At 36.4% G+C, this 72,089-nt stretch overlaps 2 protein-coding genes across 2 annotated transcripts; both read right to left on the bottom strand.

The window, feature by feature from the left end:
- Nucleotides 1-8,126: 8,126 nt before the first annotated feature.
- Nucleotides 8,127-8,890, bottom strand: LOC131156983 (uncharacterized). Its single transcript, XM_058110778.1, has one exon. It carries the CDS (start codon nt 8,746-8,748, stop codon nt 8,371-8,373), a length of 378 nt encoding a protein of 125 aa, XP_057966761.1. The 5' UTR covers nt 8,749-8,890; the 3' UTR covers nt 8,127-8,370.
- A 24,645-nt stretch (nt 8,891-33,535) lies between these two features.
- LOC131158344 (cytochrome b-c1 complex subunit 7-2, mitochondrial-like) lies at nt 33,536-54,571 on the bottom strand. The gene is made up of 4 exons (XM_058113146.1): nt 54,063-54,571; nt 53,809-53,966; nt 52,934-52,981; nt 33,536-33,823 (listed from the first exon to the last, which is right to left on the bottom strand). The coding sequence occupies exons 1-4, from the start codon at nt 54,160-54,162 to the stop codon at nt 33,755-33,757; spliced, it is 375 nt and encodes a 124-aa protein (XP_057969129.1). The 5' UTR covers nt 54,163-54,571; the 3' UTR covers nt 33,536-33,754.
- Between the last annotated feature and the right edge of the window lie 17,518 nt (nt 54,572-72,089).

The following is a 72,089-nucleotide window of genomic DNA, read 5'->3' as shown; positions in this document are numbered from 1 at the left end:
CACTCTCTTTTTCCTTATTCTTTATTTTCAGTGCATATTTAAATTACGTGGATGGTTTAAATTTGAAAATCATATAAACTGCGTAGATTTGGAAATCAAGTAAACTTTAAGTTTGATTTTTGATTTGGGTTGCGGAAACTGAAAGGGAGTACGTTGGTTATACCATATCTTGCGGAAACCATGTGGGAGTACGTTACTTGGTTAGTAGCCCAAGGATAAATTAACTGAGAATTTAGTTGAGTTCTAAATATTGAGAAGAGTGTAGATATTGTGTTGATTGGGTGTTATATTGCACATCATATTGAAGAAGCAAAACCATCAACAAGAACAAATTTCATATATACAGGGCTTATATAAACAAACAAACTATTTTAAGTGCTTACATTGCCAAAGTGGTGTATGTGTTAATTTTGGTTTGGTTGTTTACTTTTAATTTATGGTTGATTGGCTTGGCTACTTGGATGATTGATTACTTGTTTGGTTAAGCAATAAGTGTTGTGGTTGAAGATTGAATGTTTACTTAGTTCTTGTTTGATTGACAAAATAGATAAACAAGTAAAAGAATTGCTTAAATATTAAAAGAAGTTAAGGACTTTAAAAAGAACTAAAACGAAAGCTTTAAAAGCCAATTCACCCCCCTCCCTCTTGGGAAGTTATTCCTAATTTCAGAGTTACAAAGTCATATAAAGAGAAACTACACATAAATGACTCATGTGTGTATTTCTTAGGTTATATGCAAGTATGTGAAGGGTATGTGTCAGTGTTAATCATGGCATAATCGTTTATCCTCCATGCTCTTTCTTTCTTTCTTGGTTTTTTTTTTCAAATTAATATATAAAACCCAGCAAGTATACATGCACAATGTCACATGCAAATGCTCACCCCTCCCCCCCCCCCCCCAAAAAAAAAAAACTAAAGTGGAACATTGTCCACAATGTAAAAGCATAGGGGAAATAGAAAAACTATGCATGGGAGAAGTAGGGCGTACCTGGGTGGAGAAGTAATGGAAAATAAAAACTGAACTACAAGAAAATATACCTAAAAATTAACTAAAAATAAAATAAGGTAAAAAAAAATGAAAAGAAGGGAAAGAAAAACATCACAGTTGTCTGGTGAAAGCTCTAAAGAAATTTCGTCTAGTGGGTGCAGGTCTATAAATTGAACTAGCGGATCTCCAAATTTGAGCCGCCACATTGAATTAGTGTTTATACCTGCACGAAAGTCAGTCTTTAGTTCTTCAAAAGCATTAGCATTAAAAGTTTTACTTGGTTCCTTGAAAGTTAAACATTCACCATTCTGCTCACCCTCTTTATCGGGTGTACCAATCATCTTACCACTGCAGGGATTTGCTTCAGCATTGGACTCCTTGACATTTATTCCAGTTGGGAGTGACGATTCCATGACTAACAAGCTCTGAGGATAAGGTACCATAGGTTGGTACTCCTTATTAGTATCAGTCTCCTCATTAACTGACTGCTTCACTTCTAGGCTCGCTTCCTCTTATTTTTCTTTGACTTCATCTGTCTCAGTCGTAACTTCAGGCACCAGGACAACTGGTTGTCTGTCGATGAGCATCTCAAATTTGGGAACTTCTTTCCCGCTTCTCGAAGTAATGGCGACCTCCGCTATCTCAAGAAAAACATTATGTATTTGTTGTTGTTGTTACTGGTATTCTTGAGGACTAGGCTGAGGTTCCACTGGAAATTCTTCTTTTTCTAAGTTATCCAACTGCGTGCTTATCACATTAACAGTGTCTCGCAATTCATTTATGTCCTGAGTATACTAATTGATTTGAATTTGCATGAACTGCTGGAAGGCATCCTCAAAAGAAATTCCCGATGGAGTAGGTGCTGCATTAGATTGAAATCCTGACGGCGCATAACTCTGAGATCTGTTGTGGCTGATACTGAGGCAAAAAAGTGTCTGGGTAATATGTTGGCTCATATTTATCTCCACCACTGATTGTTCTGATAGGTTGTACTATCTTGGGTGCCTAATTGTATCGTGTATTCCATTGTGGGACACTTTCAGCTACGTAATCAAAGAATGATAGTGTCTGATCCAGTTCCTTGCTGAAGAGTTCTCCATTGCACATGGTCTAGACAAAGTGTTTGCAATCAGGAGTAAGAGCTGTATAGAAACAATTAACTAACCTCCAAGATTCAAACCTGTGATGTGGACAAGTACTTAGAAAATCCTTGAATCTCTCCCAGCAAGCTCGAAAAGTCTCGTCACCCTGATGCACAAGCTGAATGATCTGTTCCTGCAAAAATTGAGTTCTCTGTGAGGGACAAAACCTATACAGAAATTCACACTCCATATCAACCTAATTAGAGATAGAGTAAGGTTTCAAAAAATTAAACCACATCTGCGCCCTATCCTTCAATAGGCAAGGAAAAAAACGCAGTCTAGTAAATTCATTAGTTCTAGCACGAGAGAAAAAAATATTGCAAGTTAACTCGAACTCCGTCAGGTTCTGATAAGGGCACTCAGATTTCGTCTCGTAGAACTGAGGTAGCAACGACTTCCTCTCACGCTGCATCATGAAATCAAGTTCGTCATTAGGTAAAACAGTGTAAGATGGTGCAGTAGTGTGTGGAAGTTGCAAAAAATCCATAAGCGTGCGTGGTGCAGATGTAACCATATTTATTTCCAAGCTCACTTTTATTTTCTTTTTCTTTTCTTTTTCTTTTTCATGAGACTAATTAAAAATGACGGGAAAAACACTAATTTGATACTAAAACTGACATTCCCCAGAAAAGGCACCAAAAACTTGACTCACTCAAAAAATGAGCAGCTCGGAAGCTATCCCAAGTATAGGAGTTATGTTGTGTAATATTCAATCCAAAGACCAGATTGTCTCCTTAGGGAATGCGATTTAATCCCAAATTTTACATATTTCCAATCGAAAATGAAAATTTACTGAACTCAGTTCAGATTCGGGGTTTTTAGGATTGTTTAAGATTTCTTTTGACAAATTAAACGAACATGCAAATCAAACCCTAATCCTAGCATGCACTGAATTAAATAACGAGAAACAGAAAACTTATGTCTAATCAGGAAAGAATTTAAACATGCGTTTAAATTTCGGAATAAAACTTAAAATGATAACTTTAACACGTCACTTAAAACACGCAATAATAAAACTCAATCAAACATAAACGCGAACGATAAAAACCAAACCTTTAACAAAATTAAGAACTTGAATCAAAATCAAACTTAAACGCAAACAAGAACTCAACAAAATTTAATGCTTTAACAATTTAAATGATAATTGAACATGATAAAAATAAGAACTTTAATGAGACTAATCCTAAACTAAATCGAACTTCAATAAAAATTAAATTTTAAAGAGAACAACTTATTTAATTTCTAAAAACAAAACAATTTTTTTCTTCTTGTATTTTATTCTTTATATATATATATATATATATATATATATATATATATTTCAAAAACTAAATCGGACTTTAATCAGTAAAAAAATAACCTAAGCAATATTAATCCTAATGATAATGTAAAATGAGACAAAAAAAAAATATATATATATATATCTTGATTTAAATAATGATAACCAAACGAGAATTAAACAAGAAGAATAAACTAAAGAAAGAAAAAAAAAGGAGATAGAGAACTATCCCAAGAGTGGCTCGGGTGTGCCTGGTGGCTGGCAAAGCTGGAGCAGTGGCTGTCGGGGTAGCTAGTCTCGTGGTTGACAGCAGCAGAGGGGAGTGCTCGGGTTCAGTTTCAGCACAGCAGCTAGTCGTGGTTGGTTTTGGGTTCCAGCAGAAGGTGGCCGGTTGTCTCAAGTTCTAGCAGAACCAGCAGGAGCTGCGGCTAGTTCAGCAGGAAGGGGCTCGATTGGGAGGTTCTCAGGACCTTGTGTTGGCAGCACACCAGCAACAGCAGCAGGGGAGAAGAAGGACAGCCGCAGCAGCAGCAAGACAGGTGGCTGGAGCAGAGGGTGTTCTGGAGATACAGTCGTAGCTGGGAGTTTCAGCAGAGATGGCAGCAGGGAGAGTTCAGGGAGTAAGGGAGAAAGAGGGAGAGAAGGAAGAGAAGCGAGAGGTGATCGAGGGCAAGGAGAGAAGAGAGGGAGCTGAGAGAGTTTGAGAGAAAGGGAGAGAAAGAGAAGGGGTGTGGGGCTTTTTTTTTGAAGAAGAAGGAGAATATAAATGGGGGCAGGGGGAAAATACTCTATGCCTAGGGATACTCGTCTAAGAGGATCCAACCTGACTGCATGGCTGGGTCACATCAAGACCACTTTAATTTATTTTTTTTTTCCTCATTTATTTTTCTCTGCGAACGAGGCCAATCTTGATCCTCCTGGAACCCATTTACCTCAAAGCTCAAAACACAGAAGTTGTAGATAATCTTCTCACCTTTCTCCAGGATTTTGAATCATCTCGATCGGAATTCGGATGAGAAAATTATGCACAAATTACGAACTCGTACCGATTTTAGCTCTCGAAAATTTTTCTGGGATAAAAAAATGTTAAAAATTCATAAATTATTCAATAAAACCCAAATATTATAAATAGGACACCGTGTTAAAATATTGAATATAATTAGGTATTTAATTAAAAATATAAGTCTCAATGCATGAATTAAATTACCTAATTACGCAATTTAAGTGTGTCATCAATGGGCTCTCCGAAACCATCAACTGTTTTTTCCTGAAGGTCTTCAGCATGAAAGGAATTTTTTTACTGCGGATACTTCCAGTATTTTGGGCATAACTTTTTGTATTCAATTCCAAATTAAACGTTTTTGGTATCAACAGAAAGCTAAGAGAAAATTTCACAACTTTAATGTTGGACACTTTTTACGATAAGAATTGAAAGTGCTCATAAATGTGATGGAAGAAACAAGAAGGGGTTTTTTTGAAAGAACTTGTTTTGGAAAAAAAATCAAGAAAAGGTCATGCTCCTAAGGTTAATATCTAAGGCTTTGGTCATTTTGTGAGAGCTTCAAATTAAACCATGTGATATGCATGCACATTCAACCCTAATTAATATTACAATTGAAAGAATGATAAAGTCTTCAAGTTTTCTGCTCCTTAATATGCCATGGAATACGCCGAGAATGTGTTTGTTTAAGTGTTTCTCGGCTTCTATTTCTCATCTATCAATTGTGCTTAAAAAAATGAACATATTTATACACTAGGTACACAATTGAGATACTATCGTTTGTCATGATTAAAACAGGGATAAGATTCAAAAGTCAACAAAGAGCAAATTAGTACACTTTAAAATCACTAATATACTCTCAACAATAAGATGCAATGAAGCTTAATAAGTTTTCCAGGTTTCTCCAGATTGAAAGATGAGAAATTAAGAGCAAAAACCAAAAAATAATTTTAGCAATGAAGAACGAGGATAGGACTCAAAAAGTCAACAATTATTTTCACCTTGATTTACAAGAAAATTAGCAATATCAAGATAAACATAGTTAGATGGTCCAACATCAAAGTCTATTGGAACAACATTATCAGCAAAATTTGTTTCAACTTCTTTACTCTTTTACTTTTCTTTTATAGAGGGTTAGTATAGATCTACCAAGTGTCTAGACGTACGATAGGTACGCAACAAATGACTTTTTACTCTGCATCTGTAACATTTATTGTCATGATGCTTGGGTCATTGATCCTAATTATTATCCTGCTTTTGGGGGTCATCCTTATTCTGGGGAATTGCAACCTCACGTCAATGCCAGTGATTATTTCAACCACGACCATGCCCACAACCATGCTCGCGACCTCGTCCTCGACCACGAGATGTATTCATATTCACTCCAGAGAATGAGATTGAATTAGTTGGACGAATTTGGTGATTTTTCATAAAAAATTCAATACTTTCTCAGTAATAAGAAGACATGATATAAGTTCACGAAATTGAAATTTAGTAAATTTCATCTCCCTATATTGCTGCTGTAAGAGCACATTAGTGGGATAGAAAGTAGTAAATTTCTTTTCAAGTATGTTTTCATCAGTAATATTTTCACCACATAATTTTAGTTTCAAACTAATCTTATGCAAAGCTAAGTTATTTTCACTGACTTAATCTTGCAACCTCAGGTATAACCATTCATTTCGAGTATTTGGTAAAATCACAGTCTTTTGATGATCAAATATATCCTTTAAATTTTTCCAAAAGATAAGTGAGTCTTTAATAGTGAGGTATTCAATTTTTAATTCTTCATCTAAATGATGACAGAGGAAGATCATAACTTTTGCGTGATCTTGTAGGGATGTGATATTTTCATCCAAAATAGTGTTTCCTAAGTTTATTACATTTAGATGGATATCAACTTTAAAAATCCATGATAAATAATTGTTACATTTGATATCAAGGGGAACAAATTTAACTTTATTTAAGTTCGACATCTGAATAAATTAATAATAATAAGACAATTTAGAAAAATAAAATATAAAAACTAAAATAAAATTGAAATAATAATATATATAATATTACTTTCACCATTCTGGGGGTACTTAAATATGTTTCTTCAGAAACATAATTTTTTTTTCCTCAATTTGTACTCTTCAAGAGTATGATTTCAATTACAATATGAAAATAGGTAATAATTTACCACCTCTTCCGGAGGTTAAATGTACTACCTCATCTGAAGGATAAATGTCTCACCTCTTCAGGAGGTCAATTTTAATATCTCTTCAAGAGGTTAAAAATATACTATTTTCAGGAAGTAAATATTTATCATCTTTTCTGGAGACTAGATACATAACCTTTTTAGCAGGTCCATCTCTTTGGAAGATCAAATATATAGCCTCTTTAGGAGGTTTATCTTACCATCTCTTCTGAAAATTAGTACTCTTTAAACTTTAAAAGACATTCTCTTCTTGAGAATATTATGTTCTTGTGAAGTAACTTTCAAGAAATAAATTAAATAGGATTTAAAGAAATATCTCAGATAGTTGAGTTTCGTGTTGATAACGTGTTATAAAAAATGTAGGAAAATAAATAGAGATGATTTTACATGATTCAACTATGTCTACTCCACGGATGAATGAGATAAAAAAATTTACTATCTTAGGAAAAATTACAAAATAATTTAGAACTGACATTGTACAAAATATTTCTCATCTCTATCTCTTCTTTTCTCTCATCCTTTTTATATGTCTACTTACTTCAAGCATGAAATGTATGTCTTGAAATAAGAGAGAGAGAGAGAGAGAGAGAGAGAGAGAGAGAGAGCCCTTTTATATGATAATAAGAATATTAAAAAATACCCCCAGGGTGTGATTCAGGTGGTAGTGTGGGTTGTGGGAGTGCCTCTCATGAGATCAGGTGTTCAAACCCTCCTAGGCTCATTTCTGCCCCTGAACTCCTGAATTTACCTTCCCTTTGAAATTGTGGGGTCAACTTCAAGGGGCGCAGGATTAATCACATGGACCGTAAAACGGACACGTTAATACCCAGAGCGTAATCCAAAAAAAAAAAAAAAATAGTAAAAAATTTATGATGGTAAAAAATAAATGGGTGATAACCATTATTCTTTTATGGTTTTCATAACAAAGGAACCATTTTTTTTTTTGCTCATAATTTTACATCAATGCATAAAGTAGCATTGTCAGGGATGACTAGGCCAGTCTCTATCTCGACTAATAGTGGACCCCAACCCCCACTCCATTTCCTATATCCTTTCTTTGACTTTACACATTTCTAATATCAAAAAGATAATTATCAGATTGTATTTAAAAAATACATCTAAGACTAGCAGTTATTACATAATTACACCTTGGAAAATAAATATTCCACCCCCACCTTGTGAGAGAGAGAGAGAGAGAGAGAGAGAGAGAGAGAGAATATTCCTATTCGGATTCCTGGATTCCTTTCCCTCTTTTCTAATTTCGGAATAAGGCTTTAATCCACTGCACATGCATTTCAATCCCATCCAATCATACATCTTGACCGTCCAAAGGGTAGACGGTCTTTTCAAACCCACATCGATTAAACCATCGCATCTAATAACAGATCCAATGATCCGACGGCCCAAATAATTATCATCAATTCAAAATAAAACAAAACAAAGGCTCCAAATCTGACGGCACTGATTGCTTCCTACTTAAACAGCATCATCATATATACAACTAATAACAGATCCAATAATCCAACGGTCCAGAAATTATCACCAATTCAAAATAAAATAGTACAGTCTCCAAATCTGACGGCACTGATTGCTTCCAACTTCATAAACACATCATCATATATATACATCACCAGACACAAGATTATACGTACGGTCTACGTATTTTACGATTTGTCTAAAAAGAAATTAATAAAAAAAGTACGGCATAGAAGAGCAAGAAAAGACGCCGATCTCGCCGGGGAACCAGTAAGTGCCGTAAATTTACAGATCGGAGCGGTTCGAGAAGTCGGAGGCGAGCCGAGAGGCGATGGCGGAGTGGTACATGGCGTCGTGAAAGGAGTCCGTTTCGGTCGTCATCATGCGAAGCTGCTTGGCCTTCTCCTCAGTGAAACATCCTCGGGAGAACCGAGATCTGACAGCTTTCCGGACGAGATCGGGCTCCGATTTGACCTCTGATCCGGCGGAGAGATCCGCTTTCGTGGAAGCGGGGGCGGAGTCAATGTAGTCCGGCTCGGCGGGCCAACCGAACAGCGGCGACAACCAGTTCGAGGAGGAGCTTTTCCGATCGGGCTTGGGATGGCCGGAGGTGGCGCAGGCTCTGACGACGACCGGCCTGAAAGGCAAGAGAGTGTTGGCCATCTTGGACGATGAAGGGTCTTTGCGCAGAGAGAAAGAAGATGCGAAAGAAGAGGAAGCGAAGGATTTTGGTAATTTTGGATGAAGGAAACATTCAGGTTCTACCTTATATAGTATGATGGGAAACGGATAAGATTGTACGCGTGGCCGTGTCACACCGACGCGTTGTGGGGTATTTATGCGCTTTTTAAACTCTTTTTTACCGGCTTTCCCGGTGACCGTGGCGGTATATTGTGAGGCCGCTGATTTGACGAAAATGCCCTCCGTGAGTCCCTGGTTTTCCATCCCTCTAGCCGTTGCTGTATGGGCTGGGCCTTAGGCCCATAGGGTGATTCCAAGTCCAGGCCTCCCTACAATCCACTTCTATTAACTTGTGGGCCGAAGTTTTGTTAATAGGATAAAATATTAGATAGACATAATCAATCAATTACTATGTGTACATATTTAATTAAGTTAAATATTTATAATTATTTTTGGTGTAATGCACTATACATATGGTGAAATTATATTAGTCCTGGTGTGCCAATCAATGCCAACTGATATATCAATATATTTAATAATTTCTCTGATTAGGTGTAATGATCTCAACTTATTGAATTTATATTTTGTTGGTGCATTTTAATATTATTATTTTATTTATTATCTTGGAAAAGAGCAAGTATCTTGGATTTGGTTATGTATCTACATTTAAATTAGGTCGTTTTTTCATGTATTTTATAAATGCATAAGATTAATTGTATGAATTTATCTTAAATCTAGATAATATATATGCATCTTATTTATTAAGTACATAAAGAATGAAGAATCATTTTGTGCTTATGAATAGACCCTTGAGGCATTAGCATAATACACCAATTTTTCCTCTTCATTCTCATCATATCATCTTTCTTTTGAGTTTAGAAAGTTTGATAAGCAAAGAAAGGTGTTTTTAGTGGAGCTTTGGACTCCTCTGTTTGTACAAAATTAAAGAGAATCATACGATTCAAATTGGGTTGTTGTATCTTGGGGGAGACAAATCTTGAGAAGTTCTACTGCACTAGTTGTGAACTCAAATAACCCTAGAGAGCTGGAATCTCCTTAAAGAAAGTGAGATATTCGTGTCTCAGCCTATTTGAAAAATCGTGTTTATATTTATATTCTTATTTGTATTTAAGTTTTATTATTTTATTTTTTAAGATTTCCTAAAAATTTTAAGGAGATTCAATATATGGAGCCTACAGTTGAGAAACCAAGTAAAAATGTTGGAGATCTCAACAAGCCCTTTTGGTTTAAAAGAAGCCACTTCAAGAGATGGAAAGATTAAGTATGATATCGAGGAGGTAAAAGGGTTAAATGTAATTCTACAAGAAAATGGTAATACCAATAACAGTAATATCATAAAGTAAATTTAATTGCTTCTTAAAATAATACTTTGCCTAAAGGTATTTTTCCTAAAAACTCTCAATTAAAGCCTAAAAAGAGAAATATGAAAAATAAAGGTAGACATCACGAAATGAATGTGGGCAACCCTAATCAAAAGAATGTGAACCCCCCTTACAATCAAAATAAGTAAAACAACAATATTTGTTATGTTTATGGTAAAAGTGAGCAAATTGCTCAAATTTGTAAATTTAAAAAATGTGGATATATTCTTTAATCTAATATAGTTGAGGAATCATTTGTAGCGATACTAATTGATATAAATATGGTCCACATTATTGAGGGGTGGTGGGCAGACTCAAGTACTAATAGGCATGTCTGTTATGATAAATCTTGGTTCAAGGTGTACACTCCTTTTACGAAACCTAAATATTATACTTGGAGATTCACATGTTATTATCCTCTATGTGGATGACTTGCTCATTTTTTTTGTTCAAATTTGCATATCATAAATAAAATAAAAGTTATGCTTAAAAAACATTTTGAGATGAAAGATTTAAGTGAGGCTAATATTGTTTTAGGCATGAAAATTATAAGATCGTATAATAGTATATTTCTTGATCAATCACAATATATTGAAATTTTTTTTAATAAATATGGCTATGATAAGTGCAAGTATGTTACTACTCCTTTTGATTCAAGTAATCACTTATTTCCTATTGAGAATGAAAATGGAGTGGTTAATCAAAAGGAATATAATATGATTATTGGTAACCTGAGATATACTTTTGAACGTATAATGAAATATTTAGTTGTACCAAAAATTATGACTTGTTTTTTAGTAAGTATCATGCACTTGAAAGCTTTTGTGATGTCGATTGGAATACTTTGTCAGATGATTCTTTCCCTACCACTGGTTATATTTTTACTTTAGGTGATAGTACTATTAACTGGAAATCTAAAAAAATAAACAATAATTTTTAACTCAACTATGGAAGCTGACCTTATTGCTTTAGCATCAGCTAGTGAGAAAGCAAGTTAGTTGAGAGATATGTTGTATGAAATTCCATTTTTGGGGAAAACCAATACCGCATATCCTAATTAATTGTGATAGTACTGCTACAATCGGTAAAGTGAACAACCGTTATTATAACGGTAAATCTAGATCCATAAGAATAAAACACAGTACTGTGAGATCATATTTGAGTGGTGGCATCATGAATGTGAGTTATATAAAATTTTCTAAAAATCTTGTGGATCCAATAACTAAGGCCTTAGCATGAGAAATGGTCTGAAATATATAGAGGGGGATGGGATTAAAGCCCGTAAAATCATGAACCATGTATGAGGATACGTAACCCAAGGACTAGAGATCCTGTAATTGGGTTCAATGGAAAGAACGAATCATATGGTGGTCATAAGAAATGTACTATTATTTTTAATAATACATAGAAATGGTCTAAAATACATAGAGGGGGATAGGATTAAAGCCCGTAAAATCATGAACCATGTATGAGGATACCTAACCCAAGGACTAAAGATCCTGTAATTGGGTTCAATGGGAAGAACGAATCATATGGTGGTCGTAAGAAATGTACTATTATTTTTAAATTCATCGCTATAGTATAAGTGCATTTATCTTGTAATGAAGGAGGTCGAGTCTTTTAAAAACTCTTAATGATAATCTGTGTCTCATATGAGTGGGGTGTTAGAGTTACAGGAGCATCCTTGATAGATTTCACCTATGTGAGTATGAGAGTGGGGCCGCTCTCTATGAGAATTGGGCTTATTCTCAAATATGCTTATGAAACTGGGATTAGCACAAGGCTGAAACATGCTGGCTATTAAAGCTCATGTCAACACCTGAATGATTATGTGTAAGTAGTAATACTTTATTTCTCTTAAGCATACATAGTTCAAGTCTGAGACCACTACTAACTCTGGAGTAAAGGTTATTGTTCACTAAGTGAAGATTCAATGCAGAGCACACATTTATTATGCATAATTATTCATCTTTGATTGTTAAACTCTCTACATGCATGGTACATACATAATATTAAAATGAGGGGGGAATTGTTGGAGTATTTTAATATTATTATTATTTTTTATTATCTTGGAAAATAGCAAGTATCTTGGATTGTGTTATGTATCTACATTTAAATTAGGTCATTTATTCATGTATTTCATAAATCCATAAGATTAATTATATGAATGTACCTTAAATCTAGTTGTGTATCTATTTAATATATATACATCTTATTTATTAAGTACATAGAGAATGAAGGGTCATTTTGTGCCTATAAATAGACCATTAGGCATTAACACAATTCATCAATCTCTTCTCTTCATTCTCATCATATCATCATTCTTTTGAGTCTAGAGAGTTTGACAAGCAAAGAAATGTGTTTTGGGTGGAGGTTTGGAGAGAGTCATACGATTCAAATCGGGTTGTTGTATCTTCAGAGAGACAAGTCTCGAGGAGTTCTGCTGCACTAGTTTGTAGGCTAAGTCAAATAACCACAGAGGGCTTGAATCTTCTTAAAGAGAGCGAGATATTCGTGCCTCAGTCTATTTATGGATCATGTTTATATTTTTATTTTTATTTATATTTAAATTTTATTATTTTTATTTTATTAGAATATCTCATAAAATTAAAGTTTGACCATGTAGTTAAGATCTTTTCACTACACATCTGAATGAGATGATGATATTATGTCTTATACACACACATATACATATAAATGGGTTTGAGTCGCACTTTCCAATGTACATTTACTCATGAAGAGCTTATACTTTACATAAGAGAAATGTTAAGTTTATGCAAAGAATATTGAATAATTTAGGTAGAGAGATGGAGTTCCTTATATTACAAATTGCAATTTTTTAATAGGGTTTTGCTGTTAAAAATAAAATCATACCAAAAACATAAATTATTCTAGATGCAAACATCTTAGAATAGTATCCCGAAAATCCTAAGATCTACATCATGCTAGATCATTAAGGTTTATGAATTCGGGTAAAGTACCTTGATCCATTGAGAACGGTTGTCTGCTGTTGCGGAAATCCCCCGACGACAACCGATCAAGACCGGATGAACGCTACCGTGAGGAGGTGGTTTGTGATATTTCTCAACCAAATCAACTTAGTTCCTCTATAGGATTGTCGTTTCTCTTCCAAATGGGGAGAAGAGAGACTGTGTGATTTGGTATATTGGGGACCATAACCAAAAGGGTCTTTATATGTAGGGTTTCCATAATCCCCCAAAAATGGTATCTAGCCATTTTAATCCATATCAATTTGAATAATTTATGGGCTTGCCAAATAAAATAGATCACATAATCTTAGCCCATATTAAATAGTCAATATATGATTGATTAAGAAATATATATGTTGCTCAATATAGGAAAGATTTCCTAACAATCTCCCACTTGAGCTACATAATATTTTTGAACAATTATATCACAAAATTCTTTAGGCGCGCATATGTTTGCTATTTATCATTAAACTTTTCCTTAAACAATCTAGTCCATTTCATATATTACTAATGGAACCACCATGGCTTTTGTCTTAATATAGTCGTGACTAAACTACGATTATTACCATACTAATACACTCAATGACATAGATCAAATATGGATGAGTAGCATGGAAATTACATGCAATGTGATCTCACACATGCCTATTTCCAACTGGTCCTTCTTCATTTCTTTAGTGAGGTCAATCAAAAATCCTTAATGCAATGCTAACATTGCACATAAAAAAACATAAGCAAGCTCAAAAATAAAATCATAAACCATCAAATTTATTTTGCAGAAAAAAAAAAAATGACGCCTCATAACAAGTAATGAACTCCGCAGCCATGGTTGAAGGAGCTATGAGAGTTTGCATAGTAGACTTCCATGAGACAGTTCCTCTAGCCAACATAAATATGTAGCCTGAAGTGGAGTGTTTGCTATCCTGGCATCCCGCAAAATCTGAGTCAGAGAACCCAGTGACCTCTAAACTGTTTGATCTTCGATAAATGAGTATATAGTCTTTTGTTCTTCTTAAATAGCGCATCACACATTTTGCCGCCTTCCAATGTTGCATGCCTGGATTACTCAAAAACCTGCCTAAGACTCCCACTATAAATGCTATATCGGGACGAGAACAAACTTAAGCGTACATTAGACTCCCTACTACCAACGCATAGGGAATCTAATGCAACTCTTTCCTTTCAAGATCATTATTGGGGCACTGTTTGAAACTAAACTTGTCTCCTTTAGCTATGGGCGTGTCTCCTGGTTTACAATCTTTCATGTTGAATCTACTCAAAACCTTATCGATATAGCTCTTTTGTAACAGCCCAAGAATACCTCAAGAACGATCTCTTAGTATCTGAATACCTAATACAAAAAAGGTGTCACAAGATCTTTCATTTCAAATTTCTTTGTTAGAAATTTCTTGGTTTTGTGCAATAAGCCTATATCATTGCTGGCAAGAAGAATGTCATCGACATATAACAGCAGAAAAATATATTTACTCCCACTGAACTTGTGGTATACACAATCATCAACTTCATTTGCCTCAAAATCGTACGAGGTGATGACTTGATGGAACTTGTGATACCATTGATGGGAAGCTTGTTGGAGACCATATATGGATTTCTTTAATTTACAAACCACAGACTTTGAATCTCTCGATACAAAGTTTTCCGACTATATCATATAATTTGTCTCATCAATGTCTCCATTGAGAAATGCAGTCTTGACATCCATCTGATGCAGCTCTAGATCAAAATGAGCCAACTGTGCCATTATAGTTCTAAAAGAGTCTTTCGAAGATACCGGAGAGAAAGTCTCTTTGTAGTCTATGCCTTCCTTCTATCTTTGGCGACTAAACGTGCCTTATATCTCTTGACATTACCCTTTGAATCCCTCTTGGTTTTAAATATCCATTTGAAACCAATGGGCTTCACACCTTTAGGCAATTCGATGAGATCCCAAACATCATTTTCCTTTATAGACTCCATCTCATCCTTCATGGCATCAATCCACTTTTAAGAGTTAGAACTATTCATGGATTGACATAGGTTGATCGGGTCATCCTCTGTTAAACCAACACGCCATCCTCATGTTCTTGTAGAAACATGATATAATCATTCGGAGTTGCACTTCTCCTCTCTCTAGTGGATCTCCTTAATGGCAATTCTTAGGGTGGTAGTTCTTGAGGTTGTTGAGTTTATTCTATAGGTGTTGTAAGAACTCGAACCGTGTGAGGTGGGTTTATATGTAAAAGAGGGATGGAAATGGAATTCACAGACTTCGTCGATGAGGCCATAATTTGTCGACGAAGGTAGAAGGATTTTCATCGATGAAATTCAGAGGTTCGTCGACGAGGAAAAGCCGAGAGGTTTAGGAAAATTTAAATAACAGAGTTCGTCGACAAAATCTCTGCCTCATCAATGAAATCTCTGAAGACTTCGTCGACGAGGACACCAATTCTTCGATGAAGCCCCTCGGGTCAAAGGCTTATAAAAGATCTTTTGGGGGGGGGGGGTTGCTAAGTTTGGAAAAACTCTCCCTCTCTCTCTCAAACTCTCCCTACTCCTTCTCTCTAGATTTCTTCAGTGATCGTTGCAAGAATCGGGAAACGAAAGTTACCACGAGGATCGTGGAAGGATTCTCTACAACTTTTACAGATCAGAATCTCGTTTCGAGCATTTTCGGGTTTCGAGCTAAAATCGAGGTAAGGCTTGATTTTCATTTCTAATTTGGTATATGTGTAGTAGTATGAATTGTAAGCATGTATTGTACTGTGGTTTGTAGGTTTTGGAGTCTCGGTTCGTAGTTTTGAGGACCATAGAGTTCGTAGTTGGATTTCGGGTTAAGGTAATAGGATTCTATTTATATCAGTCCATTTTTTAAATTAGGATCAGTAAGCCTGTAGGCTACGATCATATGTATGTTTTGACTACTTATTTGGGGAAATCTATCAGGTAAAAATGCAGGATTTTCAGGTTACAGTTTTCGGGAAAATTGGGAATTTCAGGTATCATCTCTATTTTGTTTGGAAATCTATTGGTTGTGTTAAAACTGTATTATTGAGATGATTGTAATTCATATTTGCATAAACTGTATACTTGAAATTGTAAATGATATGATTTGCCGTAAACCAAATAAGTGTGGTATGTATGGATGTATGTATTTGTTCCAGGTATTTGTAAAACAGTTATGTGACGGCTAATTACCGTACGCTGAAATGTATAGGGACGTAAGTTCCAAAATGATTCTAGGTTTTGTGAAATCGGCTAGTGGCGGCTAATTACCGTACGCCGAAACAGCTTTGTGGTGGCTAATTACCGTACGCTGTGCCATGGATCGGTTAACTACCGTAGGCAAAAGTGTCCGACTCTATATCCGAGGGTGTGAAATATCACCAGTCTAATTACGATTGGTCACCGAAGTGGTATGAGCTATATGCTACATCGTATGAAGCAATGGATTCACTGTGGGCCTAAGTCGTCGTAGCGTAGTTTTGCATGTGGCAATGTAATCGTGGTGAGACTAGGTAACCTTGTGTAGTTGCGTATGTAGCAATGTAATCAGTATTGGGCCTGAGTCGTAGATCTTCGTAGTTGCATGTGTAGTAATGTAATTGCTGTGAGACTAGGTGACCTAGTGTAGTTGTGTATGAGGCAATGGATTCACCATTGGGCCTTGATCGTCGCAACGTAGTTGCGTATATAGTAATGTAATCGCTATGAGACGAGGTGACCTGGTGTAGTTACGAACTAGTGTGACGACACTGACCGTATGTATGTATGTATGTATGTATGTTTTGGGTATCGTATGAACTGGAATGGTTTTCTGATAATACTGGAATTGAATGAAATTATTTGAAACTGTACGAATTTTCAAACTGTATCGTATGTATAGTGTTATGAAGTATGTAAAATGACACTGGTATGCCACACATTGATATTAACTGTTTTCTTCCTTACTGAGAGGTGTCTCACCCCGAATGTACGTACAATATTTTCAGAGCCTTCAGGTAGATGTAAGTAGCGTCCTAGCATCGGGAAGCAAGGGGTGTCGTAGCTACTTCTAGTACCTTTTAGGTACGAGTTTTGGTACCCAGATTGTCGTCATGGTTTTTGTAGACACCTGGGGTATATTTGTGCTATGGGAATGTATATCCTAGCTCGTGTAGACTCTAGTATGATACTGTTATTGTATAAAAGACTATATTCTGCTGCGTATTATGGATGAGTATGAATGATTGTGTGTATGTTTGTGGGCATCCATTTACCCCACGGGGTCAAACCCCCTCTTTGTATGTGGTATCATGTATGTTTTAATTGGTACCGAGACAGGTTGGGTTACTAAATTCACTCCCAGGTTCCATTTCCGGGTTCGGGGCGTGACAACTTGGTATCAGAGCTAACAAGGTTGTTAGGTCTTGTAGACTTGGTTTGGAGTATTGATGTGTACATACCAGAGTATAGGATGTAGGAAATGGGTAGTGTTGGTCCAGGGTTGTTCTGTTTCTAGATTGGGATTTGTCGGTGGTATTTCGTGTTTTTCCTGGGATGACGATTCTAGTAAAGGCAAGGCAGACCATTGACAACTTTCGTGTCGGTGTGACGGGACCGACTTAGATCTAGGAGAGTAATAGTTGGCATGATTAGGTCTATGATTGTGTTAATTGTGTACGATATAGGAATTCTAACCGATTCCTATTCTATTTTCAGAATGGAGTCCAAGGATAATAACTTGGAAAATGGCTCCGAGGAGACGGCAAGTGATGAGTCTCCTTCTGTGTCTCGTGGTTTGGCGAGACAAGTGATCCGAGAGATTGGGCGGAGTGTTAGGAGGCGCGAGAGCTCTCCTACTAATGCGGGGTGTACCATCGAGAGGTTCACACGCATGCACCCTTTGACATTTACGGGAGGACCTGATCCGATAATGGCGTAGGACTGGGTTGAAAAGACCGAGAGGATTTTGGAAGTTCTCCACTGCACTGAGAAGCAAAAGGTTTTGTACGCCACCTTCCAGCTGACTGGGGAGGCAGGGGGATGGTGGACAGCAGTGAGCCTTCTGGAGATGTAGAGGGCTGGTCCATATAGTATGACGTGGGGCTGTTTCAAGGAGGTATTTTTCGAGAGATAATTTTTTGTCTCCACTTGGGATGCGAAGGCTAATGAGTTTTCGGGCCTGACGTAGGGAACTTTGACGGTGCAGAGGTATGCTTCCAGATATATCAAGTTATCTCGATTTGCACCGTACTTGGTTCTGAATGAGCATGAGAAAGCTCGAAGGTCTGAGGAAAGACATCGGCCGTCTTGTAGGGATGCTACAGATCCGTGAGTTCTCTATCCTGGTGGATAAAGCCACCATAGTTGAGACCGACCTTCAGGGAGATAAGGTAGTGCAGGTTCAGGGGAAGAGGCCAGTATCTTCTGGTTCTCAGAGCGGTCCTCGGTAAAATCAGTGGAAGAAAAATAAGAATTACAGCTCTGGTTATCGACAGAACACCGAGCGACTGAGTTCTCAAGGGGATCCAGTCTCCGCACCATGTACCAAGTGCCATAAATGGCACGATGGCAAGTGTCTGCCATTCTGGGGTGTTTTCTACAACTGTGGCAAGTTGGGCCACATGGCGAAGAGCTGCCAGGAACCAAGGAAGGATATGCCTACACAGAGCCAGAACTGTGGGAGTAATCGAATGTCTCGAGGGAACTACCAGGCAACCACGGCTCCGGCGAGAGTATATTCATTTACTCCAGAAGATGCGGAACACGCTGGGAACGTGGTGACAGGTACCATGTTATTGCTTTCGAATAGAGCTGTTGTGTTATTTGATTCGGAGGCAACCCATTCGTTCATATCTGCAAGTTTTGTGAAATTGTGTAGGGTTGAAACCTGTGTGATGAATGAGATATTGTCAGTGACTACGCCGAATGGGAGTGTAACGACTTGTAGTAAGATGTTAAGAAACTGCCCAGTTGTAATTCAAGAGAGACTGCTACTAGCGAATCTTGTAGTATACAACATGTCGGGTTTCGACGTCATACTGGGAATGGATTGGTTGTTCTCAAGTTATGCGGTAATTGATTGTCGTAGGAAGGTGGTAGTGTTCAGAAATCTTGGGAAGCAGGAGTTTGAGTTCCTGGGATCGTGTGTACGTTCGACGCCACAGATTTTATCAGTATTATAGGCGAGAAGGTTACTCTTGGATGGTTGTCAGGGGTACCTAGCTTGTGTGAAGGAACCGCAACGGGATGAGTTGAGACTCGAGGATATTCGGGTGGTCAACGAGTTTTCGGATGTGTTTCCTGATGAATTACCCGGTTTACCTCCGAATCGTGAGGTGGAGTTTGTGATAGAGTTGCTGCCTGGCAAGGCGCCGATCTCTAAAGCTCCGTACCGGATGGCTCCAGCAGAACTTCGAGAGTTGAAGGAGCAGTTGCAAGAACTGCTGGACCAAGGTTTTATTTGACCGATTGTTTCACCCTGGGGAGCTTTAGTATTATTTGTGAAGAAGAAGGATGGGTTGATGCATATGTGCATTGACTACTGTGAGATTAACAAAGTGACGGTGAAGAATCGTTACCTTTTGCCTCGTATAGATGATCTTTTTGACCAGTTGCAGGGAACGCAGGTCTTTTCAAAGATCGATCTACGGTCAGGGTATCATCAGGTGAAGGTTAGATCTAAGGATGTAGCGAAGACTGATTTCTGAACCAGATACGGCCACTATGAATTCTTGGTTATGCCGTTTGGGCTGACCAATGCGCCAACAGTGTTCATGGATTTGATCAACAGGGTTTTCCATGAGTACTTAGATCGATTTGTAGTGGTATTCATTGACGACATTCTGGTATACTCGAGGAGTACGGAAGAACATGTGGAACATTTGAGGTTAGTGTTACAAATTCTGCGGGAGAAGAAGTTGTATGCTAAGCTGAAGAAGTGTGAGTTCTGGTTGAATCAGGTCGCGTTCTTAGGCCATGTAGTGTCTGAGGGCAGTATCTCCGTTGATCCCAGTAAAATTGAAGCTGTGGTCGACTGGGCTAGACCGAAGAGTGTGCAAGAGGTTTGGAGTTTTCTGGGACTAACAGGTTACTATCATCGGTTCGTAGAGGGTTTCTCTAAATTATCTGGACCTCTAACACAATTGACTAAGAAGGGAGTGAAGTTTGACTGGACTAGTAATTGCGAGCAGTGTTTTCTCGAGTTGAAGCACCGGCTGGTTACTGCTCCAGTTTTGACCATTCCTTTGGGGAATGGGAGTTTTGTGATTTATAACGACGCGTCCCTGAAGGGTTTGGGATGTGTGCTTATGCAACAGGGTAAGGTGGTAGCTTATGCTTCTCGGCAACTTAAGGAGTATGAGAAGAATTACCCTACACATGATCTGGAATTGGCTGCTGTAGTATATGCTCTAAAGATCTGGCGACACTACCTATATGGTGTTTAGTGTGAGATTTTCACTGACCACAAAAGCCTCAGGTACTTTTTCACACAATAGGATCTGAATATGAGGCAGAGGCGATGGCTAGAGTTGATTAAGGACTACGATTTTACGATCAGTTATCACCCGGGAAAGGCTAATGTGGTAGCAGATGTGTTGAGTCGGAAGTCAAAACATGCAGTAGTATCTGCAGTTGTAGCTCAGCATCATATCAGACGGAATCTGGAAAGCCTTGGTGTGGAGTTGGTATCTGGTGACCATCAGACTTTCATTTCTAGCTTGGTGATCCGACCGACCTTGTTGAGTGTATTAAAGCAACGTAGGCTAGTGATGATGAGTTAGTTGAGATTGTGGAGAAGGTGCAACAGGGTTTGGCTGCGGATTTTAACATCTCTGACAGAGGTGTGTTAAGGTTTGGGACTAGACTGTGTGTTCCAAAATACGAAGAGATTAGAAGGTGATTCTGGAGGAAGCGCACCGTTCTCTATATACAGTACATCCGGGTGGTACGAAGATGTATCTGGATTTGCGCGAGTCCTTCTGGTGGAGTGGTATGAAGAGAGATATTGCCCGGTTTGTGGAGCAGTGTTTGACGTGTCAGGAGGTGAAAGCTGAACATCAGAGGCCGGCAGGGCCATTGCAGCCTTTGCCTATTTCAGTGTGGAAACGGGAACACTTTCCCGTGGACTTTGTTACCAGATTACCGATAGCGCTTCATGAGCAGAATGCTATTTGGGTAATTATGGACAGGTTGACGAAATCTGCTCACTTTGTACGATGAAGGTTAGCTATCCTTTGAGTAGGCTATTTGATATGTACGTGCATAAGATTGTGAGAATGCACAGAGTACCGGTGTCCATTGTTTCAGATCGGGATTCGAGGTTTACTTCTCGATTTTTGAAGAGCTTACAGGAAGCATTAGGGATGAAGCTTACTTTCAGTACAGCGTTCCACCCCCAGACTGATGGACAATCGGAGAGGATAATACAAATCTTGGAGGATAAGTTACAGGCTTGTGTATTGGACTTCAGTGGTAGTTGGATTCGGTTTCTGCCACTAGTGGAGTTTCCCTATAACAATAGTTTCCAGGCTAGTATAGGGATGACACCGTTCGAGGCTTTGTATGGTCGGAGGTGTCGATCTCCTTTGTATTGGGATGAGGTCGGTGAACGTCAGGTTTTAGGACCTGAACTCGTGCAGCAGGCATCTGAGAATGTAGGTTTGATCCAGGAGAGGATTAGATCGGCTCAGAGTCTGCAGAAGAGTTACGCAGATGTTCACCGCTGTGAGTTGGAGTTTGAGGTTGGGGGTAAGGTATTTCTTAGAATCGCTCCTATGAAGGGAGTGACGAGATTCGGAAGGAAGGGCAAGTTGAGCTCGAGGTATATCAGACCATTCGAGGTACTTGAGCGAGTGGGTCCGGTAGCCTACAGAGTTGCATTACCCCCAACACTCTCGAGGGTCCACGATGTATTTCACATATCCATGTTGAGGACGTCTGTGTTGGATCCGTCGCATGTTATCAGTTACGAGTTTTTGGGACTTGAGGATACTTTAGCGCATGAGAAGATACCTATTCAGGTTCTGGACCGCAAAGTTCAGAAGCTTCGTACCAAAGAAATACCATTAGTAAAGGTATTGTGGTGAAACCAGGAGGTTGAGGAAGCTTCTTGGGAACTAGAGACGGAAATACGCCGGAAGTATCCACAGTTATTTTAGTAGTATTTGGATAGCGGGGTGATATGAGTATGTATGTATGTATGTAAACCCTTGTTATTATATTGTAGTTAGTGGTTAGTCTCTGGGAGGGTCTTGTGGTATTGTAAGCTCCCGAGACCGTGTATGTGTATGACCACGGTATTCCTCCGCCATAAGTGAGGGAATGTATGTATGTATGTATCGTAACGGGGCTGCGTATAAATGGTCGCCGCATTCTCTAGAGTATGTATGTATGTATCGTAACGGGGCTGCGTATAAATGGCCGCCGTATTCTCTAGAGTAGGTATGTATGTATCGTGATAGTTTGGTTTCTCCTCAGAGTGAGTATGTAGGTGGTAGTATGAATATGTTTGTAATGAGAGATTGCAAATTTTGAGGAAGAAATTTTTGTAAGGAGGGGAGATTGTAAGAACCCGGACCGTGTGAGGTCGGTTTATATGTAAAAGAGGGATGGAAATGGAATTTCATAGACTTCGTCAACGAGGCTATAATTCGTCGACGAAGGTAGAAGGATTTTCATCGATGAAATTCAGAGGTTCGTCGACGAGGAAAAGGTGAGAGGTTCAGGAAAATTTAAATATCAAAGTTCGTCGACGAAATCTCTGCCTCGTTGACTAAATCTCTGAAGACTTCGTCGACGAGGACACCAATTCGTCGACGAAGCCCCTTGGGTCAAAGGCTTATAAAAGATCTTTTGGGGGGGGGGGGGGTTGCTTAGTTGCTAAGTTTGGAAAAACTCTCCCTCTCTCTCTCAAACTCTCCCTACTCCTTCTCTCTAGATTTCTTCACCGGTCGTTGCTAGAATTGGGAAACGGAAGTTACCAGAAGGATCGTGGAAGGATTCTCTACAACTTCTACGGATCAAAATCTCGTTTCGAGCGTTTTCGAGTTTCGGGCTAAAATCGAGGTAAGGCTCGGTTTTCATTTCTAATTCGGTATATGTGTAGTAGTTTGAATTGTAAGCATGTACTGTACTGTGGTTTGTAGGTTTTGAAGTCTCGGTTTGTAGTTTTGAGGACCGTAGAGTTCGTAGTTGGATTTCGAGTTAAGGTAAAGGGATTCTGTTTATATTAGTCCATTTTTGAAATTAGGATCGGTAAGCCTGTAGGCTACAATCATATGTATGTTTTGGCTACTTATTTGGGGAAATCTATCAGGTAAAAATATGAAATTTTTGGGTTACAGTTTTCGGGAAAATTGGGGATTTCAAGTATCATCTCTATTTTGTTTGGAAATCTGTTGGTTGTGTTAAAACTGTATTATTGAGGTGACCGTAATCCATATTTTCATAAACTGTGTACTTGAAATTGTAAATGATATGATTTGCCATAAACCAAATAAGTGTGGTATGTATGGATGTATGTATTTGTTCCAGGTATTTGTAAAACAGTTATGTGGCGGCTAATTACAGTACGCTAAAATGTATAGGGACGTGAGTTCCAAAATGATTCCAAATTTTGTGAAATCGGCTAGTGGCGGCTAATTACCGTACGCCGAAACAGCTTTGTGACAGCTAATTACCGTACGCTGTGCCATGAATTGTTTAACTACCGTAGGCAAAAGTGTCCGGCTCTATATCCGAGGGTGTGAAATATCACTAGTCTAATTCTGGTTGGTCACCGAAGTGGTGTGAGCTATATGCTACATCGTATGAAGCAATGGATTCACTATGGGCCTAAGTCGTCACAGTGTAGTTTTGCATGTGGCAATGTAATCGTGGTGAGACTAAGTGATCTTGTGTAGTTGCGTATGTAGCAATGTAATCAATATTGGGCCTGAGTCGTAGATCTTCGTAATTGCATGTGTAGTAATGTAATCGCTGTGAGACTAGGTGACCTAGTGTAGTTGCGTATGAGGCAATGGATTCACCATTGGACCTTGATCATCGCAGCGTAGTTGCGTATGTAGCAATGTAATCACTGTGAGACAAGGTGACCTGGTGTAGTTGCGAACTAGTGTGACGACACTGACCGTATGTATGTATGTATGTATGTATGTATGTTTTGGGTATCGTATGAACTCGAATGGTTTTCTAATAATACTGGAACTGTATAAAATTGTTTGAAACTATGTGAATTGTTTCAAACTGTATTGTATGTATAGTGTTATGAAGTATGTAAAATGACACTGGTATGCCACACACTGATATAAACTGTTTTCTTCCTTACTGAGAGGTGTCTCACCCTGAATGTACATACAATATTTTCAGGGCCTTCAGGTAGCAGTAAGTAGTATCCTAGCGTCGGGAAGCAAGGGGTGTCATAGCTACTGCTAGTACCTTTTAGGTACGAGTTTTGGTACCAAGGTTGTCGTGATGGTTTTTGTACACCTGGGGTATATTTGTACTATGGGAATGTATATCCTAACTCGTGTAGACTCTGGTATGATACTGTTATTGTATTAAAGACCGTATTCCGCTGCGTATTATGGATGAGTATGGATGATTGTGTGTATGTATATGGGCATCCGTTTACCCCACGGGGTCGGACCCCGTCTTTGTATGTGGTATCATGTATGTTTTAATTGATAGCGAGACAGGTCGGGTTACTAAATTCACCCCCGGGTCCCATTTTCGGGTTCAGGGCGTGACAGATGTTGCTTGAGGAAGAATCTCATATTTGTCTTGCTCAGGAACAATGTCATGGACATTGTTCTTTAATATCAGAACTGTGTCTTGAATAGGTATAGAAACCTGATCACCGTCAATAATAGATTCTTCTTCAAAGAAAACTTTCCTTATGTTTTCTTCTCCCCCAAACTCAAATTCCTCAAGGAATCTCGTATTTCCCGTTTCAAAAAAGGATCTTGACGTGGGATTATAAAACTTGAAGCCCCGAGAGCGTTCAACGTAACCAACAAAATAGAAGCTTACCGTCCTTGAGTCCAGTTTCCTTTCATGTGGCCTATAAGGCCATGCCTCAGCTGGATGACCCCAAATGTGCAAGTGCCTAATGCTTGGCCTTTTTCCAGTCCAAAGCTCATAAGGGGTTTTGGCAACTGCTTTGGTTGGTACCCAGTTAAGAATGTATAATGTGGTCTTTAAAGCTTCTCCCTAAAGTGACTCTGGTAAGGAGGAATGACTGATTATACTCCTTACCATATCCTTAAGAGCACTGTTCATCATTCTGCAACATCATTCATGTCGGGTTTGCCCGGCATAGTATATTGTGGAACAATTCCAAATTCTTTGAGGAAAATGGCAAAGGGTCCCAGATGTTGTTCCCTTGATCCGTCATACCTCCCATAGTACTCACCACCATGTTCTGATTTGACAGCCTTAATTTTCTTTCCAAGTTGAAGTTCAACTTCAGCTTTGAAAGGCTTGAAAACATTTAAGGATTGCGACTTTTAATGTATTAAATATAGGTAACCGAACCTTTAGTAATCGTCTATGAATGTAATAAAGTATTATTGTCCATTCCATGAATCCATAGGGAATGGACCACAGATATCAGTATGTATAAGTTCTAAGACATCTGTAGCTCTCCCGACACCTAATTTTCTCACGTTTGTTTGTTTCCCCTTAATGCCCTCTACACAAACTTGAAAGTCTGTTAAATGTAGGGGTTCAAGAATTTCGTTCGACACAAGCCTCTGAATTCTCTACTTAGAGATATAACCTAAGCACTTATGCCATAAGGTGGCGGAATTCTCAGTTAATTTTCATTTTGTACCACGTGAACTTGTTTGCAGTATCTCCTTATAGGAACTTGCAACATCAAGCATATACAGATTATCAAATAAGGAACCGAAACCAACAAAATTTGAATTTTGATAGAGACTAACTTTATTATTTCCAAAAGAACAAGAAAATCCTTATTAGTCCAAACTAGAAATAGAAATAAAATTCTGCCTAAAAGACGGTGCAACAAATGTCTCAAACAAATCCAAATAAAATCCAGCTTTTAACTGTAATCTGAAAGTCCCTATAGCCTCCACCATAACTTTATTGCCATTGCCCACAAAAATGAATCGTTCATTATCACCTGGCAGTCAGCTCCACCGACAACCCCTTCTTTACACGACAGACGACATACTTAGGACACTCCTTCTTCATGTGCCTTGGCTTCTTATAGAAATAGCAGGCAAATTCCTCATCCTGCTTCTTTTGTTTCTTCTGCTGAGAAGATCCTTCTGCCGCAACCGTAGCATTATTCTTTCTTTTGTTCTAAAAGGTTGAGGCCAAGTGAGCACCCTCAGTCTTATCCCACTGCTGTCTTTCTTCTTCCTGCACACAATGAGATATAAGCTCATTAAGGGATCATTTGTCCTTCTGAGTGTTATAACTCACTTTGAATTGCCCAAAGTGTGCAGGAAGAGAAATCAAAACCAAGTGCACGAGTAAGTCATCAGACAATTCCTACTTAAGTGACTTGAGTTTTGACACGAGAAAAGACATCTCCATGATGTACTCCCTTACGTTCCCTTTGCCTTTATACTTCTTGGAGATGAGTTTAGCTAAAAGGCTACTCACCTTCAACTTTTCATTCTTGGCAAAATATTGCTCAATTTCTTCCAGGAACTTCTTAGAGCTCTTGCTTTCAGTAATAGAGCCCCGAAACGCTTCCGGAATGGAGCGTTTCATGATCATCATGCACATTTGGTTAGACCAATCCCACTTTTCAATTTTAACCTCGTTGGGGTTTTCCGAAGTAGCAATGGGTCGATCCGACCGAAGTGCAAGATCCAAATCCATACAACCGAGGACAATCTCCATAGTTTCTTTCCATATTTTGAAATTCGTCCCGTTAAGCATTAGAATGTTGCTTACTTGGGAAAAGACATTCGTAGCAGTAGCAATAGAAGTTGTAGAAACAAGCATACTCGCATTTATTAAGCTACCCATCTCAAGATACCTAGCACAACATTAATTCCTAGTCTTTGGACAGAGAAATTAATTGTAAGTGGTACTCTCAGTGCAATGATCAAATATTGATAATTAGTTCTGTCAAACAACAACCTTTCTTTGGACCGACTGTTGTTCACATGAAAAATCTGTATAATCATCATCGCAGGCACGTTGTTATTTAGCCAAACTGTATCTTCCTTTGGGCCGAGCACAGTTCGCATAAATAACTCCGCACAAAACATCTATATATTTTTAGTTAAACTTTTTTCACAGCTGAGGTTACTTAGGCAATGTGTTGTTTGGATCAATTTAACTGAAAATACTAGACAAACTGAGCTGAATAATACAACAATCGTATAAATAATATTTAAATAAAAAGAGATCTAAATATATTTTAATATATTTTATTATTATTATTTATTAAAATGCCCAGTCCACCTAGCACTGCTGCGCTGCCCCAATGGTGCCACAGTGCCGTGAATTCCTTACAATTCATCTCAAATGTGTGTGTGTATATATATATATAACTGTATGCTTTTTATATTACACTAGGAAAAAACATGAATAAGATCATACCACTAACAAGGTAACTTGATCCAAAAAAAAAAAATTATAAAACTACAAAACCTTTCTTTCTATAAAGCATACAAAGTGGAACGGTAGTGGAAAAAAGGCAACAAAAAAATCATCTTCTGTTTTGACCTTTCGATCCACCCCTCCCCCCTTTTTTAACATAGAACATACTTCAAACTTAATCCTTGATCCATAAAACATAAATATTCCATTCAAGAAAAATAATCCGAACGCCATATGAATAGAATATTCATAAATCCTAATAATCTAACAATGATGACCTCTCTTACCACTTGTTAAAAAATAAAATCATACCGAAAACACAAATTATTCTAAATGCAAACATCTTATAACAGTATCCTGAAAATCCTAAGATCTACATCATGCTAGATCATTAAGGTTTATGAATTTGGGTAAAGTACCTTGATCCATTAAGAACGGTCATTTGTTGTTGCGGAAATCCCATGACGTCCTACAACGACGACCGATCAAGACCGGATGAACGCTACCATGAGGAGGTGGTTTGTGATCTTCCTCAACCAAATCGCCCTAGTTCCTCTATGGGATTGTCGTTTCTCTTCTAGATTGGGAGAAGAGAGTCTGTTTGATTTGGTATATTGGGGACCATAACCAAAAGGGTCTTTATATATAGGGTTCCCATAATCCCCTAAAAATGGTATATACTCATTTTAATTCATATCAATTTAAGTAATTTATGGGTTTGCCAAATAAAATAGATCACATAATCTTAGCCCATATTAAATAGTCAATATATGATTGATTAAAAAATATATATATGTTGCCCGATATAGGAAAGATTTCCTAACACTTGCATGATTAGGTATTTGTTAAAACTTTATATATATAATGGATAGGAAAATAGATCCTCCTTGCTTTTGCGGAGGATTGGAAATATATCTAAAATAGAAAATGGAGTGGCCTTCTTACGTTAGGTTACTTGACATTCAAAAGTATCATATCATGAGCTCCACTCTTTGAACAAAAGAAACCATTCAGAATATTGACAGATAGCCTACCATTTTTCTTTCTTTGGAAATAAAAAATAATTTGAATTGCCCAAATGTTTGCACGGTCGAGAGTCTTGGCGATGCAAACGACGCCTCGTGCTAATGAAAACTCACCCTCTGAAAATTCAAAATGATAGAATGGACGACATAGTCAAAGATTGAAAGGTCATCCCTCATGTAATTGGCAGGGGGAATCAAGGAAAGATCAAAGCCCAGAAATAAGCAATCGGTTTGTGATCATATCCCTACGTGATAAGTAAATAATAAATCAATAAAATAGAGGAAAGAAGCAAGAATAAGAACGATTGGCGTAGAAAGTGACCAAGAAAGAGGGAGATGAAGAAATATATTTTGCCAGGTCTATGAAAAAGACGTGGAGCTGGAAGTATGTGGGAAGTAAAAGAGAGCACGTTTTTGGTTTTCCGTAGAGAAGAACTTTGAATGATGGAAGAGGTTTTGGCTGTGGGATAGAAAGAGGAGACCAATCTAGAGAATCACATGTGTGCGTCGCTCTCAATGTGTTGTGGGCCTTGTGGCATGCATAGGGGATCGTCCCTTCTTGTTGAATGGTAGAAGGCTTCGTACCAGAGTTTTTTCCTAATATATCTTTTTTTTAAAATATATTAAATAATACTTTTTTTGGGAAAATAATTTTCGAAGTAATTTTGACGTAATCTCACTACTTGAAATAATGAGATTTAAACAAATCTCGCTACTTCAAGTAACGAGATTTACTGTTCGTAAATAAGACAGTTTTGGACACGTGGCAAATCTACTGGTTCATCCAGCGAGATTTGCTTTGAAATGTGAAGGTTATATTTATATATTACCCTTTTGAGATATTAAAAAAATGATAAATCAAGAAAATAAATTCTTCTGCGTAATAAATTGGGAAATAAATTCTTTTAATATATATATTTTTTAAAATGATAAATCGAGAAATAAATTTTTCTGCGTAATAATTTTTTTTGCATTATAAATTGGGAAATAAATTTTTTTATGGTAGCGGCATTTGCTACGTGTCATTCCGGGAATTATTTTTCCAAAAAATTATTATTTAATATATTTTTTAAAAAATAATAAATCAAGAAATAAATTTAATAAATATATACTATACAATATAATTTTTCTCTACGAGAATCATAGAATTAATTTTAATTAATTTTAAGTATTTGAAATAGTAATTGCTTGTGTGACTCGAATCAATTGAATCAGTTAGTCTAGCCAACCTAAAAATTGAGTGTTTGATTCACTTATAAATTCAATTTTCAAAATATACTGTACTTAACTGACTAATTTGTTCAGCATCATGTATTAAATTAATATGATTTTCTTAGTTTATTTTATTACAATTAAATAAAAAAGATAAAATTATCATTTATCAAGTGCATTTCTTTAATTTTTTGACGTAAATTTAACTATTGACTAATTCTAATTTTGGAATAACAGAAGGGTTCTTGTTGTCCATAAAATTAAATTTTGGATGATTTTTTTCGATAATTTTCAAAAGTTTAACATATGTAGAGTCATATTTAATAAACTTAAAAGGTGCTATGAATTTTATCAAAAAATAATATTATCTACAAATGGCATAGATTACCAAAGTTATTTTAATTTTATACAAATATTAATTTTTAAAAAAATATCATTCTATATTTTTTTTTAATTAAAATTTTAAAAATAAAACTACTTTTTATATCTGCTCAGGCTACCGATATGTTTTTATGAAAATCTTCATAAAATGTTCTGCAATTCTTTTATTAGGATTGTAGAAAGAACTTTCTGTTTTTTTTTTTTTTATCCCAAAAAGCCAAAAATAGATCCTGGTTTCTTTTTGAAAGCATAGATTTGGAGGTCTTGAGTTTTAACTTGTAAAAAATTAAATAAAATTTAGCCTATTTTTATTATACTTAGCTTAAATTTGTACATATTTAAATGTATAAAGTCAAGCTATCAAGCTCCTATAGTAAGAAACTAAGAATTCTGAAAGTTGCTCAATTAATAAATTTAGCATATATTTGAGTGTCTAATGTTTAAATTTTAGATTTAAATTTAAAAGTATATTTAGATAAATAATTTACAAAATTAGACTAAATTTTTTCAATTGAAATAATATCTCAAAAGGGCAATATATATATATATTAATAGTTGCCAAAAAATAAAAAATCTTTTGATAGTAAACTCCAGTTGAAAAAAAAAATTTGTACATATTTAAATATATAAAGTCAAGCTATCAAGCTCCTAAACATAGTAAGAAACTAAGAATTCTGAAAGTTGCTCAATTAATAAATTTAGCATATATTTGAGTGTCTAATGTTTAAATTTTAGACTTAAATTTAAAAGCATATTTAGATAAATAATTTACAAAATTAGACTAAATTTTTTCAATTGAAATAATATCTCAAAAGGGCAATATATATATATATATATATATATATATATATATATTAATAGTTGCCAAAAAATAAAAAATCTTTTAATAGTAAACTCCAGTTGAAAAAAAAAATTAAATGACATTCTTAAAATGTCTCACATGCAAACCCCTATGTGTTTATTAATTTATAATCATTTTTTGAAAAAGGTAATGTAAAATTATTTAATCATTTATAACCTTCACATTTCAAAGCAAATCTCGCTGGATGAACCAGCGAGATTTGTCACGTGTCCAAAACTGTCTTATTTATGCACAGTAAATCTCATTTAACAAAATTTTTTTAAATCTTGCTACTTCAAGTAGCGAGATTACGCCAGGGTTACTTTGAAAATTATTTTTCCAAAAAAAATATTATTTAATATATATATTTTAAAAAAAGATATGTTGGGGAAAAACTGCTTCGCACCAAGTTCCAACTAGTCATCCATGCTTTGCTTCCACTTGAGCAAAGCCCATGTTCGCACGGAAACCCATAGGCATATTCCAAAAGCCAGGGCCATATCATTTAGCCTATTTGGGTCCTTGGAATTCGTTTCTTTTGGATTTGAATGAATTTAACAAAATAAAGTACAAATTTATATTAAATTTTATTTAAATTTATATAAATTCAACTTAAAACTCAAAACTTATGCTCCCAAATATAGTTTATCAGAGTTTGGCTGTTTAAGGATTACCCCCCAACACAAATGTAAATTCACAGTTTAAGATCTAATATAACAAGTCAAAACTCCAAGGTTATTGGGACTCAACTTGCTCTTTAAATTATCTAGGCTCCATTTCGATTCTATTAGAGTAACTGGATGCATCAAACTTGAATTTTGAAGTTCACACGCACAAACCTAATCAAGTTTTTATAATTTTATTTTTTTTATAAGCGATATAATATGTATTTATACATATATTTAATATTTTATAAATATCATATTATAATCAAATCAAACTTAAGTGAACCAACCTCAAACTTGCAACCAAATCAAGCTTTGATAAGAGTGGCAAAATAGGTTATTGGTTCGAGTTTGGACAAGTCATAAATGAATTAAACGGATTCAAATTTGAATTGACCCATTTATTAACAAAATGACTAATATATAAACCCAAAATCAACAGATCATTAACGGCTAACCCGTTTAAAAATATTTTTTATTTATTTTAAAATTTTTAAATATTTCATAAAGAGTGTGATCGATCCCACCAAATTGTCCAAATCCACAAATCTGAAACAAACTAGAGCAACAAGTCAAAGTCCCTATGATTCCAAGCCAATCAGAGATGAGCCATTGAAACTCTAAAGCAAAAGGGAGCAAAGACAGTGACGGGGGAGGAAGGAGATCGCACTTCGCCTACTCATTCGGAGTCTTCGTCTTCCTTTTCGCCTTCAAGAAACATGAAATCGAAATCAGGGATTTAGGAACCCTAGCCCACAACATCGAATCACAGATCCAGTCCACCAAATGGTCCAAATCGGTAAGTCTAAAACAAACCAGAGCAACAAGTCAAACTCGGCAAATCGGAGTCTTAGTCTTCGTCTTTAGGAAACACAAAAGTAAGTCAAACTCGGCAAATCGGAGTCTTAGTCTTCGTCTTTAGGAAACACAAAAGTCGAAACCACAACAACCGCATTCAACACATTGCACGCTGCATAACCTGCACCTTGTGTCCCTGCACACTGCACCTTGCACCAGCACAGAAAAAGGACGTTTGGATTCTTTGGAACACCTTGTGTCCCTGCACACTGCACCTTGCACCAGCACAGAAAAAGGACGTTTGGATTCTTTGGAACAGCTGAACGAAGTCACCGTTATCGCGGCCATTGACGAACAAGGATAGGGTTTGGCGGGCACCCAATCCATTTATTAAATGATTCAAATTCGAATTAAGCCATGTATAAACAAATCACCTAGTGTTGTACCCAAATCCGATTTAAACAGTGACCTATCAAGTTTTGCCACCCCTAAGCTTTGAATTAAAAGAATTTTGGACAAATCAGGTAAGAGTACAACTCCAAGTTCTAAATTTTCAAGTATTCCGCCTCTTAACTTTGCTCCATTCAAATACATCCCTATTATGAAATCAAATTTACTGTTCGATTTTTTTTCATATTCAACATTCAAATTAATTCCGTTGCATCTAAAGATCAAATGATGCCTTTACAGGAATGATAAAACACCTGCTAAGTGTCAAACCCAGAGTTCCTATCAAAACAAGATAGCCCTCCAGCCATTTCATTGAAGTTGCATTCAGTGATCTTTTAATATAATAGCTGGTGGCTGCACAACAGCCTTAAGCTATCATGATCTTCCGAGAGAGCAAATCTTTCAAACTGCAGACAATGACTGAGTTTGATCAGCCAAGTAACAAAGCAAAAAAACAAAATTTTCTCTTTTGAACCCAAAATAAGGCCCCGAGCACGTCATTATTTGAAGTTGCCTGACAACGACAATGTGCAAACCAGTCAAAAGACACCTTAACATTTAACTGACTTCTAAATACTTGGGAGTCCTTGAAAACTTTCTACCAGACACAGGCAATTTCTTATTTGATCCAGAAAATTATATGTCAATCATGAATAGCTGGAACAAGAAAAGAACACAATCAGGGAAGTGTTCGCTGATAGAGAGGCAATGCTCCCAATGCTTCACGCTCTGCATTCTCCCGTTTAACCTGCCATTAAAACCATTTAAATGAATTATAACCTATATATTTAATAAAAATAGGCCCAACAGATAATTTCAGTAAATGCTCACATAATAAGAACATCATGAAACCAAACCCCTCTCTCTCTCTCTCTCTCTCTCTCTCTCTCTCTCAACAGAGATTGATGCATGACGGATAAGAACATAAAGAGCAAACAATGACCCACTCAAAATTCACTAGATTAGATTATTTGTTAGTCGACATCCCAAGTCTGCTTGTTATGAAAATGACATCTACAACTCAAGACATGAGGGCAACGCCGAATGGCTTTACATGAAAGAAAGTGTATTCAGTACTGGATTAATGAATTACTTCAAAACTTGCACACAAGCTGTTTTGGATAATTATCACTGCTTTTTTTTCTTTTCCTTTTTTCTTTATTTTTTTGCATGATAAGAATTACATTATACTCAATGGGGCAAAATATCAACCCCCAAGGACCTTTTGGTATTGTTTCTGTTTTTTGTTTTCTGTATAGTAAAAACCAAATTATGAAAATGTATTACGTTGCCAGCTTTCAACCATTTGCAAAAAAAACTGAAAAATAGATTGAAATGATCACACAAATTTAAATAAAATATCCATAAATTTACACAAAATCTAAAAATAATAAAATTCATTTACAAAATATTTTTGCTGTTTTTCAATTGTTGTGCACAATAATTGAAAATAATAATAATTTAAAATAATTATAATAATTTTATTTTAGTCATAGTATTTTCAATTTGCATTATTTTGTACTTCTATTATTTTAATCATATTTTTTAATTATTATTTGATTTAAGGAAAAAAAAATGAGTATATGTTTAATTAAGTTATTAATTTATTTTAGTTTTAGAATTCTTTACCAAACAGGTTGTTGGCTTTTAGTTTTTAGTTCCTATTTTTAGTTTTTAGTTTTCCTTTCTAGTTTGCATTTTTATAATTTTTGCCTACAGGCACTAGGATAAAAGTGCCAAACTTGTTCCTGCCAGCCAGCAATCACTAAAGTCCTTGACTAGCTCAATCACTGTCCTAACTTTCCTAACATAACACGCTTCCCACCAGCCCCAATATGCATTAATTAATCAAGAAATAATACTTCATGTTCAAAGCAAAGCAAATGAACGGCTGAACGTTTCAAATGGGAGCAAATGTCCTAATATTAATAAATCCACAAGCATCACATAAGATGCTTACATGCAATGCAAGATGTTAAATATATACATATTTAAAAATGGCAAATAAGATTGCTTCAAGCCAACTATCACCCTTGATCAAGGCACATGCATGGGCTGTACCACTCTAGGCCAAAGCCTAGCCAAGCCTACTAGCCCAAAGTACTTAAGACAAGTTGCCTGGTACTCGGTAGTGTGTGGCACCCTCTCCAACTAATATAAGGATTGATTTTGGTATCACAATCTCACCAACTCAAAGTACATAACATGCTTGTCACATCACATCAACCCAACATGTCATCAGCCCAAGATCCCACCAAGCGAATTGGGCTTCGAAGGGTGGCTCATATGGATTCTAGGGGTGGCTCCAACCACTAGATGCAGCAACTAACTCCACAGAACAATTTGCTCACACTTGTCGCTAGTGTAGGCCTTGATACCATTGTAGTGCTAGCCCAAGAGCTTTTAGGCCAACTAAACAGCCCAAAATGTTTAAGCCAAAACTGGCCTCATAGTAGGCTTGCCCAAGCTTCTAAGCCCCACAAATATCCCCTCCACTACTGGCATGGCAAAGTCTATACGAATCAGGTGTGCACAAAATATTTGCTTACTAGTTGTGTTACAAGGAGGCATGATAGCACTGCTAGCGTCACAATCATAGGCTTAGCCAAAAACATAGAATTAAAAAAGATAAAATAAATCACTTGATCATGAAACATAATGTCAACAGCATGTACAAAGAAAATGCACATAATTCACATAAATCTATTTTGATATGTTTTGAACTATACAATTAAGAGATACGTTTCAAATGAGGGTACTATAAAATCAAATTGATTTTTTATCCTGGGAGATTCACTATAGAAGCTATATATCTTTCATTAAGATTACTAGAAAAGTTTAGGGAATAGAAGAGGGACTGACATATGATTTTTATTGATTTGAAAGAAAGCCTATCATAGGGTAGCTAGGGAAGTTCTATGGTGAATTTTATATATATATATATATATATATATATAATTATATATAATAGAGAGAGAGAGAGAGAGAGAGTATGAAATAGATATACCGATGTCATCAAGGACATGTATGATAGTGTAATGAGTAAAGACTACCATTAGGATGGAGAGTCTTGAGAATTCCCAATCACAATAGGTGTACATCAAGTATCTTCTTTGAGCCCCCATCTTTTTGCTCTAGTGAAAGATGAACTCCCTAAGAATATCCAAAACGAGGTTCCATGGTGTATGCTGTTTGCAGATGATATTATCCTGATTGATGAAACTAGGGGTGAAGTAGAAATCAATGTTAGATTTATGGAGAAAATTTAGAATCTAGAGATTTTAGAATAAGTAGAAATAAAACAGAATATATGAAATCTAATTTTGGCCATGATACGAGGAATATTAGAGAGAATATTAAATTTAGTAGTCAAGAAATTTATAGCAATTATAGTTTTCAATATCTTAGAACTATTATTACAAGTTCAATGAGAAATCGAAAAAGATGTAATATGGATCAGAGTGTGGGGCAACCAAGGTCTTAAATTTTGATTTCGACTCAAGTTTCGAAGCTCCAAAAGAACGGAGATTTCGATGAAAATTTCAATTTCGATGTCAATTTCAATTTCGATTTAAAAAAATAATGGAAACTAGTAGTAAAGCATGGAATTCTTTGTGAGACTTTAGAAATGGTTAAAAAATATAATAATATAAGTTTTAAGACTAATATATTACAAATTAAATACATCTATATTTTGTATAGGGTGGAAAAGTTGTAAAATAGTATGTGTATCAAACATGTTTGTAAGATAATGTACATTAAACAGATTCAGTTAATGCAAATGAAATTCATAATTCATTTAAATATTATTTATTATACAAATATTGATAATTTAGACATGAATGGCTAAATAAAATATTACTATAAGTTTATTTTTTCATATAATTTCAAAAACACTTGTGGTAACCTTTTGTTTCAATAAAATAAATTAAAAGACAAATTTCACTTCACTCTTGAATCTCTCATTTGAATTTCGACGAAATTTCATTGTGTAGTTAAAATTTTGCCAAATTTCGCTAAAATTTCGAGATTTCGATAAATTTCGGATGATTCGTTGAGATTTCGACAGAAATCATGCAAGACGGAAATCGACTGCCATTTCGATTTCGAGGGTGATGGAAATCGAAAATTTCGACAGACATTTCGACAATTTTGTGGAAATTTAAGACCATGGGGGCAACTAAGAAACAACATATCAAAAAAGTAAAAGTTTCCAAAAAATGAATGCTAAGATGGATGAGTGGTATAACAATAAAAGATAAATTAAAGAACGAACGCATACACAATAAGTTGGGCATAGCACCTGTAGAAGATATGATTAAAAAAAAAAAGGCAGCTTAGATGGTCTAGGCATCTAAAGCACAAGATAAATGTTGTACCAATGAGCAGGAGTGGGCTAATTACTATTAGTCGTAGACTCATAGTAGGAGTAGGGTAGACCTAAGTCCTAAAATAACTTGGAATAGTGAAGAGCGACTTAATAGCCCTTAAGTTGTTTGAGGAAAATGTCATCAACCATGTGAATTGGCGGAAAAGGATTCATGTAGCTGACCTCATCCACTGGGACTTATGGCTTAATTTGTTGTTGTTTTAATTGCAGATTAATTGATTAAGCATATTTGGACTTTTACTCCTTCAAATAAAGGTTCAACTAAACAATATCAATAAATGCACAACATAGGATGGGAATATTCACCAAACTCGAGCACTGAGAATTTACCAATAAATGGAATAAGATCAAACTAAATTTGGAATCATAAGACAATTTGATCAAATCGCACACTAAACAACTATCATCCTTGGCCATGAAAAATATATAACTTTCAAAGTTTCAAACAAAACTAGAAAAATCACTCTAAATGGATTTTATTTCAAATAAAAAACAGCAAAATACATTGATTTCCCCTAACTTCTACAAATATTTACAAGGACCTTCCCTTGCATCTAAAAAATTTCCAAACCTTACCTGATGGAAGTTCTATAGTGGATTCTAAAGGGAGGAAGATAGTACGCAATAGATATAATGATGTCATTAAGGATATGTATAATAGTGCAACAACTATCATTAGGGTGGAGAGTCTGAAGAATTCCTAATCACAATAGATGTACATCAAGGATATTCTTTGAGCCCTCATTTTTAGCTCTAATGATTGACAAACTTTCTATAGGAGTATTTGAAACAAGGTTCCATGGTGTATGTTGTTTGCAGATGATGTTGTCCTAATTGATAAAACTAGGGGTGTAGTAGAAATACATATTAGATTTATGGAGAGAAACTTTAGAATCTAGAGGTTTTAAAATAAGTAGAAATAAAATAGAATATATTAAATGTAATTCAGTCATGGTAAGAGGAATAATAAAGAAAAGATTAAACTTGATGGTCAAGAAATTAATAGCAATAGTAGATTTTGATATCTTAGACCTATTGTGCAAGCTAAAGGAGAAATCAAAAAAGATGTAATACATAAAGTTAAAGAAGGATGGATAAATAGAGAAGTGCTTTGGGCATGTTGGGTGGTTGTAGAACAGCTATAAGACCAATCATGCTATATGGATCAGAATGTGGGACAACTAAGAAACAATATATCCAAAAAGTAAAAGTTTTGCAAAAATGAATGCTAAGATGGATGAGTGGTATAACATTAATCCCTTGTTTGGTTTGCAGAATCAAGCTTAGAATGGAATCAAATTTCAGGAATGGAATTGCATTCCTACATTTGATTGTGGAATCAAGGACTGAATCGTATTTCAGCTAGAACACAATTCTTGCGAATGGGGAATCGTGTTTCTAGTCTAGATGGGTTGGAATCAATCTTCATTCTACAAAATCAAACTCATTTTATAATTAAAAAATTTATAAAAACAAAAAATACTAATATTACTATTATAATAAAAAAATAACTAATAATAATATTTTATTATTATAATAATAATAATAACAATAAGAACAATATTAATAATTAAAAAAAGACCACAATAATAACTATTATTTTAAGGATAATAATTATTATAAAAATAATAAAAATAGTAATAATAATGATAAAAAATAATAATTACAATAATAATCACTATTATGAAAATAATCAAACAAAAATAACAACAAATAATAATAATACTAATTGGTATTATTATAATTAAAACAATAACTACTAATAACAATTACAACAACAATAATAACAAATAATAACAATATTTATTACCGTTAAAATAATAAGAACAACAAGAACAATAAAAATAAAAAAGGCAAAAATAATAATTATTGTTATTTTAAGGATAATAATTATTATAAAAATAACAAAATAATAATGACTAATTATAATTACAGTGGCAATAATATTTACTACCATAAAAATAAAAATAACAACAAGTACAATAATAATAAATTAATAATAAAAAGAAAAAAATTACTATTATTTTAAGGATAATAATTAGTATTAAAAAACAAAAAAAAATAATAACAGCAATGAAAAAAAATATTAACACTAATAAAAATCATCATTATAAAAACATAGAAATAAAAAATTAAATAATTATGTATTAAGAGCCATTGAAGAATGCCAAATGTTGGAAAGAAATTGAAATTGAATTCCTACAGTCATTCCATATTACTAACAAAACGCAGTAATTTCAAAAGCAATTTCATTCCTAACTTGATTCAATTCCTCGCCCGATTCCCTTCCTATTTCAATTCCATTTCGCAAACCAAGTGAGGAGTAAAATATAAATTAAAGAATGAACACATTTGAGGTAAATTGGGCATAGCACCTGTAGATGATAAGATAAAGGAGGAGCAACTTAAATGATTAGGGCATCTAAAACACAAGCTAAATTGTGCGCCAATGAGGAGGAGTGAGCTAGTTACTATTAGTCATAGTAGGAGTATGGTAGACCCAAGGTTGTCAAAATCAGGATCCTATGTGGGGTCGTTGAAGGGGTCTGCAAGATCGTATTGTTGAATCGGATCATAGTGATCAGATCGTAGAATCAGATCGAGAATCATAAGATTCTACTTTCAATGTAAAATAAAAATTTTAAAAATTATATATGTGGAACTTTATGACAAGTCTTGAGACTAAAAGCTTGGTTAGTAACTCAGTAATTATAAGAAGTTAAAAATACAATAACAAGAAGAAGAAGAAGAAGAAGAAGAAGAGGAAGAAGAAGGAGGAGGAAAATAGAGCTCACTTTAAGTTTCCCTTGAAGCTGTTCAAGAAGCAGATCTGTTTTGAAGCATACCTCTGCAGCTCCACTGGACCAGCTGGCTTGGCTCTTTTCATGGATGCTGCTGATCAAACAACAAGAACTCTGTGTAGAAGAGGACTGAGTTGTTCTTGTCGAACACCAAAGAAAGAAGAGAACTGAGGACTGAGTTTTTGTCGAACACCAAGAACTCTGATTGTTGAACACCAAAGAACTGCTGATGGAACACCAAGACTGCTGGCTGCTGTTGATCAAACATCAGAACCAGATGGAGGGCTTCTTGGTTGTCAAGCAGGAGAGAAATTCAAGTGCTGGTCTGCTGAACCTCAAAGAAGACAAGAGGACTGAGGTGTTGAACTCTAGGGAAGTCAGGTGCAGATTGTACTGAATCTGTTCATCAATGGGGGGCTGGGAGGCATTTTGCCCCAATTTTGAGGACGCCAAATGTAAACCTTTTGGGGCCTTAAGACTGGTAAAAACATGTATTGGGCCTTATTATTAAAGCCAAAAAAGTAGGAGGGGGGGGGTACTTAATTCCAATTTTTGTTGCGACTTGGATCATTTGGGTGAATCTGGATTGTAGAATTGTACGATTCTGCAATCTGGATCACGATTTTAATAACCATGGGTGGGCCTAAGTCCTAAAATAGCTTGGAATAGTGAGGAATGACTTAATAGCCCTTAACTTGTTCAAGGAAAATGTTCACTACCGTGTGAATTGGCAGAAAAGGATTCATGTAGCAGACCTCATCTAATGGTACTTAAGGCTTGATTTGTTGTTTACAGGGACCTCCCCTTACATCTGAAAATTTTCAGACCTTCCCTGCCAGTAACATGAACAAAATGAAACAACAATAAACCAACCATACAAATCACTTTCATTTTCAGACTCATTGTCCCATTTCTTTTTTCCTTAAGTCGACTTCCCTCACTGACCTTCTCACTCGATTCTGCCTTCAGATCATTCAAAGTTTGCACAATACAAAACCATGTTGTGCACAGTCAGAATTAATTTGTTTACCATCAAGAACATTTCTCATTTCAATGTGCATCATTGCTGAACAAACCTTACTAGAACCAAGCCTGATCCGATTTCTTTCCAAGCACTAAGAGACTCGTTTCCACTATTGATCCCCACATAAGATATCTCCGGTCTCTGGTCTCTGGTCTCTGGTCTCAGACTCCTCCTTCTTCTTTTTCTTCTTCTTCTTCTACTACTTCTACTACCACTACAACTACCACTACCACTACTATTATTATTATGGTCAGAGACTTGGAATTCTGACTTTTTACACTTTTGAGTGACGACTAATGAGTGAACTCTAATAATCTAATTGCAGTGGCAGAAAAGCAGAGAATCCTTTTAGTAGCTTACTTTCCTAAAATGTGTTTTTAACTTCTTATACATAACAACCAAGTTTTTAGTCTTAAGCATGGTTTAAAATCATGGTGGTGGGTACCGTAACGTAACAGTAATGGGTGTAACGGGAAGCGGGAGTAGCAGATGTTACATAACGGGAAGCGGGTGTAACGGCCATGAATTTTTTTTGAAGCACGCACAGCCTTGTGCATATTAGCGAACTTGCATGTTTTAAGTTTTTAGCCCTTCTTAGAAAGATTTTTAGTGTATTTTGGATCCTTTAGTTCGTGTAACTATGTTATTTGGTAAGGGCAACAAGTTTACATCGGTTTTAAACCACCATTGATAGAAAAATTACATGTGTGCATATTTATACTGCTCATTGTTCTTATCTGTGATAAATTCTTATGTGTGCTAAATTAATTAATAAAACAAAATATATTATACACTCCATTAATCTATTAGACACATAAGACATATGAATAATACAAATATAAAATAGCCAGAAAAGAAAGAAGGTTGAAGTTGAAAAATATAGAACATAAATATCACATTACTAATATTATCAAAATAAAATATTTTTCTAAGTTAGTATTTTTCAAATTGTTGATTGATGCATCTATTGTTAATATTTAACGAAATAGTAAATTTTGTATCATTGTCATCCTCATTATAATCTTTTCCCCCTCTTGCCACTAGTTAGTATTTTTCAAATTGTTAATTAATGCATCTATATTGACAATGATATATGAAAGAGAGGGAAAAAGTGAGAAGAAAAAGTAAAAAATAAAATAAATTTTTGGTGTAACAGTCCTATAGTGGCTACGTAACGGTCGCGGTCTGTAACGGCCGCGGTGGCTGTGATTTTTCTTCCCATCGATTTCACGGTGTGTAACGGTATCGGTGACCCAAAAAACCATTACGTAACGGTGTTACGTAACAGTCACGGCCTCTATTTAAAACCATGGTCTTAAGAATTGTCATAAAAATCCACAAATAATTTTTTAATATTTATTTGACATTGTAAGTAGATTCTTACTATCCTCGATCCTATCCTACGAACAGATCCTGCAGACCCCTCCAACGACCCAACGTGGGATCCCGATTCTAACAAGCTTGCTGGTCCTTAAATAAACTCTCAATACCGCCATTTACTCAAAGTGATTTTTTTTTTTTTCATCAAAATGGGGTAAAATATATTGATCAAAAGTATACTTGCAAATACTCTAGGCATTCCCAGGGCCAAACAATATACATCAATACCGGGCATAACCGGGGACCAAATATGAGCAATCCTAGATACTTGCTATAGCACTCCAACATCTCATTACAAGCTAATCAAACAAGATACATACCAAATTTATCAAAAACAGCCCTATAAACATATTTTCTTATCACATTAACCAATTCTATAGGGGAGATTACATGATTTTCAACTCTACATCTATTCCTAAAGTGCCATATAAAGTATACCGTCGTAGCAAGAGCAATTCTTTTTCCCGCCGCATGGACACCATTTCCTTTCGTCTCTTTATGTATCCATTTGGTAGCAGCCTTAATGGTAGACATAGATCGTCTAAGGCCCACCCACCCTTTAATTTCTCTCAACACTTCTTCCAAAATTTTGCATTTGAAGAACAAGTGATCCTGAGTCTCCAACTCGTCCTTACAAAAAACACATCTCAGTTCAATTCCTTCCACTTGCAATCTATCACAAGTGGGAAGTTTTCCTTTAACTCCAAGCCAAAGGCAAAAGGCATGTTTAGGTAAGCTCCCATTGAACCATACCCCTTTCACCCAAGGAGCTCTTTGGTTTTTTTCCCTCCAGAAACCATAAATTTGTTTGGCTTTATTTCCCCAATTGTTCATCAACTCAGCAAGATCAGTGCTACCAGCTCTCATTACTATCTGGTTTTTCAAATCCACTAACTTCTTGAAGAGGCATGAATCTCCCTTGTTTGGAGAAGTATCCCATATCTCGGATTCCTTCAGGTAGTAGTGGTGGACCCATTTTGTCCACAAGCTATCCTTCTTTGAGTGAATATTCCAAAGAGTCTTTGTTAATAGGGTGTTGTTCCAATTTTTTAAATCCAGGATACCCAGACCACCTTCAGCTTTCGGCACACATACCTCCTTCCAGGCCACAAGAGCTCTTTTTTTTCCACCTCATAAGAAAACCCTGCAAAGTTTAACTACATGATTCAAAATATTTAGAGGGATCGGGAATATCGCAAGCCAAAAGCATTCTATGCCCTGCACAACAAAATTAATAATCTCAAGCCTGCCAGCATACGATAACGTGTGGCCTGGCCAACACTTGAGCAAATTGGAAATGTTGTCGATGAGGGGTCTATACTGGACTGCATTCAGCCTTGTAGACAGCAGAGGGATTCCCAAGTATCTAAAAGGAAAATCCCCCAATTTCATACCAGAAAACCTCAGCACTTCATCCATAACCGAGCCTTTCAAACCTGCTAGGTAGAGATTTGATTTATTTAGATTGACTGTTAACCCTGAGCGGCATGAAAATTCATTGAGGCAATTTAACAGATATTTGATAGAAGCAGAATCCCCACGAGAGAACAACATTAAATCATCTGCAAAGGCCAGATGAGTTATCCCCAAACTTTCACATTTCGGGTGAAATTTAAAGTCATTCTTATTCTGTATGGAACGAATAAGCCTCGATAGGTATTCAACGCATAGTACAAAAAGTAGGGGAGACGGGGGATCCCCTTGTCTCAAGCCTTTCCTCCCAAGGAAGAAGCCCTTGAACCTCCCATTCAACACAAAATAGAGTACGAAGCAGTTGCCACACACTCCATGATCTAGGTTATCATAATCTCTGGGAATTCCAACAGCTCCAGTAATTCTTTAAGGAAGCCCCAAGAAACTGAATCATAAGCTTTCTTCAAATCCACTTTGATCATACATCGTGGAGAAACTCTTTTTCTAGCATAACCCCTAACCAATTCTTGAACAAGGTAAATATTTTCTATCATACATCTTTGATTAATAAATGCAGCTTGTGCAGGGCATATCAAATCATCAAGAGCAGGTTTTAATCTTGCAGCAATAAGTTTGGATATAAGCTTATAGATAACATTGCAGCAGGAGATTGGTCTGAAATCACTTACAGAATTCGCATGGTTGTGTTTCAGGATCAAGGCAATGCAAGTGTGGTTCAACTGCTTCAAAAGTTTTCCATTCAGGAAAAATTCCTTAACAGCATTAATAAAGTCGGGCCCAACAATGTTCCACACCTTTTTGAAGAACCCCGAAGAGAACCCATCAGGACCAGGAGACTTATCCTCACCAATCCCAAACAGAGCCTCTTTAATTTCCTCGTCAGAAGGGATCATGATCATATTATTTTTCCTAGCATCACTGAGGGCAGGGCCTCTTTTGATTACCTGTATATTAATTCTTGAACATTCATTCTCATTAGCCACCTCATCATAAGATTTAGTATTTTCTCCATTCTACTTCAAGATAGACGTGATATGGTTTCTGTTTTTGTTCCTTTTTAGCACTGCATGAAAGAAGGAGGATCCTCTGTCACTGTACTTTAAGTATTTACTCTTGGCCATCCGGGAAAGGAACATTTTGTTTGCCTCCCCCAATTTTTTTGCTATGTCTCTTTTAGATCTCATCACCTTTTTCAATTCTTCACAGTCAGGAGTATCATGTAGCTTCTCTTGGGCCTCCACGAGGTCATCACAAGCTTTCCGAGCACGAGATGAGATATGGGAGAAGTGCAAGGCATTAAGAGTACGTAAAGGTTTCTTAAGCATCTATAGTTTCCGAGTGAGGAAAAACTGACTACTCCCCACAAAATCCATCTGCCAACCCACTCTAACCTTATCCTGAAAGTCAGGATGGGTAGTCCACATATTGAAAAATTTAAAAGGAGGCCTGCCCAACTCCGGATCAGAAAACAAAGAGACAAGAGCAACAGAGTGGTCAGAAATACAACCAGGAAATTGGAAATTAGCATGCACTTTTCAATCAGTAAGGAACTAGTCTTGGTTAATCATAACTCTATCTAGCTTACACCAAACCGTGCCATTTGTCTAGGTAAGGTGGCAACCCGAGGAATTAACATCTGATAACCCTACAACATTAAAGCAATCACTCATATCCTTCAATTCATATTCAGATACAGTCGCTCCATTTCGTTTTTCTTCATTGCTCAGCACACTATTGAAGTCACCCAAAAGAAGCCAAGCACCAGGACCAGAGCAACTTGTCTGAATGATATCTTCCCACAACACTCTTCTTCCCACAAGGGAATTTAGGCCATATACAAAGCTAATTAGCATCTCATTTGTTGTCACCCTACACTTTACCAGACAGTGAACAACTTGAGCACTCAAATGGTGGACCTGCACGTCAACCTGGAGGGGGTTCCACAGGACAACAATTCTCCCAGCCCGATGACATTCAAAGTTGTTAACTTGCTCCCATTTACTAAATTTTTTTCCATCATTGTTTCCAGTTTTTCCTTTGACATCTTTGTTTCCAAAATTCCCATCATATCGATTTTATTTATTCTAATGAGATCTACTATCCCTTTTTGCTTCAAGGGCCTATTTAGTCCCCTGATATTCCATACGGCTACCTTCATTTGGATAGAGAGGGCACTGGCCCTCCTTTCTTGTTTGGTTGTGTCTGTCCACCTCCTTTCTTACCAGATTTCTTGGACTTTCCACTAATAAATCCATTGATCACTCCTTTACTGATCGGACAGGAGATGCCACCCTTGCCATGACCAACAGGTTTCAGTGCACATACCATCTGCTGGGGCTCATCTTGACAGGGATCAAGAGCTCGAACAGAAGTTTTAGACACTCCCCCAACCCTCCCATCTGGAAACTTAGGAGAACAAGCAGCATCAGTCACATTTTCCACTTCAACACCACAAGGGATAGCCTCAGTGCACTTCTGAATCTTACCATTTGATTTGCTACCATCCATCTTCTTCATCTATGAATCCACACCATCAGCCTCAGCCAGATTGTTGGAGTGACATTCAAACCCTGTTTCAGGGAATAGATCACACACCTTGCTACTTTGGTGAACAGAATGCATCAACCCCATAGGCCCGCAGCACGATGGCACATGGGACTGACAAATAGGATCCACAGCAAAACCAAACCTCCTTTGAACAGAAAAATCATCACCATCTTTTACCATTTCATCACTCGCCAGATTTTTTTCCTTCACATTACCCTTCATCTCAGTAGGCACTGCAACAGATTTCAGATATTCACCTGCTTTAGCCCCTACAGCTTTACCTTTCCTGAGACTACAAAAGTTGACAATGTGGCCGATATGTTTACAAAAAGTACAGAACCTTGGAAGGTTTTCGTATACAACCTCCTATACCATCACATCATCATCCGAAAGGAAAAGCTTCACTGAGTTTTTTATGTCTTTCGCGACATCCATCTCCACCAGAGTGATTTGCATAGATTTCCACAGGACAAACACCTTCCCTCTCCAAACCGCAATTCAGATATGTTAGCCAATGCAAGAGAGCCATCTAAGTCAGCCTTGAAACCTAGATTTTGACTCTGGTTTTTAAGAAGCCTCCCTATCTAACCAAAATGAAATATCTTTTGTCTTCTCCAGCAGCCTTCAAACCTTGTTTCTGGGCACAATCATCAATATTCCCCATGTCATCCTTGAAACCTAGATTTTGACTAACTGTTTTTAAGAAGCCTCCCTATCCAACCAGAAAAAATATATTTCTCCCTCTCCAGCTGCATCCAAACCTTGTTTCTAGGCACAGCCATCAATATTCCCTACTCTTGGCACAAATGAGTCACTCCACTAGCTGCACCAGAATGGCCTTGACTGAAGCATGCAGTGCCTTAAAACAACCCTATTGTGCACTTGCGCATTGCTTCCATGCAATTGATTGACCTCAGTTGAAAAAGAAATAATCTCTGCAAAAACCCTAACTTCAAGCCAAGGACTGTGGTCAAATCATCTTCTCCCAGTACTTTCATACCAATAAACTATAGCTGCAACTCCACTATCACTCTGATTACCTGATTCTTGCCATGAGATGAAATTGTACCACCATGGTAGACAAAATGGATTGTTTGAACCACTTATAAGTGCTGAAAGGGAAAAAATGCTGAAGTAGATGAAGTACTAAAAATCATAAGTATTGTTTGGTTGTCTAAGAAAATAAGTACCAGTACTACTTGTAAAATAAGTACTATTTAGCCCCTCACCTTTATAACAAGTAGTGAATCCCAAATATAAATTTAAGAATATTATCTTTTAATAAAATGGTGGTAGTCTCACTGCACATAAATATAAAGAAATTAAAATTACAACAAAATATTTTAATTTTTAAAATTTAGTTACAAAAATATATTACTAATTTTACTAAAAAAATATATAAATTATATAAAACAATTAAAACATAATTTACATCCTTATAAGTTAACAAATATCTTAGTCTATAAATTTAATTATATATTTATTAAAATATAAATTTTAGTTATAATAATATATTAAAATTTTTATTAAGTTGCAATTTATAGCTATTAAAATAGTAACTTAAAATTTTAAAAACATAAAATTATATATTTAATTTATTACTAGCCATGGGCACACACTTTGTGCGTGGTCCATGGCTCTCCATTTTTTAAAACTTTAAAAAAATTATAAAGAAAATAACAAACAATTAAATAGTATAACATCATTTTTGGATAGTCGTAGATAACTATAGGGATATTTTGGGATAATTACAAGTAGTTATATGGATAAATTTGACATAATTATAAGGGTATTTTGGGATGATTGTGGATAGTCAAAGAAGTATTTTAGAATAATCATTGCTAGTTATAAAGATAAATTTAATATTTTTTAAAGAAGACACCAAAGGGAGAATCCCATTAATAGTATTAGAGATGCTCCATGGCTCTTCATTTTTTAAAACTTTAAAAAAAATTATAAAGAAAATAAAAAATAATTAAATAGTACAAAATCATTTTGGGATAGTTGTAGATAATTATAGGGATATTTTACGATAATTATTATATAGATAAATTTGAAATAATTATAAGAGTACTTTGGGATAATTGTGAGAAATTAAAAGAGTATTTTGGAATAATTATTAGTAGTTATAAGGATAAATTTAATATTTTTGAAAGACGACGCCAAAGGAAGAATCCCATTTATAGTGTTAGACATGCTCCATGGTTCTCCATTTTTAAAAACTTTAAAAAAAATTATAAATAAAATAACGAATAATTAAATAGTATAAAATCATGTTGGGATGGTTGTAGATAATTATAGGAATATTTTAGAATAATTATGGGTAATTATATGGATAAATTTAACATAATTTTAAGGATATTTTGTGATAGTTGTGGGTAATTAAAAGAGTATTTTGGAATAATCATTGATAGTTATAGGGATAAATTTGATATTTTTGAAAGAATACACCAAAGGAGAATTCCCTTTATATTATTAGAGGACATAATTTTATAAATTAATATAAAATTATAATTACTATATTAAATACTATATATATTTTTTATTAAAATAATTTTTATATTTGAATAATGAATTTATAAATTTATATAATTATAATTACTATATTAAATTTTATACATAATTTTTTAGTATATTAATTTTTATATTTGAATAATGAATGAATCAAAATAACAAAATTATAAAATATATCAATTATATTAAAAATTATTAAACATTGTTGGCCAAAAATACGGATTAACTATAATGCAGTAGCCCTTACAAAAAGTGTCAAGGTATCCTCAGCTACTTATAAAAACTCACTAAAAATATGTTTTTTTAAAGAACTTCATGCAATAAGAATTTTTTAAACATACTAATCAATGGCTAAACAACACCCCTCAACCACATTGTTACACCCAACTCTTTTCTTCTTATCCAAACTGCACCAGCATAGTTATCAAATCTGGATCATGCGACCCAACAATCCTACAATCCAAACTTGCCTAATAATCCGGATCTTAAGAAGAATCTTAATCAAGTAGGATCTTAGTAGGATCCTATCTAGATCGTTAGGATCTTAGGATCGCGATCCTACTTACTATCTTACAATCCTACTAATCCTACACTTGTGCAATAGAATACGGATTTTTCCCATTTAGGATTTTACAGAAAATGGCCCAACATTTTTTTTTATTGGTGCAAACACTTTCCTTTTGCGATAGACACAAAATTTGGTCCAGTTGGCTCAAATGCATCAAAATTAGAGTAAAATAATGAGCATATTCTGGGATTTGTTCAATCTAAGTCAAATATAGCAGCTGAGCATCTCTTTAAAGCTCTCTTCCTTCAAAATAGAAAGCTCTCTAAGAGCTTAGAGTTCTTTATGGGCAAATCCTTTGTTGTCTATCAGTAAGCTCAGACTGTTCCTTCTTCCAGCAACAGCAGAGGCCAGATAAGAGCTTTGAGATCAGCAGAGAGCTTTAACAAATAGGGAGTTGCACACTTAGGCTAAGAGCTCAAAGTTACAAGCTTGTAACAATTAAGCATTATCTTTGTTTTTTTTGTTTTTTTTTTTTTTTGTTTTTACTTTCTTCCTCTTCTTTTTCTCTTATTATTGACAAGCCAAAGACCTATATTTTTTACCAAATACCTATAGTTCTTCCTTCAACCAAAGAGCTTTTCTTTTCCTCCTTTCTTCTTCTCCTCCTTCTTCTTCTTCTAAACCATAGAAGCTGAGAAATTTACATCAGTTTACTGAATTAAGATTACCAATTTTTCCTTCCTTTTTCTCTTCATTATTTTTGCTTTCTTTTTAATTACAATTATTAAATAGATAAGCTACAACTGAAGCAAACTGGAGTAGACATAGATCAAGAAATTCAAAAATAAAGACTGAGAGTTCAGAATAGTATTCAACAACCTTTTTTGATTCAAGCAACTAATAAATCCGTACCATAATGGAAAGACGATTGCTGTGTTTCAGTTCAGCAAATAAGACAAATTCTGGGAACCACGGCAACTTAATTCTCAAATCAATACCTATTTGGGCACAATTTCAGAACATTAACAATGGATTTCTGCTAACTTCTCGCGTCTTTAGCTGCGATGGAGGGACTAGTAGGCACCGCGAGGTCAACTCCTCAAAGCCCTAGCCTCCAAATCTTCAAACCCTAGTTGGTCTTGAGCTGAGTGACTGAATCTGGAGAGAAATCTTTCTCAAAGATAAAATGCTAAAATCCCTCCTCGAAAATTGCCTGAAGACTCCTAGTTATACTAAGGTTGAAGCTTTCAAGAGAAGCCAACTCCTATTTCGCACATAACCCACTCTAAAAGCCACTTATGTTCTATAGCCCCACCAAAAATAAATCCCCTCACAAAATTACCCCTGAATATTACAAAAGAGACCCCCAAAACTAATTTGACCAAAAGGAACCCCAAATTTCAAAAATTACAAAAAAAACCCTAGCGTCTATAAATAGCGACATTTATATAATTATAAATTAAATAAAAGACTGTTGATTGCATCACAATAGTCTGCCATTTGCAAAGCACTTGTAGTTCAGACTATTCAGAACTTTTTAGGGTCAAAATTGTTGAAGGAAAACTCCACTAGATGCTAGCTAGCAAGCTAGCTACATCCTTAAAATTTTTTAAAATTTCTTAAATTTACTACCAAGTTTTTTGGATTATTTCATTGAGAGTTGTCATAAAATGCCAAATATATAAATTTTTAATTTATTTTACAATGTAAGTAAAATCTTATGATCCACAATCCGATCAATCCAATTGTACGGACCCTCCCAATGATCCTATGTAGGATCCCGATTCTAACAACCTTGTGCGCTAGAACCCTATGTTTCATCAAATCAACAATCGACTGCAATGGCGCCACAAAATCTCCATCTGAAACAATCAAACACCGCCCCCCCCCCCCCCCCCACGAAAATTAAAATGGAACGACCTTGTTCCCTCAAGCTTCAATCTAAACCCAAGAACTTACTGCTTCTAGTCCACCAGAGTACCACCCAATGCCAACAATTCCTAAATCTCTCCAATGATAAAGCCACTCCAAAAGCACAAAAACCAAGGACAAAACACTCAAAAACCCAATGACCAGCCAATAATGAGACCCTAATCCACAGACTCACTCCAGGATTTAAATCCTACAAGAACATTAAATCGTTGCTGCCAACTTTCTCCAATCTAAAATCAAAGGAATCGTTGCTGCCAACTTCTCCAGTCTAAAATCAAAGGACTTGCCGTACAATCTAGACTGTTTTCAATACAAATCCTCCACCTTTACTTTCAAAAATCTAAAGCAATCACCAAGAGAATCGAGTGAGATGTGCGCAAGAGGAAGAGAGTCATTAGAACAAAAGTAAGCAAAAAAAAAGAAAAAGAAAAAAAAAGATCCCTAGAAGGAGAAAATGCTGTTAAAGCTAGCAACCAAGTTGACATAGGAGGGTGCTGGTATCACAGGTATGTTAGAAAAAAGATTAGTGAGGCAACTTGGGAAAATTATACCCACTAAAAGTGTTGTTTCTCTTTTAAAACCAGTAGAGAGAAATTAGTGGAGGAAAATATCAACACCCATCAGGAATTTTAGGTATTTTACCAACTTCAATTTTATCAATTTTATCCTATATTTTTATTTTATGCTTCCCTTTTCACCGTTCTAAAAAATGTGTATGCGTGTGTGTATGAAAAACAAGAGAGTTGTAGCAAGGTTAGAAATTAAGAATAAAAATGTATTCAAATATGATTGAAAATTAAATAAAATTAAAGGTTAATGGCAAGTAAAAAAATCTGACCATTAAATTGCTATGTATTTTGTTTTCTTCCTCATTTTACTTAACAACAAACAAGAAAGAGTAGATTACTTCATATTTTCCTTTCTTTCATGTTTTCCGAATTCAAATGGATCCTAAAGAGCAAAGAATAATAGAAGGGGAGACAAGATGTTCAAATGGATCCTAACAGAATAGGAGACAAGATGGCAAATGGCATAACAGTCAATTACACATCAACAGATTGCTGCTTTCATAATTGACAGCCAACTAATGTGCATGCTAAAACTAAATCTCAAGGGTTATTGTAATTTTCTAAATGTGTGAGGGGGTTCCTTTAATGTGGGAACAACTCAAAGAAGAAAAGTATCTTTTACCCCCCAAAAAAAAGTAATAATCAAGGCATATTTTGAAAAATATAATAGATCAAAACAAAAGGATACACTAAGAAGGAAATACATCAAAACAGGAAATATATATAGATTCATACAACTTATTTTCAAGAAGCACTTACAAAAGCCAGCATATCCTGAAGATAGCTTCTGAATGGTGTCTGCAAGGCCTGCATGAACCAAAAGTTAAGTTCAAATATTTATTAAGTACATGCAAAATAAAAAAATCTGTTCAATTGCTTGGTTCCCAAAAATTGGGAAGTTCACAAGAGGTTTTGTCTCATGATTATAGCAATATGAGTCGCATTCTTATTTCTTCTTGCATTGCTCAATGGCTTAGAGCTTATAGAATAAATAATTTGGTTTCTTTGGTGAATGTTGGCAGTGCCTGAGCTATTTGGAGGCCTTTTTCTTGACTTCTCTCAGAAAACCACTTTGCCTCTCCAAAAAAAATAATAATATAGCTCAGCCACTAGCAGCTGTTCTTGGCCTTCGCATCTATTTTGGAACAAAATTGTTTTCTTTGCATTGCTTCTTTGTATACTCCATAGTACAGTCGCATATGGCGCTAGGAAAAATGGGAACAAAGACCCCGGGATGACCCCAAGGAATCATCTGCCACCCATGGAATTCAAACCAAGGACCTATACTTCTCAAGGTGCATGTGGTCGCCGCCTGGCTTATATCCAACAATGAATCTAAAAATCTAATGACTCAAGCTTTTGAGTCCTATTGGTATTCATTTATACCAAGCCCAAGGCCATGTGAGGGCTCCCCACACAACATGCAGTTAATCATCAAACTAAAAGGATATAAATTTTAAATTATGAGACAAATATATAGATTCCCACTTTTTAACTTCCGTTTTTGATTGATAAGTTCACGAGTAGACCAGCAACAACAATAATTGGTCGAGAAACATCAGACAGACCAATCCAGTTCTGCTCATGCTTTTTTTAAATAATCGAAACCAGAAATGAAAATAAAATAAAAATACCTGAAGATGCTCCGGAAGGTACTCGTGTTTCATAGAGAGATCCATGGCGCGCTTGAGACGCTGGGTCCTGGCATCGACGACCGCGCGGGGAAGGCGATCCAGGGCAACCTTAATGTCCAAATCTTCCATCGGATCATGCAGATCATCGTATCGAAGCCCTAGCAAATATAAAACGCAAGGCCATGAGATCAACACAAACTGCGTCCAAAACCCGAAGACGGGGAAATGGAGAGAGTGGTGTGGGAAACCCTAACCGTATTTGCGAAGACGTTTAGAGACGGCTTTCATGTGCTGAGCTGCAAACCAGTTCTTCGATGGAGACAGGAAGGACTGAATCCAAGACGGTGTAGCCATTTCCTCGCTCTCTCTGTCTCTCTCTCTCTCTCTCAAGGCGATCAACTGTACACGATTCAGAGGAAGAACCAATCCTCACCGCTTACGAAGATGGGTATGAAGCATATTCTTGACCTTCGGCTTCGAAGAAACGGGTTTCGCGATCCAACTCAATCGGGACCGTTCGATTGGTTCATGGATTAGGTTCTATAAAGCACTTTTAATTCACAATTGTGACCAATCATTATATACATTTTTATAATTAATTAGATTTTTACAAGATTAACAAAAATTATTTGACTTCGAGTTGGAACATTCATAACTATATAATATTTGAAACAAATTATTAGCCCTTACTACGTCCTTCATAAAGCAAAATTTTGGTATAGTACCTGCATATAAAGACTCCAAGTTTGGATTGAAGTGGCCCATGCCATTGTTTTTGAAACACAAGTATAAGAGAGACAATTCTTCGTACGCCGTAAACATTATGAATTTTCCATTTGTAGTCTTCATAAAATAAAGATTGGTGTAGTACATGCAAATGAACTTAATAAGACAGCAGGTTTGGGGTAGAGATTCGGAAAAATTTAATTTATGAAAATAGTAAAAGAAATGAAAATAAAGAGAAAGAAAAGAAGGAAAATGAGGGCATCAGTAAGGATTCATCGACGAACTCATGGTCTTCATCGACGAATGTCCTTCTAGGTCTCGTCGATGAAGTACACATGTCTCGTCGACGAGGAGATATCGAGAGCAGAGAATTTCAGGCTATTAAGGGTTCATCGACGAACCCGTTACATTCGTCGACAAATGTCCTTTTGTGGTTCGTCGACGAGTATACGTGTCTTGTCGACGAATGCACGTGGCCAGCGATCTATATATATGTTAAAATCATATTTCAGCGAGGAAATTCATTTCCTTTTCACTCTCTCTCTCTAACCTTCGGTTCGTCCCCCTTCTCTCTTCGATTCCGCCTCCGTTTCAGCCCATTTCGACGATTAGAAGTCACCATGGGGTTCGTGTGGAGATTCTCTACAACTTAACCGAGCGAATTGTTGATTTAGAGTCCTTGGGCACCACTTCAAAATCAGAGTAAGTAAGGTATTTTAGGGTTTAAGTATTTATTTGGAGTATATAGGGTCTAGGAAATCCTAAATGAGAAATATTCTCGGAAATAAGTTGATTGATTTGGGGAAAATGTGAATTTCAGGATTTTGAGTTTTGAACGCCACGGACGTAGGATTTGGGTTTTAGTGGGTATCTCAATAAGTCAGGTAAAGGGAATAAATTACAACAGTTATTTTTAAGAAATGAATTGTTGATTTAAAGTATGTGAAAATGAAATATGATATTTTGCCTTTGGTTATTATGTTATAAATATTATATCAAAATTGTGTGGCTTGAGAAATATGAGATAACAAGTTTATACTGGGAATGTAATTGAAATTGGGATATATGATTTGTGCTGCGGAAAATTAGATTATGAAATATATATACTAAACTATTTTATACAGAAATGAAGTTACGAAAATTTAATTATGTTTTATATACATAATTGTGATGAAATGAGATTTTTATATGGAAATGATGAAAAGTGACGTACAGAATGATTTTATAGAAAAACGAAGAAATATATATATATATATATGCAATTTACTGAGAAATAATGAAATGTGGTATATTAATATGTTTTATTGAGAAATGTTGAAATATGCGAGATGAGATATACACTATTATAAGAATGGAATGTGTACAGAAAATGATGAGAATACTACTAATGTGATGAGATGAATGTGAATACTAAATCATGAATACTGAATTGAAAATATTGAAATGTGAATATGGAAAGGTGGAAATGAGTACCCTAATGGATTGTTGTTGATAGAGAGCACAGTACTATTGCTAGTAAGGTGATAGTGCAACCACATGGTCTCGTGGAGAGTGTGACGAGACAGTCGAATGGGCCTACAAAGGGTTGTGATGCCCTCCTGAGGTCTGGACCAAGATTGGATAGGTCATTTGTACTACAAACACGTCCCCTCTTTATCTAACCAGGTAGGCCAACTGCAGTTAGGTCCAGCCTTCGGGCCGCACAACCCAGTCATGGGGGAAGCATGACGATGAGATGAGAATATCCTCAGGGCAGCTATGAGTTACAGACACGTAGTGGATTCTATACTGGCGGAAACTCATATGTTGGATTGTGATTACTCATTACAGACACTATAATGAATAGCCATGGGTTACAGACACGTTGTGAAATATACTGGAGGATACCCATGGGCTATAATGTGAAGATGGAAATGAGAAAGAAAAGCTTATGAAAACTATTGAAATATGAATATGAGAAAGAAAAGTTTATGAAAGAAAATGTGAATATGATTTTGAGAAATAATAAAGTACATATATGATTATGAAAATAATAAGAGAGCTTTTGAAAAATATGTTTTACACACATATATAATTATAAGTACATATCTATATATTTACTCCAACGGTTATATGTATTAGAATGGAATGTAATATGATGTAATTGAACTCATACTGCCACACACTGTGAATAATTTATTCCGTCTTACTCAGAGGTGTCTCACTCAAATATTTTAATATTTTAGGGAATCATAACAGACCAGAAGATAGAGCTCCGAGATAGAGGGGAGTTGGTACCCTAATAGACAGGGTAAGCATTTTGTGTTAGGTAACATGTTGTGTAATCCCCTAGGGTATGTTATGGACTTTTAGGGATGTATATAGATGTATAGAACTCTGGTTATTTGTATTCTGGATGGTATGAAAATATGGACTTCCGCAATTAGGTATGTTCTTATATGATGGACTGATTACCCGGTATCCCACTTCGGGTTGGATCTTGATGATATATGATATCAAGGTTTTGATACGACAAATGATGATAATTATTATTGTTTATTTAATTTAGGAAAAAAAATACTGTGGAAAAAAAAGGGTTGTGACATTTAGAATGAAGTTGTTTGTCGAATTAGGACAACTTCAATCCTTTGTCAAGTTTAGTAGAATGCATAAGAATTTAGAGTTTTGCTTCAGCAATGCACACTAAACTTGTTGATCTCGTAGGTCACACCTAGTTTTGATTATGACAAATACTTCGGTATTTAATGGTTGCCAAGTTTGTGTGCAAGTTCTTATTGGCAAATGCTTATATAATGGCATGCGGCAACCTGAAGTAAAGCCTGAAGATCCTAAAGATTATTTATTGTTGTAATTTATAGTATATTGGTATTGAATAATTTACATTAGTCTGTAATAATCTCTGCATGTTATGCATGTAGGTTTTGTAAGCTCAGAAATGTCATAAACTAACCACAGAGACCAAATGACCTTAGGGTACCTTTCGGTCGACCGATGCCAAGTTTTTGGCGTATTCAATAAGACCTTAGAAAAGACCCTAGGTCCCAACACTTGCACAAAAGAAAGTCTCCAATATCACTTATAATATATGGGAAATCAATTGAAGTGAAAACAAACCTAATAGGCATAAAATGAAAGAGGTTGGGCGACCGAACCCCAGGAGTTCAAAACCCCTCGGGCGCCCGCAGGGAAGTCAGTGGGTTGACTTGGTTTCAGGCGACAAAACCTTTTTGAACGTATCCTCCTCGAACACGTGTTAGTGTACTTTTCACCAACCCGAGCAACCGAACTATACAGTTCAAAATGATCCCCGAGCGACCAAACCTAGGACCAAGCACCCAAAGTCACGAATAAAGGCTACTGACTTTGTTTCATGCTGCCGAAGCATGACACGGGTGACCGAACTTATTTAAATAACTTTTAAAGCTATGTTTATTCGGGCAATCGAAGCATGGTTCAGCCACCCGAACCTCGGTAGGTTAAAATTGTTTTAACTGCAGTAAAATTGGGTTAAGTTGGGTTAAGTGTGTTTAATAATTCCCAATAAGTCCCAAACGGTTATAATTTTACCCCCACCTATAAATATGAGTTCATTTGTGAGGATTAGGATGAGATTAGCCAAAAATCATTAGTAAAAATCCTCTCTATCTCAAAATCACATTTTGCCCAAAATACTCACAAATACTTATTCCCTTGATACATCTTAGCATTGTGAGAGCTTATTGAGTGGGCTAGTGCTTATTATAGGTTGCTTATACTCCCATTGTTTTTATTAATTGATTGTTATTATTTTTGGGGAGTCAAGCAAGAGTTTTCCCACAGATTTTTATTTGATAAATCTAGTGTTGGGAAAAACTCATTAGCTTAAGGATCTTTGCATTGTCATTGCAAAGATTCCTATAGCTTGATTTTGTTGTGCAAAAATATTTTTCTACAAGCTATATTATTCTTTCAAGCAACTCTTAAGCATATTATATTGAAGAAAATATTTTGAATTGTTTTGAATATTTGCAGCATCTTTGAAACCTTGATTATTATTGAGATTTGATATATACTGTTTCAAAGAAATAGCTTGACTAGAAAACTCTTGACCATATTAGTAATCATATCTTGTTGAGTGTGGCTTGCATAAAAATACACATCACTGAGCTTACATTTCCTACATTGTTGATGTGGGTTGATTGATTATATTATGCGTATTGGGGTACATATCTGCTTTACATGAAAGCATAATCATTGTACCAATTGAGTGAAAAATATTGTTGTATTTGCAAGCGTGGCTTGAGGGGGTTTGATCTAGCCCGGAAGGATCAGGTTAGGGTCAGCCCTATGAATTTGACCTAGGGCCTTCTTTGCCCGCAAGGAGAATTTGTAAAGGTTGAGGCCAACCCTGTGCTAATTGACCTGGTTGTAATCGATGCTGCTCCACCCGTTAAGTGAGCATTAGTGGAATACCCGGACTTGCGAGCTAGAGGCGAGGACGTAGGCACAGTTGGCCGAACCTCGATAACATATCGTGTGTCTGTTTATATTTCTGCACTTTATATTTACAGCACGTGTATGTTATTATGTGAATGATGCACATGATTTAAATTCTGCATATTATACTTATCTGCGCATTTAGGTAGATAGACTTAGGTTGTGAATTTACTGTTGCTAAACTAGTTGAACCTAGGGGAGAAATTTTTAAATACCCTATTCACCCCCCCTCTTGGGAATACACCAAAGCTAACAAAACTTCATGCATATGAAGAAGAAGGGGAATAAATAAATAAAAAATTATGCTTATAGTCCTAGCCCATATAAAGCCAAACTCAAGTTTTTAATTTAATTTTATTTTCAAGAAACTTGTAGAAAATTCTTATACTCTTATTGTAAAAGAAATACCATACAAGGCTCTTGTGGAAATTTGAACCGAGAAAAGAAAAAGAAAAAGAAGAGAAAATAAATAGAAAAGGAAGGAAACAGTTTGGTACAAAGACCAAACTGTAGACAGTTTGAGGAATCCCAGAAAAACCATCAACAATTTTGTGTGAGCATGGTTTGGTATGAGACCAAACCGTCGACGATTTTGGCAATTTCAGGAAAACTATCGGCGGTTTCAAACTACCGAGAGCCTATATGTTAGAACATGGGAAAATTTGGTTAGGTAAGTGACCAAACCGTCGATGGTTTCCTCTGAGCAAGCATGGCTATAAATAAGTGAACAACAGTTTCCTCTAAGCCAGCATGCCTATAAATAAGTGAACAACTCATTTTTTTTAGAAAAAATTCTATCTCTCTCTAGGGTTTCAACTCTCTCTCTCTCTCTCTACATTTTCTCATACCTTCTCCCTCTCTAAAGCCCTCCCGAGCTCTCTCTCGCTCCCCGATCACTCTCTCCCTCCTCTCAGCTTGCCGGCTTCTCTCTTCTCGGCAAGTTTAAGGAAAGGCTAGGGTTCGTTCCAAGGAATGCTGTAGGCAGATTTTCAGGAACAGGTAAGGGGAATAGATTATGTCAATTATTTTGAAATATGAACCTATTAAACTGGGATATTTGTATACAAAAATGTTATATATAATTTTCTAAATGAATCATGCATATGAAAATGAAAATTTTGTCTATTATATATGTATTTGGGGAAAACTAGAGTAAGGGTAATCATTTTTTTTTTTCTTGTAAAACCTATATTATGAGTTAAATAAAATTATGGAGATGATCATACCCTTATTTTCAGCAAAATATATTTTTCTTGGGCAATTAATTATATTATGAATTATCATTCAAATTGTGTGGCATGAGAATGACTATTATTGCATAATTTAATCTGTTCATTTTTATGGTATTATATAGTGAAAGATATGGTTTTATACTGATCTTGGGAAATGTTGAGAATGATGTGGATTTATGACATGACAGTTTTATACTGAATTATGATATGACGATATTATACCGATTTATGAATATGACAGGTTTTATACGAATTTGTGAAAATGAGATCATATTACTGTTTTATTTTATAAATTGCATTATATGGTTTATGAATCCTAATGGACCAAATATGTAAAGGAAGCTTGGTACCGTAGCTAGTGAGATATGTCAGTGCAACCACATGATTCTAAAAGTGTTGGTGATTGGATAGTCGATTTATCCAGAGAAGAGTGAAGTACCCCCTGGAGTCCGGACCAGGCTAGGTGGGCAAATCAGACTTACAAACGAGTATGTTGACTTAGTCTGGTTGTAGGCCAGTCATGGCTAAGTTCAGTCTTCAAACTGCACAACCCGATCATGGGGGTTTATACATGATGCTATATAATTGTCCAATCAGGAAGGTTCTTTTATGCATATATGTGAATTTACGTAAAAGGGGCTATGTTGAGCTAAAAATATGTTATGAAGGAAAATTACATACTTTGAATGATATAGGTGTGAGTACAATCTATAAATGCCTTTTCAATTAAAGTTAAATATATGAATGTATTTTACTACATGAAAACTCATGTTAGCCACACACTAATATTAATTTATTTCGTCTTACTGAGAAGTGTCTCACCCCAATAATTTTAACATTTAAAGAAATCCACGGAGCCGAGCTTAGCGAGCTTCGGGAGAGGGGGCTTAGATACTATAGTTTAAAGTAAGAACTTGTGAGACACTAATATGTATATAGATATGTTTTTGTATACCTTGGGTTGTATTATTGTTTTTGGGGAGATATTTATGTAAATGAGAAGGTTTAGAACTCTGGTATAGTTTTTGAGGTTTTATGTATTTCCGCTGCATGTTTTAAATTGAGTTATGTACAGGTGTACCCGGTACCCCACTTTGGGTTCGAGTTGTTATAATGATGGCATCAGAGATATATATGTATGGAAAATAGTCCTACGGGCCCCACCTGGGTTCAAGGCATTACAGTTGTGGTATTAGAGCCTAGGTTTTTAGGTTTTGCAAACTTTAGCAGATAATAATACCAGAGTATAGGTATAAATTATGATGAGGATAGGAATGGGTAGATTAGGATTTTAATAAGTTATTATTAGATGTTAAATTGGAATTTTGGGTTTTGTCTCATAGCCTGGAGGCAGAAATCCCTTGATGGTCTTCAGTGATTTTCCTGAGATGACAGTTTTAGGAAAGTCACGGCAAACCATCAACGGTTTTGTTTCTGAGAGGTGAGACTGAACCTCAAATTGGGAGTATGCACGTTAAATTGGTTTGTTTGTGTGAGGGAAGTTCCTAAGGGGAAAGCCTAAGTATTTTAGTATGAGGATATAGTATATTTTATATTTTCTTAATTAAATGATTGTATCGGTCGTGTTATGATATAGGATTCTAAGATTTATTTTCTGTCCTATCTTCAGGATGGATCCCAGTGATGGCAACGCAAATGCTGTGGGAAGTAGCAACTTGGGGGCTTCCGGCGTGGATGATAGTGATACCAATCCAATACTATGTGGTTTAGTCCAGCAAGTCATGGCAGAGATCATGCTAAATTCTAGGCTGTCAAATTGCCCACCAACTGACCTGGGTTGCATCATCGAGCAGTTTACCCGCATGAATCCTCCAACCTTTGCGGGAGGAGCCAACCCACTCATTGTGCAAAATTGGGTTCAGGAGATCGAGGAGATATTGGCAATACTACGCTACACTGATGAGTAGAAGGTTTTTTACACCACATTTAAAATGACGGGAGAGGCCAAGCGCTGGTGGATAGTTGTGAAGCTACATGAGGAACAGAGGCCAGCACCCGCAGCTCTGACCTCGAACCATTTTAAAGAAATCTTCTTTGATTGATACTTCCTCGCTACCACTAGGGATGTTAAAGTAGAGGAATTTCTAAACTTGACCCCAGGGCACTTGACAGTCCAGTAGTATACAGCCAAATTTGTGAAGTTGTCTCGTTGCGCCCCGTATATGGTTCTAGAGGAGACAAAGAAGGCGCGGAGGTTAGAGAAAGGCCTGAGACAAGGGATCTATGAGCAGGTAGTGGCTTTTCAGGTTCAGAACTTCTCAGAGTCGGTGGATAAAGCCACGGTAGTGGAGACGAGTCTACACAAAAGTGCAAAGGTATAGAATTAGAGGAAGAGACCCATGCCTCCTAGTTTTCAAGCAGGTACCAGTGAGGGTCCGTGGAGGATAAATAACAACAATGTGGACCAGAGATCGGGAATGGGTAGTCGAGCGAATCAGGGTCATCAATCATACTCTACTTGTCCTAAATGCAACAAGAGGCATGAGGAGGAATACCGAGTTGGAACGAATACTTGTTATCGGTGCAGTAGATCTGGTAACATTGCACGAGATTGTCGTGCGCCGCTAAGTAATGCGCCCGCTCCTAATCAATTGCGAGGAAACAATCAGGCATCCCGAGGCAACTACCAAAGGAACACCGCCTAGGCGCAGGTTTATTCTCTTACTCTAAGAGACGCAGAGAATGCAAGTGACATGGTGACAAGTACTATTTTTATGTTTTCAAATAAAACTGTTGTGTTATTTGATTTAGGAGCAAAGCATTCTTTCATATCTCTGGGGTACATCAAATTGTGTGGGGTAGAAACTTAGCTATTAGACGTCAAATTATTTGTGGTCACACTGACAAGAATAGTAGTGGTATGAAGAAAAATGCTTCAAGATTATCTAATGGATATTCATGGAAGGATGCTACCTGCTGATCTAATAGTGTTTGACATGCATGAGTTTAATTTGATTCTAGGAAGGGACTAGTTAGCCTCCAATTATGCCAGTATTTATTATTACAAGAAAGAGGTAGTGTTCAGACCTCTTAGGGAGCAGGAGTATAGGTTTATTGGGTCATGTGTGCGCTCCTAACCACAAATTTTGTTCGCTATTTACGCAAATAGGCTACTCCTTGAAGGATGTCAGAGATACCTAGCTTGTGTGAAAGAAGCACCAGAGGGAGAATTAAAGTTTGAAGATATCCCAGTAGTGAGGGAATTCTCCAATGTATTTCTAGAGGATTTACCTAGGTTGCCTCCTGACTATTAAATTGATTTTTCTATTGACCTACTCCCAGGGACGGCACCAATCTGTAAGGCTCCCTATATAATGGCTCTAGCTAAATTTAAGGAATTTAATGAGCAGCTACAAGAATTACTAGGCAAGGGATTTATCAGACCTAGTGTGTCACCTTGGGGAGCCTTGGTTCTGTTTGTTAAAAAGAAGGATGGGTCGATGAGGATATGTATCGACTACTGAGAAATAAATAAAGTGATGATTAAGATAAATACCCGCTACCCTGTATTGATGATCCGTTTGACCAACTTCAAGGAACACAAGTATTCTCCAAGATTGATCTTCGATCTGGGTATCATCAGGTGAAAGTCAAATTAGAGGATGTTCCAAAGACTGCTTTCTGAAGCAGGTATGGCTACTATGAGTTCTTGGTTATGCCTTTCGGACTGACTAATGCTCCTGCGACATTTGTGGACCCGATGAACAGGGTATTCCATAAGTATCTAGATCAATTTGTGGTGGTGTTCATTGATGACATTTTGATTTATTCGAGGAGTCTCGGGGAGCATAAAACTCATTTAAGGTTGGTACTTCAGGTGCTAAGAGAGAGGAAACTTTATACTAAATTCAAGAAAAGTGAATTCTGGCTGGAAAAAGTTACATTCCTAGGGCACGTTATTTTCAGGTGTGGTATTTCTGTAGACCCAAGTAAGATAGAGGCGGTAGTAGATTGGGCGAGACCGAACAATGTGCATGAGGTCAGGAGTTTCTTAGGTTTGGAAAGGTATTATTGCTAGATCGTGGAAGGATTTTCTAAACTACCGCGTCCTTTAACATGGTTGAGGAGGAAAAATGTGAAGTATGAGTGGACTGATGATTGTGAGTAGAGTTTCCAAGAATTGAAACAACGACTCGTTACTGCTCTGATTCTGACTATTCCACAAAGAGATGGTGGTTTTGTGATTTATAGTGATGCATCTCAGAAAGGGCTTGTGTGTGTTTTAATGCAACAGAGGAAGGTCATTGCTTATGCTTCTCGTCAACTCAAGAAGTACAAAAAGAATTATCCCCCGCATGATTTGGAATTGGCGGCAGTGGTATATGCATTCAAAATCTAAAGGCACTACCTGTACGGTGGAAGGTGCGAGATCTTTATGGACCACAAAAGCCTCAAGTACTTCTTCATTCAAAAGGAATTGAATATGAGACAGAGGAGATGGCTAGAACTGATAAAGGATTATGACTGTACCATTAGTTACCACCTAGGAAAAGCTAATGTGGTAGTTGATGCGTTGAGTCGAAAATCAGTGAGTGCATCAGTATCAGCAATGTTAACTCAACATCAAATCAGAATGGTTCTGGAAAGATTTGGTGTGAAAGTAGTGGAGGGAAATTTCTAGGCATTCATTGCTAATTTAATAATCTAACCGACCTTACTGGAGTAGATTAAGGCCGCTCAGATGAAAGATGCAGAATTGGTAAAGATTATGAATAAAGTACAGAGTGGACTGAAGGTAGATTTTAATATCTCAAATGATGAGGTTTTGAGGTTTCACACCAAATTATATGTACCCGATGATGCTGAGATTAAAAGAATCATTTTGGAAGAGGCATATCGCTCTCTTTATATAGTGCATCTAAGAAGCACTAAGATGTATAGGGATCTGTAAGAATATTTCTAGTGGAATAATATGAAGAGAGAAATTGCCCAATTCGTGGAGCAGTGCCTTACATGTTAGCAAATGAAGGCTGAGTATTAGAGACCAGCAGTGTAATGACCTAACATTTATCTAGGTTTTTTTTTTTTTTTTTTTTTAATACTATACTATAACAACTATAATGCTCTGATACCAAACTGTCAACCTAAGCAACAAAAAGCGGACTTTATATAACCATATCCAAATTATACAATACCAGAGTGCTAAAATATTCCCAAAATATACATGTACGGTTGTTCCCCAAAATACCCTCAACTGAGCTAGGGCTATATAGAAATGCTCCAAAAACATACTCACTCTCTACTGACAAGGCAGTACTGAGGCCCCTCTATTTGCGAGTCTGGTCTGCTCGCCTATCTGGATCACCTGAAAAATGTTAAAGTAATGGGATGAGCCAACGCTCAGTAAGACGAAATATGTTATTACTAGTGTATGGCAAATGAGTTTCAATACTATGAAAAAATGTTGCTAAATAAACGTGTATAATTGAATCTATAATTACAACACAATTAATAGAAACCACCACCATTTCCATGTTGCTTAACATATTAGTATTTTAGGTTACTTTTCAAAATACTTCTAATGTACATAAGTATATTCTCTATATCTGTAAATCTGTATATACATAATAATAACTGAAAACTTCCTTGTGGATAACTGTGTGTCATAATTTAACCCTTCATGACAAGGTTGTGCGGCCCATAAGCGAGATCTACCCTGGCTGGTCAACCAGGAATAAATCACTATACTCCATAGGTCTGATCAGCCCTCCTCAACCCATATTTGATGGGGAGCTTGTCCACTCGTGGGCTCTATACGATCGACCTTTGTGCCACGTATTATCTAAATAGGTGGTTGCACTCTATATACTGTATGTAGCTACGGTACCGTGCTCTGTAAACTGTATGGTCCAACAAGGTCTGATACTATATAATACATCTCTATATACAACTATCTATTTTACCATGATTCTATAATAATTGAATAAACCATGAAGCTGTGATAAACTGTATATGTATCAACTGTAATTTAGAAATGAACTGTAAAACTATATGTCATGGTACTGTATACTGTATCTATATCAACTGTATTTCTATAATAAACTGTAAATCTGTATAATCATGGTATTCTGAAAATGTTGTAAAACATATTCACTGTCTATATATTTTGTATAATATACTCTAAAAATACTGTAAAACATGCTTCTGTACTATATCTATATTCTCAAGCCATACACTAATTTAAAACATATTAAATATACTTATAAAACTGTATAATTTCTGTTGTGAATAATAATCTGGTATAATTATATATACTATACTGAAAATCAAACTATATTTGCCTAGCATAGTATATTTCCCTTATCTGATTTCTGATAAAATCCCCCTACTGAGATGGGTCCTACACCCGCAGGGTTCTCCACTCAACACCTTGAAAACCATATATCCCAGAACAGAACGTCACTATTTCTACGTCTATAGCATTTCCTACAACTGCTCGAAAGTCAAATTCCGAATAAAAGTCTTTATCCTGGATTTGGGATGAATTCCAACTTCATCCCACCGACGATCCGCTCCGACTGACTTGCAGAGAACTCCGCCAGGAGCATCGTGGTGATCTCAAATCGTCGATCCGGTGACTAACGGGGCCAAAATCGAATAAAATTGGAAGGGAAACTGTAGGGGAGGAAGAGAGGGTTTCTCGACTGAAATTTCTGCGATTAAAATCAGTTTAAGGCTATTTATACTGCGGGATTCATCGACGAGTCTTGTAGAAAGTTTATCGATGAACCTGCACCCTCGTCGATGAATTTCAGACTTCCAAAAATCCTCTCTCAGCATCTTCTCATCGACAAAATGGGACCTCATCGACGAGATCCTGAAGAACCCTCATCGACGAAACCCCTGTGTTTGTCGACGAGGCTTGGGAAATTTCTTGGAATTATCACCCCCAAAATGCGCATTCATCGACGAAGTTGGCAGCCTCCTTTTGTTACTGTTTCCATTTTCCTCTCTCTTTATTATTTAAATATCATTATTCTTCGGGTTATTACAAGTAGGGTCATTGCAACTACTCCACAATCCTAAATGGAAGTGGGAGCACATTTCCATGGATTTCGTCATAGGGTTGCCACCAACACTGCATGGGCAAAACGCCATTTGGGTAGTAGTAGATCGTCTGACAAAGAATGCTCATTTCATTCTAATTAAAGTTAACTACTCCATGAATAGGCTAGCAGAGTTGTATGTTTAGGAGATAGTTAGACTTCACGGCGTGCCAGTCTCCATCATATTAGATTAGGACCCACAGTTCACATCCCAATTCTGGAAAAGTTTATAGAGAGCCTTGGGATCTCAACTGACATTTAGCACAACATTTCACCCCCAAACTAATGGACATTCAGAAAGAACAATTCATATACTGGAGGATATGTTGCGGGCTTGTGTACTGGATTTCAAAGGTAGTTGGATTCAATATTTGCCACTAGTGGAGTTTGCTTACAACAATAGCTACTAGGTTAGTATTGAGATGGCGCCGTATGAAGCATTATATGGTCGGAGGTGCTGATCTCCATTGTATTGGGATGAGGTTGGTGAACAGCAAATTTTGGGGCCAGAAATTATACAACAAACTTCAGAGAAAATTAGACTCATCTAGGAAAGGATTAAAATAGTTTTGAGTCGACAGAAGAGTTATGCTGATACTTGCTGACAAGAGCTAGAGTTTGATGTAGGAGATCAAATTTTTTTGAAAATTGCGTCAATGAAGGGAATTATGAGATTTGGAAAGAATGGTAAGCTAAGCCCTAGGTATATCGGGTCATTCGAGATACTAGAGAGGATTGGTCCTGTTGCTTACATGATAGCATTACTCCCGGCACTGTCTAGGATTCATGACGTGTTTTATGTGTCTATGTTGAGAAAGTACATCCCAAATCCTTCACATGTGATAAGCTACGAGTCTTTGGAAGTTAGAGACATATTATCATATGATGAAGTGCCAGCATGTCCTAACTGACTTGTTGCACAACAAATGCTTTCTCCAAACTCCAAATTCGTAATTTTTTATTTATTATCCCTAGCGGAAGTGGAGGATTTGGGTTAAAGGCTTTGTTGTACTATTATCTTAAAATAAAATGGATATGTGCTGGTGGAGTGCGTGATGATTTTTGGAAGATGGCTTTAAGGCTGATGCTTTATAGTGAAATGTTTGCAGGCCAAGTAATGTGCATAAAATTAGTCTATCTAAGCTTGAAATGGAACAGTGGCAATACAAAGTTAAGGAGAATAAAAATTGGCAGCATTAATAAAATAGATGGGGGTTGCACCAATTGATTACATGACGAGAGGGAGTAACCTAATGTAGAGACCCGAAAAAATTTATTTATGAAAAATAATAAAGGAAAAAGAAAAGAAAAGAATATGAAAGAGAAGGAAAAAGGGAAAAGGGGAATCAGCAGGGGTTCGTCGATGAACCCAGAGTCTTCATTGACAAATGTCCCATTAGGTCTCGTCGACGAAGTACACATGTCTCGTCGACGAGAAGATACCGAGAGTCAGGGAATTTTAGAGAATTTCAGTTTCGTCGACAAACCAGCCTCCTCGTCGACAAAGTGCCTTCATGGGCTCATCGACGAATCACTTTAACTCGTCGACAAAGTTTGGCCTATAAATAGGAAAAACGTCATTTTTCAGAGTAATTTTCAATCCTCTCATTTTCCCTATGACTCTCACACTCTCTCTCTCTCTGTCTCTCTCTTTGATTTTCGCTCTGTCTAAACCCATTTTGACAATTATAAGTTACCACGAGGTTCGTGGAGAGATTCTCTACAACTTAGCCGAAGAGGATTGTTGATTTGGTGCAATAACTCGAACATAGAAAAAAATAAAATATAAATATATAAAGAAAACTGGGGGAAATAGAAGAAAGGGGAAAGAAAATTTAAAAGAGTAATAAGTAAGCACTCATCGACAAGCGATCTTCTGAGCTTTGTCACCAAGTATGTATGTCTCGTCGACGAGGATTAACCAAGAGGGTTTGAGATATTCTGAAACTCATCGACGAGCTCACGGTCTTGTCGACGAGTGTTCTTCATGGGATCGTCGACGAATCCATATGTCTTGTTGACGAGTCCCTGCCTATAAATAGAGATTGCTTTCATTTTTAGCGAGAAAATCTTGAGCTTTACACTTTCTTTCACTAGAATTCGGCCCCTCTACCTTCTCTCTACGATTTCGGCCCTGTTTCTCCTCAATTCGACGATCAGAAGCTACCATGTTGATCCTAGGGAGATTCTCTACAACTTAACCGCAACAAAATTTCAATTTGAAGAGTTTGGGAATCATCCCAAAATCAAGGTAAGTAGGATATTTTAAGTTATATTGTTAATATGGAATGTATAGGGCTTGGGGAGTGATAAAATAGAATTTTTGTTGAAGTTTGGGTTGATAAATTTGGGTTTTTGAATTAGGGTCTGGGTGAGTACCGTCGGTGTCGTTTTAGGGTTCTCGCAGGCATAATTTAGAAGAACAGGTAAGGGGAATTTATTATAGTAGGATTTTTATAAAAGTTTAAGTTGGTTACTTTGAGAATATAATATATATATATATATATATATGGAAAAGAAATTGTGTGGCAAGAATACAATTTTCATAATTTTAACTGGCTGATATGAGTACAGAATGATGAAATATACTGTTGGATTGAGAACAATGGTTAATTGTGGATTCTGGCATGTTGTGAATACCGTCGCTTGAGTTTGCTGCATCACAAATAATGTGATATGTGTGTGAATTTTTGTGTGGTTATTCGTGTGTATCATAATATAACGTTAGCAAGCATGAGGAGTTCGTTATATTGCCTAGATGTAATCACGATATACGTTGGCAGGCCTGAGGAGTTCGTATATTGTCATTATATTTTGGGGTAGAGCATTAGCAGGCTTAAGGAGATTGTTCTACTGATATACTATGGGTAGGTCATGGAGATTTGTACTGGTGGTTAGTGGTGCCTGAGTGGGCCACATTGTGTTCATGTGATGATGTTTGTCCTGTGTGGACCAGTATTGTGTGGACCAGTCCCGTGCGGACCGTGTATCGTTTATGTGAAATGTGATAAAATAAGATGAATGATGTATTAATTTAATTATATGTATATATATGGCAAAGTAAAACTTTCTTCCAAGAGCTTTTTGAGAAAGGCAAGTGCTCTGATATTTTCAGTTGATGCCAAAACAGAGGGAAGCAACTTGTATGGGCGGGTAACCTTCCCTATTCTTAGAGACTTTGTCTATATACATAGCCCGAGGGCTTACTGAGTAAGGTGAGTGCCCTAATATTGATATTAGAGCAGAGGGAAGCTACTTGTATGGGCGGGTAATCTTCCCTATTCTTGGATTTTATTATTAAAAATAATTATAAATGTGAGTATGAAGTCAGACGTCAGTATTTATGCATACAAGATGTGAGTATGAATTCAAAGATTTATGTTGATATTAATGATGTGTTTTCTCAGCTAGGGTTGATGATGATTGGCAAAAGATTGTATATTTTGTAATATTTAAACACTCTGCCACGCACTGTTATGATTTGTTCTTCCTTACTGAGATGTGTCTCTCCCTAGTGGAGGATCATATTTTTAGGTCCATCGAGAGATCGAGCTTAGGGCTCTGGCGGGGTAGCGGTTTTGGTAATTTTGGAAAGTTTGTATAAACGGCTTATGAATAATTTATGTTTTTAAGTACTGTTGTGTATTATAAACAAGTGATGACAGTTGTTTATGGGGTATATATATGTGTATAGGTTAACTCTGGTATTTAAATTGAGGATGTATGTTTTATTTTCGCTGCATGACTGTGATATATGGTATCAGAATAGGCAAATGTAACACGTGACCTCCGGGCCCCACTTGGCGGGTTCAGGGCATTACAGTTGGTATCAGAGCATAACGGTCTTGTAGACTTTAAGGATAATGAATACTAAAGTATAGGTTCGAGTTAGGATAGGAATAAGAGTGGGTAGGTTAGGATGAATAGTGGTTTGGAAACTTGGAGGCGGTAATTCCTTGATGGTCTTCTGTATTTTTCCAAGGGTGACGATTTCTAGAAAACTATGGTTAATCCATTAATGGTTTCGTTTCTGGGTTGAGAGACTGGAATTTGGGCACGTAAGTTGGAACTATAGGTCGGTTGAGCATGTGGTTGTGTTGGTGTTATGATTTTGTAGTAAGACGGTATGAATAAATTGTGGATTAGAACTTATATGTTATGGTGACTTTTCATGTTAAACTTGTTCTTGTTGTGATAAATGAGGGATTATAAGCTTATTTTTATTCTATCTTCAGGATGGATCCTAGGGGGAAGGGCGTTAATACTGGAGGAGATATACATGTGGATACCTCTAGTTAGGATGACGTTGACGTTACGGTAGTGGCTCGTAGCATAACACGTCATGCTAGGAAGGAAGTACAGAGAGAGCATGGACAGCCACTGGAAATTGGGGGCCACACTTTTCAACAGTTCACCCGAACAAATCCGCCGACTTTTGAAGGAGGTGCAGATCCAATCGTAGCTGAGGATTGGATTTAGGAGATGGAGGAACTCCTGACTGTGCTACACTGTACTAAGGAACAAAAGGTACAATACGCCACCTTCAAACTGGTTGGGGAGGCCAAGAGATGGTGGAGGTCAACAAAACTGGTAGAAGAGCAGCAGCTAGGGTATACATCTATTACTTAGGGTCATTTTATGGACGTCTTCTTCGGCAAATACTTCCCGATTGCCACCCGAGAGGCGAAAGCAGAGAAGTTTCTACACTTGACTCAGGGGTCCATGTCGGTGCAACAATATGCTGTTAAGTTTGTGGAGTTATCATGTTTTGCACCACATA

Source organism: Malania oleifera, chromosome 6 (genome assembly GCF_029873635.1).
Source record: "Malania oleifera isolate guangnan ecotype guangnan chromosome 6, ASM2987363v1, whole genome shotgun sequence".
NCBI lineage: Eukaryota > Viridiplantae > Streptophyta > Magnoliopsida > Santalales > Ximeniaceae > Malania > Malania oleifera.
This window is presented reverse-complemented; position numbering and strand designations above follow the sequence as displayed.

Coding starts and splice junctions, on each gene's coding strand:
- LOC131156983 (XM_058110778.1), bottom strand. CDS start 8,748: ATGGCCAACACTCTCTTGCCTTTCAGGCCGGTCGTCGTCAGAGCCTGC.
- LOC131158344 (XM_058113146.1), bottom strand. CDS start 54,162: ATGGCTACACCGTCTTGGATTCAGTCCTTCCTGTCTCCATCGAAGAAC. Junction 52,982..53,808: donor ACCTTCCGGAGCATCTTCAG/GTATTTTTATTT, acceptor TGGTTCATGCAG/GCCTTGCAGACACCATTCAG. Junction 33,824..52,933: donor TTCAGGATATGCTGGCTTTT/GTAAGTGCTTCT, acceptor TTTTAATGGCAG/GTTAAACGGGAGAATGCAGA.